This window comes from Triticum urartu, chromosome 6A (genome assembly GCF_056163025.1).
Source record: "Triticum urartu cultivar PI428250 chromosome 6A, HENAU_Tu73, whole genome shotgun sequence".
Lineage (NCBI taxonomy): Eukaryota > Viridiplantae > Streptophyta > Magnoliopsida > Poales > Poaceae > Triticum > Triticum urartu.
Window position 1 is genome coordinate 206285854 of NC_141878.1, and position 72089 is coordinate 206357942.

Here is a 72089-nt window from a genome sequence, read left to right on the forward strand (position 1 = left end):
AAAGCATCCGTAATACAAGTTATGGCGATACTCCCGAACTCCCGCCCCAGTACTGGGTGGCATCGAGGTTATCTCACCAACGAACTGCATAAAAGAGATTTTCGATGTCGGCGTACTAAACTCAGGTATTCCAGAACTGCAATGATAAAATTGTGACGACAACACTCCGGAGCTCAACTCCCCGGGACACTGCCACAACCCCTAAATGACAGGAGGCACCAAGAACAATGTTCTCGTCACAAATCCATCGGAACGATTCCAAGATACCCGCGTGATCCTAAAAAAAATTAGTGAAATTTGAGAAGAGAAGAGTCAAAACTCTACGTCAGGATGCCTCACCAGAGCGACGAAAGGACTGGGGAGTAAAAAAAATTCCTAAACTCTCCGATATATAATTCCTAAATGACTCAAAACATTTTTCTAGACTCAACAATGGCAGCTAATTCGATCAAGCAGTGAGGCTCCTAAGGTCGGGGAAGGCTCTGATACCAACTTGTAACGCCCTCAATGCGGCTATATCTCCCACGTGTCGAAGCACGACTTAGAGGCATAACTGCATTGAAAGCAATGTCGCAAGTGAGGTATTCTTCGCAAACAACCCATGTAATACAATAAGGGAAAAGATACATAGTTGGCTTACAATCGCCACTTCACACAATTACATGAATAAAGCATTACATCAACCAGATACAATCAAGGTCCGACTACGGAACCAAAATAAAAGAAGGACCCCAAATGCGACAAAGGTCCCCGATCGACCCCAACTGGGCTCCACTACTGATCAATTAGAATGGAACAACACAAAGGACAAGATCTTCATCGAGCTCCTCTTGAGCTTGGTTGCGTCATCTGCACGGACTCAATGGCACCTGCAAACTGGTTTTGGAAGTATCTGTGAGTCACGGGGACTCAGCAATCTCGCACCCTCAGGATCAAGACTATTTAAGCTTATGGGTAAGGTAAAGGTATGAGGTGGAGTTGCAGCAAGCGACTAGCATATATGGTGGCTAACATACGCAAATGAGAGCAAGAAGAGAAGGCAAAGCAGGGTCGAGAAAGTATGATCAAGAAGTGATCGTAAAACAACCTACGTCAAGCATAACTCCAACACCGTGTTCACTTCCCGGACTCCGCCGGAAAGAGACCATCATGGTTACACACGCGGTTGATGCATTTTAATTAAGGTCAACTTCAGGTTTTCTACAACCGGACATTAACAAATTCCCATCTGCCCATATCCGCGGGCACGACTTTCGAAAGTTCAAATCCCTGCAGGGGTGTCCCAACTTAGCCCATCACAAGCTCTCACGGTCAACGAAGGAATAGACCTCCTCCCGAGACATTCCTATCAGACTCGGTATCCCGGTTCTACAAGACATCCTCGACAATGGTAAAACAAGTCCAGCTAGACCGCCCGATGCGCCGACATCCTAATGGGAGCTGCACATATCTCGTTCTCAGGGCAACACCAGATAAGCAATCCATACAACTAAAAGCAACCCTCGATTTTCCCCGAGGTGGCGCTGCAAGGGGCTCTAGTTTGGACCAACACTTAGACAAGCACTGGCCTGGGGGGTTAAAATAAAGATGACCCTTGGGCTAGCCTAACCCAAGGGAAAAAGGCTAGGTGGCGAATGGTAAAACCAGGGTTGGGCCTTGCTGGAGGAGTTTTATTCAAAGCAAACTATCAAGGGGTTCCCATTATAACCCAACCGCGTAAGGAACGCAAAATCCGGGAAGATAACACCGATATGACGGAAACTAGGGCGGCAAGAGTGGAACAAAACACCAGGCATAAGGCCGAGCCGTCCACCCTTTACCAAGTATATAGATGCATTAATTAAATAAGATATAATGTGATATCCCAACAAGTAAACATGTTCCAACAAGGAACAACATATCCATGTTCCGAACATGGAACAAACTTCAATCTTCACCTGCAACTAACAACGCTATAAGAGGGGCCGAGCAAAGCGGTAACATAGCCAAACAATGGTTTGCTAGGACAAGGTGGGTTAGAGGCTTGGTTCAACAAAATAGGAGGCATGATAAGCAGGTGGTAGGTATCGCAGCATAGGCATAGCAAAAGAGAGAGCAACTAAGCAAGCAAAGATAGAAGTGATTTCGAGGGTATGGTCATCTTGCCTGAGATCCCGCATGGAAGAAGAATGAGTCCATGAAGAAGAAAAATGGACATGGGCGAACGGATCCTCACAAACGCGACGGAACCAACCCGAAGAAGCAAACACCGGAAAGAAGCACACAACATAGTAAACAACCAACACATGAACATGGTATGATATGCGGCATGCGGTATGCGATGCATATGCATGATTTGACAAGGAATTATTGAACCTGTCCCCAACGTGGAAATCCAAGAGTGCCACTGGAAAGGTGAGATGAAATCGCTTGAAAACGATATAAAGATCACCGGAATCGGAGTTACGGTTTGGAAATGGCAAGCAAATCAAATATGGCACCGATCTGCGATAAACAGCAAGTAGCCATCTAAATGCAACAAGTTAAACATGCTACAGCACCCAAACATGGCAACACAATACATGGCTGGGATCCACTCATGAAGCTTAACAAAAGATGAACACTGAGCTATGGCCTCAACTCATGAAGCTTAACATGATGCAAAGATGGGATGCTATGCGGGATGCAATATGTGATGCATATGCAAGATTTGACAAGGAATGAATGAACCTGGCCTCAACATGGAAATCCAAGTGTGCCACTGGAAAGGTGAGATGAAATTGCTTGATAACGATATAAAGATCACATGAATCGGAGTTACGGTTTGGAAATGGCAAGCAATTCAAATATGACCACGTTCTGCGATTTACAGCAAGTAGCCATCTAAATGCAACAAGATGAACATGCTACAGCACCCAAACATGGCGTCAAAATACATGGCAGGGATCCATTCATGATGCTTAACAAAAGACTAGCACTGAGCTACGGCCAATTCATCCATTAACAGGTTCAAACAAGCATGGCAAAAGTGCAATTGGTAAACAGATCTCAGACTTGGTGAAATTAACACTTGTCTGGAATTTTAGATCAGGTAGCACACTTTCGAGCATGAAAACTATATGCTACAGGGCCTGAAATGGCAAGGTAAAGCATGGCATGGAGCTACTCAAAGAGCTTAACAAAAGTCCCTTAGTGACCGTGAGCCAAAAGGGATCAGAAAATACAATTACAAGCATGTGAACATGGTAGAAACATAATCAGATCACAGACTTAGTGAAAACTGGAGCATGCAAATCAGATATCAAGTAGGCATGTATACGAGCTCGATGCACTCACTACAGAGCAAGGCATGACAATATAAGCATACACCCAACAAGAATACACATTATACAAGCTAGACATGGCAAGAACAACAACATAGCATGCATGGAACAACTACAACATCCTCGGCAAAATCGCTAACAAGTAGACAATCTACCCAGATTCACGGAATAGCAAAAGTAGAGCTCTATTGACTCAAGCTAGGGTGCTCCATAATTGCAAACAAAGACATGGATGGATAGAGCACTACAATATTAACAAAACATCCTTACTGATAATCCTCAAAAGAGGCACGGATCACTAGGAAACAACATGAACATATGGCCATATGAGATAAACAGGTCAAGGACTTGGTGGAAATGCTAAGTCCCTGAAATCAGCATTAACAAATGCCTCACTTAGCAAGCTTGTGCTAGTCACCACACACATCACAAAAATACATGGGTTGCACCTATGGATAGATGGCAAAACATATAACAAAACACATGAAGAGCTCAGGGGCATATCATGCACACAATAATCATGGCAAAAATGACAAATATCTAATTGGAGCAGCAGATCTGACAATTAACTCAAATAGCACTCTTCCAACAGCATTTCGGGCATCAATATGAGCTCAAATGAAAATGATGCAATGAGGTGAAATGATGTACTCTCTGAGACGAACATTTTGATACGCTATATGCCAAAAACGGACTTACGGATGCAGAGTTACGACATGATGAAGATCTCAGATTTAGGGTTCGTGCACGCGAACCGAGGCATGGATGGAGTTCGCCGGAACAGTGGCGGAGCTCGCTGGAGAATGGTCGGAGATAGGGGAGGCGGTGGCCGGCTCGAGGAGCTCCGGTGACCGGGCGGCGCGGCCGGGGCGCGTCACGAGGCGCACGGCACGCGGCACGCTGCGGTGGCTTGGCGGCGGCTGGGATCTTGCGCGGTGGCGGTGAGGCGCATGGCGGCGAGGCGTCCGACGGCGATGGCCGGTGGAGGAGGCGGTGGAGAGGCGCGCCGTGGGGGCGCCCGTGGTTGGCGGCGGCAGGATCTGGCCCGGTTCGGCCTCGCGCGGGCCGGATCTGCGCCGGCGGGCTTCGGCGGCGGGGAGGAGAGAGGAGGTCTGGCGGGATGACATGTCGCGCCCGGATTGGTCCGGCACGGCGACTGGACATGTCCGGCACGCGGTGGACGTGTCCAGTGGCGCGAGGAAGGGGAAGACTAGGGTTTCATCCGAAATTTCGGGGAGATGCACATATATATAGGTAGAGGGAGATAGGAGAGTCCAAATGAGGTGCGGTTTTCGGCCACGCGATCGTGATCGAACGACCGTGATGATGCAGGAGGTTTAGGTGGGTTTTGGGCCAAAATGGAAGGGTGTTTGGCTGCAACACACACGAGGCCTTCTTGGTCCCTCGGTTAACCGTTGGAGTATCAAACCAAGTCCAAATGGTATGAAACTTGACAGGCGGTCTACCGGTAGTAAACCAAGGCCGCTTGGCAAGTCTCGGTCCAATCTGGAAATGTTTAACCCCCACACATCAATAGAAGGAAGAAATGACCATCGGAGGAGATAGGAGCGCCGTAATGCAAAACGGACAACGGGGAAAATGCTCGGATGCATGAGACGAACACATATGCAAATGAAATGCACATGATGAAATGATATGCAATGCATGACACGCAAGAAAATGACAAGGAAACCACCACGAATAACTGGACGACACCTGGCACATCGGTCTCGAGGCGTTACAATAGGGATTTATCACTCTCACTTAGCCATAGGAGCTTTATAAAAGGAAGGTAGGCGCAGCCCCTGGTGTTCGGAAGACCACGTGAGGGGCTATATAAGCACCTGATCATAAGAAAAGCCGATCCATCGCATGCTGCATTGGTTATGGCATTATGGAGAAAAAATCCTTAAAGATTTTACAACCTCTCCAACAGCTGACCAGCTCTCACCGTATCATGACAGTCAGTTTTCAGTTTTCTCTACTGAGGTGCTCGTCCGAAAGAACCGGGACACAATTAGTTCTTCGTGTGCCGCCTTAGCCGATATAGCGGAACGTAAGGCAGCAAAACATGGGAGCCGGGCAAACCCAACATTTGACCCAAGACATGATTCAGAGCTGATGCATATAATGCTATAAGTTCGGGGTGCCGAACTTCCATGAGGTGTTCGGACTTGATTGCCGTATTATGGGTAAAACGAAGCCCCTGGAATATTTAAGGCATATCGTGGTGTACAGATGCCACTTGACAAAAGAATTTCAACAAGAAATAACAATAGATAAGCGTTATATAAATCCACATGTTGTATTTAAATAGTACGTTGATGTGTGTGAGTATATATAATCTATACCTACTAATAAAAGGGCTACCGTTTCTAACCACCGTAATTTCGTCCGTTTTTTGTCTGTCCGTCCGCCCCATCTATCTTTTTCTATCCGATGTGGTATTAATCATAGTCCGTCGCAGCTAGCTCTGGTGTACGTCATCCCTCCAGCGTCGCTCACCCAGCTGGGCCCAAATCCACGTGATATGGGCCTGTTTTTTAAGATAAAGTGATATGTCCAATTGGTTCTGTGGGGTAGTGGTTAGCGTCAAATAAAAATAGGTTTCATATACTCCGTACATCAATCGCTCGCTACGGAACAGGAGCAGCCCGGATAATTTTCGTATGTCGCCCTCCAGAGTATTGACGTATGGGCCAACTGATCCTGATGTATTGACGCATAACAATTTTTAAGGATGCCACCAACTGAGCTATTTTTCTCTGTGCAAAAAAATACAAGGCCAGTATTCTAAGTCATAGTCCCACATCGCTTTTTGACATCAAATCACACCTATTTATATACAAGTGAGTTGCCACAATCAACAAGCCAAGGAATCAATAAATAAAGAGAGCGTGTGCTTAAGAGAAACGAGGAAATTAACTCAGCCTGTGTCGCGGATCAAGTGAAGAGAAGCATGCATCCATAAAAAAGGAAGAAAGCAAACAAGTGGGCTGCCTGTCGGGCATCATGTATCCAATCAAAACAATTAAAATGCGACGCTGCCTCTGTCCCGAACAGATCGACTGGAGAGAAGCATGCATCCATACAAAAAGGAGGGGAAAGCAAACAACTGCAAAATGTGTAAATCTTGGAGAATAAACTTAGGCGCGTGCGTGTAACCTTATATCACACTTCAAATCCAATTAATATCTCGTTCACATGTTTAAAATGTGTTTGTGCCTTTTGAAAACTGTTATATAATTTTAAAAAATCATTCATGCATTAAAAATTGTTTCTGTAGTTTTAAAAAAAGTGTTCACGTATTAAAATAATGTTCATATAATTTGAAAATGTTCACCCTTCGTCAAAAAAATGTTCATGTAATTCTAAAAAGTGTTCACATGCTTACAAATATTCATAATAAAAAAATTATGCTCTTTAAAAAGGTCCATGCGATTTTAAAAGTCTTTATGTGTTTTAAAAAGAAGGTTGATGCATTTTGAAAAATAATATATACAATTTAAAAGTTAGTGGGTGTATGAGGGTTCGCGTATGGACTAGATGTAGGCCGTAGCTCGGGAAGGGCGGCCGTCACGTCCAACTTGACGAGATTAGTTTTAAAACTAATAGACATTGACTTGCAATGGCGTGGTTCCATGTCTGTTGTGCATGGAGTAGTCGACATCATCATCATGGGAATGACCACGTCAAACGCATTGCGTTCAGGTGGATAAGGCGCCCTGGTCGGTGAAGGCGGTAAGGAGGATAAGTGACAACAAAGATAAGACGCCATGTTCAAATAGATAATGTGCACCTGTAGAGGGGTCTTCAGTCATGCTTATTGTGCTAGGAACATATGATTTTTTCCTGTTGCAACGCACGTGCATGTTTTCTAGTGTGATAAAAAGGAAATATGACTGTGGAACCTGCTGAGACCAGGAGGGAAGAAGTTGTGTGCGGATCCGGGGTATAGTCGTATGGTCATCGCGGGGAATATCTAAGGATTCCCTTGTGCGTTCGAGCTGCTTCCATATCGCCAGTCCTAGTCTGCGAAAAGTTGAACCTGCAAACAAAATGTAAGAAATGCTTGTGTGCCGCAGAGCAGTTGAGTCGCGGTATGTGGCCTGTCCTGGCCTTCGCCGGAGTGTTTAATTGAGCTCTGGACGAGCCAGGCTAACCTGCCGCGAAATAGTTCGAAGTCGTTTGGCGGTGTCCGGGAATCGAGCCGTCGACTCGAGGTTCGGTTGGAAGGTACCCCTTGTTGCTTCTGCTATTAAAGCAGTTGTATACTCCTTCATGCCAAGGGAAAGTTCGGCCTTGACATTAACCGCGATGACGCCACACGGACCGGGCATCTTGAGCTTCTGGTAGGCATAATGTGGTACAGTGTTGAATCGAGCGAACGCGGTTCATCTGAGCAGTGCCTGATAATCATTGCGAAAGGGGACGATGTCGAAGATTAACTCTTCGGCACGGTAATTGTCTGGTGATCCGAAGATTACCTCAAGGGCGATGAAGCCTGTACAGCTGGCCTCGACACCTGGTATAATACCTCTGAAAGTGGTTTTAGTGGGCTTTATCACCGAATGATTGATGCCCATCTTGCGCACTGTGTCCTGGTAAAGCAGTTTTAGACTGGTACCTTCGTCCATAAGGACTCGTGTGAGGTGGAACCCGTCAATTATTGGGTCGAGGACTAGTGTGGCTGGATTGCCCTGATTGGTGTTAACCGGACGATCCGTGCAGTCGAAGGTGATCGGCCCTAGTTTATATTGTGGGACGATTGGTTTTGTTAAGTCGACATCCCTAAGGGTGTGCGTCCGGTCCGGGTTGGGAGTGTAGGTAGCGTTTACCACGTTGACCGTCTGGATTTGCGGGGGAAATTTCTTTTGCCCTCCTGTACTTGGTCATCTGGGCTCCTCGTCGCCATCGTCGCTTTGAGACCCCTTATCTTTGTTTTTGGCACTTGACCTGCCAGCTTGTTTGAAGACCCAGCATTCTCTGTTGGTATGATTGGCTGGTGTTCCTGGGGTGCCATGAATTTGGCATGGGCGGTCGAGTATGCGGTCCATATTGGACGGACCAGAATTGTCATTTTTGAGTGGCCCATTCCGCTTGTTGTATCTTCGATGTTTCCACCATTTTTGCGGCGCTTGTGTTTGTTGCGTCGGGGTTTGCCGTTGCTACCTCGGGCTTCTGATGTGCTAGGGTTGCTTGCTGTGTTGTTGCTATGGGCCAACCAGCTATCTTCGCCCGCGCAAAAGAGGGTCATGAGTGTCGTGAGGGCTGCCATGGATTTTGGATTTTCTTGGCCGAGATGTCAGGCGAGCCACTCGTCACTGATGTTATGTTTAAAGGCCTCTAGGGCTTCAGCATCCGGGCAGTCGACAATTTGGTTCTTTTTAGTTAGGAACCGAGTCCAGAATTTCCTGGCTGACTCGCCGGGCTGTTGTGTTATGTGACTTAAATCGTCAACATCCGGTGGTCGCACGTAAGTGCCCTGGAAGTTGTCCAGGAATGCGTCTGCCAGGTTCTCCCAACTTCCGGTGGAGTTTGCTGGCAAGCTATTCAGCCAATGCCGAGCTAGCCCCTTGAGTTTTAGTGGGAGATACTTGATGGCATGTAGATCGTCCCCGTGGGCCATATGAATGTGGAGGAAGAAATCCTCTATCCATACCGCGTGGTCTGTAGTGCCGTCATATGATTCAATGTTCACGGGTTTAAACCCTTTTGGGAATTCATGATCCATTACTTCATCAGTGAAGCATAGGGGGTGTGCGGCGCCTCTGTGCGGGGATATATCACGACGTAGTTCATACGAGTCTTGTCTGCTGTGTTTGGCCCGGCCAGACTTGCTTTTAGTATATCCTGCGTGACGGTTGTCGTGACGCGTTGGGGCGCGCCCCCGTGATCCATAGACCGATCTTTTATTTCCTAATTTGTTTTCCAATACTTCTCGCAGGTCCTGCGTGTTACCCCGGGCCTTGGTATTTTTGTTTAACTAGCAACGGGGTGCAGGCTGGACTTCGGCCTGATATGCCGCTTTGTCTCGGCCATGAGGTGGTCAGTCAGCCGCATCATACGCTGGGAGCGTAGGATTTAATGATTTCTCCTCGAGTTGGGGTAGCAACCTGCGTTTTGGGTAACTTTTGGTTGGGCGCTTGAGTTCGTATTCCTCGGCTGCCAGGATCTCAGTCCATCTATCGTCTAGCAGACCTTGGTCAGCTTGAAGCTGCTTCTGCTTTTTATTTAGTCTTTTTGCTGTGGCTATAAGCCGGCGCTTGAAGCGCTGCTGCTCGACGGGATCCTCAGACACAATAAATTCTTCGTCGCCGAGGCTGACCTCATCATCGGAGAGGGGCATGTAATTGTCATCCTCTAATTCTCTGTCTGTCGCCTGTTCCTTAGGGCTAGCTTTCCCATCCTCCCGCTCGAAGCCTGGATGGAGGGGATTATCTTCGTCTTTGGCACTATCCGCAGCGTTATTGTCTGTTGTGCCAGTATCGCTGCTTTTGCTATGGCGGGGCTTAGAGCGGCGCCGACGACACCAGTGCTTAGATTGCTTCTTGAGGGGATTATCCTCCGTTGCCTTATTGCCATTGCTTTCTTTGGGGGTGTCCACCATGTATATATCATATGATGAGGTGGCTGTCCAGTGCCCTGTGGGCGATGGTTCCTGTTCTTCTCCTGCATTGTCATCCGTACCGTCGATATCTTCGGAGCCGAAATCAAGCATGTCGGTTAAGTCGGTGATAGTGGCTATTAAGTGGGTGGTGGGTGGGGAATGAATTTCTTCGTCGTCCGCTTCCCACTCAAGCCGGACATAGTTCAGCCAAGGGTCTCCTAACAAGGAGAGATACCTCAATGAATTTAGCAAGTCGCCTAAGGGCGAGTGCTGAAAGATATCTGCGGAGGTAAACTCCATGATCGGTGCCCAATCAGATTCGATAGGCATGGACGCGGGCGGTTCGGAGCCCATGGCCGGGGACGAATCCAAGGATCCGGCAACACATGTATCATAGGAGGTGAAGTCAGTATTCGGCTCTATCGCCGCTGAGTGTGCGGCCTCCGTGCCGGGGTCCATCCACCCATCCTCGGACGGCGCGATCTGCTCCAGATCAAGGGCCAGAGTTACCACGGGTGTGATCTCCCGAACACTGTCTGGCGGCAGAGCTAAGTCAGGCTCGTCGTGACTGTGCGGCGCACCTGACACGGGCTCGAATCCGTCGAAGATCAAGTCTCCATGAATGTCGTAAGTATAGTTTAAGTTTCTGAACCTGTCCTGACGACCAGGGGCGTAGCTCTCGATCTGCTCGAGATGGCCAAGCGAGTTGGCCCGCAGTGCGAAGCCGCCGAATACGAAGATCTGTGCGGGGGGGAAACCTCACCCTGGATCGCATCGTTGCCGATGATCGAAGGATCCATCAAGCCTTATGGTGACGACACGGTGGAACTCTCGATGAAAGCACCAATGTCGGTGTCAAAACCGGCGGATCTCGGGTAGGGGGTCCCGAACTGTGCATCTAAGGCGGATGGTAACAGGAGGCGGGGGACACAATGCTTACCCAAGTTCGGGCCCTCTCGACGGAGGTAATACCCTACTTCCTGCTTGATTGATCTTGATGATATGAGTGTTACAAGAGTTGATCTACCACGCGATCGTAGAGATTAAACCCTAGGAGCTAGCCTATGATTGTGATTGTTCTTGTCCTAGGGACTAAACCCTCCGGTTTATATAGACACCTGAGGGGGTTAGGGTTACACAGAGTCGGTTACAAGGGAGGAGATCTACATATCCAAATTGCCAAGCTTGCCTTCCACGCAAAGGAGAGTACCACCCGGACACGGGACGAAGTCTTCAATCTTGTATCTTCATAGTCCAACAGTCCGGCCAAAGTATATAGTCCGGCAGTCCGAGGACCCCCTACTCTAGGACTCCCTCAAGTACAAATGTACCCGGCAAGACTTACATCAGAACTAGCTATGTATGCATCAGTATCAACAAAGGGGGAGGTGGATTTTAGCTGTAGCAAGCCAGCTTTGACTCGGTGGCTATCCTGAACTACGACCGCAAGTAACTCTTTTGGGGTGGTGCACACAAGTCCACATATTCACCAATCAATACACCATTATGGATCCGCTCCTGTCTCCCTACGAGAATGCCATCCATAGCACTCACGCTTATCTTCGCATTTTAGAGTATCCACTTTCACTTGTCTATGAACTATATAAGCAACCCAGAAGTCCATTACCGCAGACACGGCTATTCAAATAGAACATATTAACCCTGTAGGGGTGTACTTCTTCACACACGCTCTCGCCACTTACCACCGTGTACACGTCGTGTATCTCGGGAACCTTCAAGCGGAAGCCTGGCGAGGGAGTCGGCCACGACCTGACTAACCACGCAAGTCTCCAGTCTAGGTTTATCGCCTACTCGGGTTCCATCCGCAAGGAGATCTGGCCGGGGTGTCTCTCACGGCCCCAAATGATGAGATCAGGGTTTCCGAGGCACCAAACGGGCGTCTCGATAAACTGTGCCTCGTGTTTCTACCGCATCATAGCCCACCCCTAGGGTCAACACTATGCACGGCCCCCAACACATATCCTACAAACACCAGAAACTAGTTGCAACTTCTGGACAGAGATCAAGGCGATTAATAAGTCGAGAGGGGCACTTAAGCATTCCAATGCGTGGTAGTAGCTATTCATGGATCACAAACACAGAACTTAGTTCTGAGGATGGTTTCAATGAGACAACCCACCATGTACACCTACATGGCCTCTCACTGCTACCTTTACCAAATCATGTTCACACACTTAGCTCTCAACAGTAGGACATGTTCACCAAATTCCAATTCATCCCCGATGAATCAGACCTGACTCAACTCTAAGCAGTAGTAGGCATGACAACAAGCATGAATGAGTAGGCACATCAGGGCTCAAACAACTCTCATGCTAGTGGGTTTCATCTATTTACTATGGCAATGACAGGTCATGCAGAGGAAAGGGGTTCAACTACCGCATCAGGTAACAGTTGAAGCGTTGTTGTCCTAATGCAGTAAAAGAGAGCAGAAGTGAGAGAGTGGGATTGTATCAGAATGAACAAGGGGGGTTTTGCTTGCCTGGCACTTCTGAATATAGTATAGTTCTTCATTGGTATCATCAATCTCATTGTCGGAACCACGTCTACTAAGAGGGGACAAATACCGACAACAAAGAAGGAACACAATCAATGCGATGCAACAATATGATGCATGATCATGACATGGCAATATGCGGTGGTTTGAGATAATGCAACTAGCAACAATTTAAATGAAGTTGGTTTGAATCCATGATTCAAATTCATACTCCATATGTGGATATGCAAATGCCATTTATTTGATTTGTCCTAAACAGAAGCCATAAGATGTTCTAACATGCATGGAAAAGGTACAGATGGATAGCTTGGATTTTTTTTTGTTATTTTTTCAGATATAAATTTTTTCAATTCGAGATATGGTTGAATTTCTGTGATTTTTTGAAGTTTTGGCTATTTTCTGGAATTTTCCTGAATTATTCTAAACCCAGAAAAAACAGTTTCTGCGTCAGGCCTCCATGAGCAGCGCTGACCAGAGTCAAATCTGACATGTGGGATCCACACGTCAGTGTCACAGGGTTAAACGAAGGGGTTAAATTTAGCCTAACTAAAAGATTAGGGTGCTGGGGCCCATCTATCATTGACCCAGAGGGTCATTAGGTTAGTGATAAAGGGGGGTTTGACCGACGTTAAGCCGTCGGCGAGGCCGCACGTGACGGAGGGCGACGAGATCATCGCTCCGGCGACCATTTGGGCGACGGGGCCACGGGCGAGGAGCCAGGGCTCGTACGCATCGTTTCCAGCAAGCGAGAGGAGTGGGGGTGGCCTGAGCTCGCCAGAGCGGAGCTTGCGGCGGCGGCTGGAGTTTGGCTCTGATGGCCGCGGTGGTTAGGGGACATAGACGAGCGCGGGGAGAAAGGGGAGAGAGGTAGGGGCTCACATCGAGTCCAAAAGAGGCAAGGGAGAGGCCGGGGACGGTTCAATGGTGACGTGGCGTTGCCGGCGATCTCCGAGGCCCAGGGTTGAAGACCAAGTCGAGGCAGCCGATTCGAGGCGTTCGAGCACTCTGGGCTTGGTCGAGGCGGCGTAGCGGATGGCGTTGGGGCTTGCACGTAACATGGGAAGGCGAGAGGGGGTCGGGGAGCGCGGTGGTTCACGGCGGTGCTTCGATGGCCGCGTCGGCCATCGCGGGAGAGAGCGAGGGGGAGGAGGGGATGGACGCGAGAGAGAGTGAGAGGGGGGAGGTGTGTCGTCCATAGACGTCAGGGTGTCGAGGGGGAGGGCAGGCAGGCAGATGGCGTGGTGCCCTGGCACGTGTCGTGCCCTCCTTCGCCTCTGCCTTCTGGCAGAGGTTGAGGATGACTGGCACTTGGGCCAGATGGGCTGGGCCATCTAGTGGGCTGCCAGGTGGGCCGCAGGTAGTAGCCAGGTAAGTTCTCTCTCTTATCTCTATTTTCTATTTCCTATTTTCTGTCTTTGTTTTCTGATTTAGCAAAAATGCCAAACCACTTTGCAAAATTCTCAGAATATTTGTGGGCACTTGTGAAATTATTTCCAACAGCCCTCAAATGCTCTCAAGATTATTTGGACATTTAAAAATATTTATAGTATTTAAATGTCCAAATTCAAATACTTATTAATTAATTCAATAATCCAAAGTGAGCTAGAAAAATGTGCACCATTTTTGGCAAAGGTTCTGAACCAATTCAAAAATGATGAACTTTTCCAAAGGCATTTTGGGTTCATTGAAAATATTTTGAGGTTGAACCTATTTGAGTTACATTTGTGCTAGGGTTTTGAACATCCCAATTTCAAATTCATTTGAATATAAACATGATGACATGATGATCAAGCAAAGACAAACAAGGACTAATCTAGGGTTGTGACAAGGCCGAAAGAGACAGCGGGTTCGTACTGGACCATGAAGAGCATGGGCTGCTAAGAGGCCGAAAGTCAGGTCGAACTGTATATGGCCGAATTGTGTTGTGAGCCTTTAGCAGCCCGAAAGAGAAACCAGGCTGGTATTGGTCATGAAGAGCATGGGTCGTTAAAAGGCCAAAACTCAGGTCTGACTGCAAATGGTCCAACTCATTTATGGGCCGTTAACTGGATGAAAGACACACCGGGCTGGAAATTGGCCCAACACTTAAATGGGTCGCTAAAAGGCCGAAAGACGTACATCCTGAAAATTGGCACATCCCTTGAATGGGTCTTTAATAGGCTGAAACCACATGGGGCCGATATTGAGCCCAAATATATAGCGGGTTGTTAACGGGCCCAAACTGACAATGGGCTGCAATGGTTTCAAATAGTTAATAGGCCATTGATGGGCCGAATTGGCACATCTCGCATGGGCCATGGGCTTAAATGGACCAGACACAAGTAGGCCCTATATGGGCCGACCTTCTCATTTTGACTGGGCCGGCATATTTCACCAATACAGGCCACTGTTGGGCCTTGCCACGTGCCAACGTATCATAGGCACCTCCCGTACAATGAGTGGATGACATCTGTCCCAACGCTGAGCCGACATGTGGATCCTTCCGCAAATGAGAATTTTACACGTGGAAAATCCCCATTGGTTGGGGCTGTTAACGGGTTATCGGATCCAAGCCGGAACTCGATAGCTTAGCGGTGACCCAATACGGTGGATGCCATGTGTCGGTTACCCTTTACGAAAACACTTCCATGACGCGCCATTTATCATCATGGAAGTGGACACTTCCGTGATGATAATTTTGGTATTGTCATGGAACTTCTACGACATCACAGGTATGATTATCTTGATTCTATCATAAAATTGTCATAGATGTACATGCATGACAGAAAACGTGACCTACTGTGACAAACACGTATCATCACGGAAGTGTATTTTTTTGTAGTGTTGCCTTATTGCGGATGATTGCGCCATTCTTATCTTGCTTGTTCTTGAAAATCCATTTTATTCCATTGACATTGTGTTCCTTAGTTGGTATCTTCACTAGTGACCACACTTTGTTGCATTCAAAACTATTCAACTCTTCTTGCATAGCAATGAGCCAATCATTGTCCATCAATGCATCTTGTACCTTGAGTGGCTCAGCACTGGAGACAAACAAAAAGTGAGCACAAAATTTTGTCAATTGTTTGCGAGTGACTCTACATTCTGATAGGCCGTTAAGAATTTGATCAACATCAACATGACCGGCCACATGTGACATGATGGAGGTTAGGGTTTCACGAGGTTCAACTTCATTTCCATCATCCACATCCTAAACATATGGATCAGTAATGGGTGGTGGAAGATATTTGTCTTCATATTGTATTTGTTGCGGTTCATCATCAATGATTGCACTTTCTTGTTCTTGTCCTTGGTGATGACCTTGTTCTTGAATGTGATCATGGTGAGGGACTTGTTCTCCTTGATCTTGAACAGTGGGCATAGTTTGAGCAATAGGATCTTATGGAGGTATGGGTGTTGAAGTGGCTTGAGGATGAGAGAAACTTCCATCTTCTTCATTGTCATCATGAGGTTCTTGTTCCATTGGAAGAAGAGCACCAACACCCATGGTCAAAATATCATGGGAGGGATCTTCTTCACCTACATCACTTAGATCAACTTGCAGAAGAAAATATGCCCTAGAGGCAATAATAAAGTTGTTATATTATATTTCCTTGTTCATGCTAGAATTGTACTGATGGAAACTTAAATACTTTTTTTAATACATAAAAAACACCATGTCCCTAGTAATCCTCTACTTGACTAGCTTGTTGATAAAAGATGGTTAAGGTCTCCTAACCATGGACATGAGTTGTCATTTGATAACGGGATCACAACATTAGGAGAATTATGTGATGGAAAAGACCCATTCGTTAGCTTATCATAATGATCGTTGGGTTTATTGCTATTGCTTTCTTCATGTCAAATACATATTCCTTTGACTATGAGATTATGCAACTCCCGGATACCGGAGGAATGCCTTGTGTGCTATCAAACGTCACAACATAACTGGGTGAATATAAATATGCTCTACAGGTATCTCCGAAGGTGTTTGTTGAGTTGGCATAGATCGAGATTATGATTTGTCAGTCCGAGTATCGAAGAGGTATGTCTGGGCCCTCTTGGTAATACACATCATAAGATTGCAAGCAAACGACTAAGGAGTTAGTCACGTGGTGATGTATTACGGAACAAGTAAAGAGACTTGCCAGTAACGACATTGAACTAGGTATGAAGATACTGATGATCGAATCTCAGGCAAGTAACATACCGATGGGCAAAGGGAATTAAGTATGTTGTCATAACAATTCGACCGATAAAGATCTTTGTAGAATATGAAGGAGCCAATATGGGCATCCAGGTTCCTCTATTGGTTATTGACCAGAGAGGTGTCTCGATCATGTCTACATAGTTCTCGAACCCATAGGGTCCGCACGCTTAACGTTCGATGACGATATAGTATTATATGAGTTATGTGATTTGGTGACCGAATATTGTTCAGAGTCCTAGATGAGATCACAGACATGACGAGGAGTCTTGAAATGGTGGATAGGTAAAGATTGATATATATAGGACTATGGTATTCGGACACTGGAAGTGTTTCGGGGGTACCGGGTACTTACCGGGTCACCGAAAGGGGTTCCGGGCACCCCTGACAAAAGATATGGGCCAAGAGGGGAAACACACCAGCCACAAGGGGCTGGTGCGCCCCCCATATGGGCCGGCCTATGAGGGGAAGGAAAGGGGGGAAGGGAAAGGAAAATGTGGATTGGGATTCCCACTTCCTCCCCCCCTCTTTCCTTCCCCCTTGGTTATATATGGCAGCCGACGCGCCTTGGGAGGGACTCCAAGTAGGATTCCTCCTACTTGGATGCCTCTTATGGATGCTACTCCCTCCCTTCCTCCCACCTATATATATGTGGGAGAGGATGCCTAGTACACACCAGATCAATTGTTAGCCATGTGCGGCGCCGCCCTCCACCATTTACACCCCCGGTCATATTTTCGTAGTGCTTAGGCGAAGCCCTGCGGAGATCACTTCACCATCATCATCACCACGCCGTTGTGTCGACGGAACTAATCTACTAACTCGACGTCTTGCTGGATCGAGAAGGCGAGGGACATCACCGAGCTGAACCTGTGCAGAACACGGAGGTGTCGTGCGTTCGGTACATGATCGGTTAACGTGAGAAGAAGTTTGACCACATCAACCGCATTGTGAAACGCTTCCTGTTACGGTCTACGAGGGTATGTTGACACACTCTCTGCCTCATTTCTATGCATCTCCATGGATAGATCATTGCATGTGCGTATAATTTTTTTGTTTTCCATGCAATGATTCCCAAAAGTGGCATCATTAGCTAGGTCTATGCGTAGATGATATGCACGAGTAGAACACAAAGAGTTGTGGGCGGTAATAGTTATACTACTTACCACCAACTTCTTATTTTCATTCGGCAGTATTGTGGGATGACGCGGCCCAGACCAGCCTTACATGTCCACGCACATGAGACTAGTTCCACCGACTGACATGCAACTCGTTTTGCATAAAGGTGGTTGGCGGGTGTGTTTCTCCTACTTTAGTTGAATCGAATTTGACTGCGGCCGGTCCTTGAAGAAGGTTAAAACAGCAAACTTGATGAAACACCGTTGTGGTTTTATGCGTAGGTAAGAACGGTTCTTACTAGAAGCCCGTAGCAGCCACGTAAAACTTGCAACAACAAAGTAGAGGACGTCTAACTTGTTTTTGCAAGGCATGTTGTGATGTGATATTCTCAAGATATGATGTGATATATGTTGATGTATGAGATGATCATGTTTTGCCATATCGACAATAGGAAGGAGCCTTAGGGTTGTCTCTTTATTGTATGAAGTGCAAGTGCCATGTAATTGCTTTACTTTATCACTATGCGTTAGCGATAGTTGTAGAAGGAATAGTTGGTGTGACGACCATGACGCAACGACGCTACGATGGAGATCAAGGTGTCAAGCTGGTGACGATGGAGATCACGACGATGCTTTGGAGATGGAGATCAAAAGCACAAGATGATGGTCGTATCATGTCACATATTTTGATTGCATGTGATGTTTATCTTTTATGCATCTTATTTTGCTTAGAACGGCGGTAGCATTATAAGATGATCCCTTCACTTACTTTCAATATAAAAGTGTTCTCCCTGAGTATGCACCGTTGCTGTAGTTCGTCGTTTCGAGACACCACGTGATGATCGGGTGTGATAGACTCTACGTTCACATACAACGGGTGTAAGACTGTTTTGCACATGTAGAATACTTGGGTTAAACTTGACAAGCCTAGCATGTACGGACATGGTCTCTGAACACTGGAGACCGAAAGGTCGAACATGAGTCATATAGTAGATATGATCAACATAGAGAAGTTCACCATTGATGACTTCCCCATCTCACGTGATGATCAGACATGGGTTAGTTGGTTTGGATCATGTATCACTTAGATAACTTAAGGGATCTTTATTTAAGTGGGAGTTCTTAAGTAATTTGATTAATTGAACTTAATTTATCATGAACTTTGTCTTATAGTTTTGCATATCTATGTTGTGGATCAATAGCTCGCAATTTAGCTCTTTTTGATATGTTCCTAGAGAAAACTAAGTTGAAAGATGATGGTAGCAATAATGCGGACTGGGTCAGTGATCTGAGGATTATACTCATTGCTGCATAGAAGAATTATGTCCTTGATGCACCGCTAGGTGAAAGACCTATTGCAGGAGAAGATGCAGACGTTATGAATATTTGGCAAGCTCGACATTATGACTACTTAATAGTTTAGTGCGCCATGATTTATGGCTTAGAAAAAGGACTTCAAAAACATTTTGAAAGCCGCACAACATATGAGATGTTCCAAGAGCTGAAATTGGTAGACTCATGCCCATATCGAGAGATATGAGACCTATTACAAATACTTTTCCTACAAGATGGAAGAGAATAGGTCAACTACTGAGCATGTGCTCAGAATGACTGGGTACTACAACCACTTGAATCAAGTGGGAGTTAATCTTCCAGATAAGATAGTGATTGATAGAGTTCTCTAGTCATTATCACCAAGCTACTAGAACTTCGTGATGAACTATAATATGCAAGGGATGATGAAAACGATTCCTGAGCTCTTCACGATGCTGAAATTGGTGAAAGTGGAGATCAAGAAAGAACATCAAGTGTTGATGGTTAACAAGACCACTAGTTTCAAGAAAAAGGCCAAGGGAAATAAAGGGAACTTCAAGAACAATGGAAAGCAAGTTGTCACCCCTGTGAAGAAGCCCAAAGTTGGACCGAAGCCTGAAACTGAGTGCTTCTACTACAAAGGGATTGGTCACTGGAAGCAGAACTGTCCCAAATACTTGGTGGATAAGAAGGATGGCAAAGTGAACAAAATTATATTTGATGTACATGTTATTGATGTGTGCCTTACTAATATTCCTAGTATCCCCTAGGTATTTGATACTGGTTCAGTTGCTATGATTGGTAACTCGAAATAGGAGTTATAGAATAAACATATGACGATGTGTGTTGGAAATGATTCCAAGGTTGATACGATCACCATCGCACACTCCCTCTACCTTCGGGATTAGTGTTGAACCTAAATAAATGTTATTTGGTGTTTGCGTTAAGCATGAATATGATTTGATCATTTTAATTGCAATACATTTATTCATTTAATTTAATAATTGTTGTTCTGTTTACATGAATAAAACCTTCTATGGTCATACACCTAATGCAAATGGTTTATTGAATCTCGATCATAGTGATACACATATTCATAATATTGATGCCAAAAGATGCAAACTTCATAATGATAGTGCAACATATTTGTGGCATTGCCGTTTAGGTCATATTGGTGTAAAGCGCATCAAGAAACTCCATGCGGATGGACTTTTGGAATCACTTGATTATGAATCATTTGATACTAGAGAACCATGCCTCATGGGTAAGATGACTAAAACTCTGTTCTCCGGAACAATGGAGCGAGCTAATAACTTATTGGAAATAAACATACCGATGTATGTGGTCCGATGAGTGTTGAAGCTCGCGACGGGTATCGTTATTTTCTCACCTTCACGGATGATTTAAGTAGGTATGGGGTATATCTACTTGATGAAACACAAGTCTAAAACATTTGAAAAGTTTGAAGAATTTCAGAGTAAAGTGGAGAATCATCGTAACAAGAAAATAAAGTTGCTATGATCTGATCGCGAAGGCAAATATTTGAGTTACGAGTTTGGCCTTCATCTAAAACAATGTGGAATAGTTTCACAACTCACGCCACCTGGAACACCACAGCGTAACGGTGTGTCTGAACATCATAACCGTATTTTGTTAGATATGGTGTGTTCTATGATGTCTCTTACCTATTTACCACTATCGTTTTGTGTTATGCATTAGAGACAGCCGCATTCATGTTAAATAGGGCACCATATAAATCCGTTGAGATGACACCGTATGAACTATGGTTTGGAAAGAAACCTAAGCTGTCATTTCTTAGAAGTTTGGGGTTGCGACACTCATGTCGAAAGGCTTCAGCCTGATAAGCTCGAACCCAAATCTGAGAAGTGCGACTTCATAGGATACCCTAAGGAAACAATTGGGTACTCCTTCTACCACAGATCTTAAGGCAAGATTTTTTTTCAAGAATGGAACATTTCTAGAGAAGGAGTTTCTCTCGAAAGAAGTGAGTGGTAGGAAAGTAGAACTCGATGAGGTAATTGTACCTTCTCTCAATTTGGAAAGTAGCACATTAGAGAAATCCGTTCTCGTGATGCCTATACCAACTAGAGTGGAAGTTAATGATGATGATCATGAAACTTCAGATCAAGTTACTACCTCACCTCGTAGGTTGAACAGAGCACGTTCCGCACCAGAGTGGTATGGTAATCCTGTCCTGGAAGTCATGTTACTAGATCATGATGAGCCTACGAACTATGAAGAAGCTATGATGAGCCCAAATTCCGGTAAATGGCTTGAGGCCATAAAATCTGTGATAGTATCCATGTATAAGAACAAAGTGTGGAATTTGGTGGACTTTCCAGATGATCGGCAAGCCATTAAGAATAAATGGATCTTCAAGAAGAAGACCGACGCCGATGGTAATGTCACCATCGATAAAGCTCGACTTGTCGCGGAAGGTTTTCGACAAGTTCAAGGTGTTAACTATGATGAGACCTTCTCGCCTATATCAATGCTTAAGTTAGTCTAAATCATGTTAGCAATTGTCGCATTTTATAATTATGAAATCTGGTAAATGGATGTCAAAACTGCATTCCTTAATGGATTTCTTAAAGAAGAGTTGTATATGATACAACTAGAAGGTTTTGACGATCCTAAAGGTGCTAACAAAGTGTGCAAACTCCAGTGATCCATCTATGGACTGGTGCAAGCATCTCGGAGTTGGAATATACACTTTGATGCGGTGATCAAAGCATATGGTTTTATACAAACTTATGGTGAAGCCTGTACTTACAAGAAAGTGAGTGGGAGCTCTGTAGCATTTCTAATATTATATGTGGATGACATATTGTTGATTGAAAATGATACCGAATTTATGGATAGCATAAAAGGATACTGGAATAAGAATTTTTGAATGAAAGGCCTCGGTGAAGCTGCTTATATATTGGGCATCAAGATCTATAGAGATAGATCAAGACGCTTGATAGGACTGAACGAAATATGCCCTGGAGGAAATAATAAAGTTGTTATATTATATTTCCTTATTCATGATAAAGGTTTATTATTCATGCTAGAATTGTATTGATCGGAAACTTAAATACATGTGTGAATACATAAACAAATACCATGTCTCTTGTAAGCCTCTACTTGACTAGCTTGTCCATCAAAGATGGTTAAGGTTTCCTAACCATGGACATGAGTTCTCATTTGATAACAGGATCACATCATTAGGAGAATGTGAAGGAAACATGCCCTAGAGGTAATAATAAAGTTGTTATTTTATATTTTCCTTATAGCATGATAAATGTTTATTATTCATGGTAGAATTGTATTAATTGGAAACTTGATACATGTGTGGATACATAGACAAAACACCGTGTCCCTAGTAAGCCTCTACTAGACTAGCTGGTTAATCAAAGATGGTTAAGTTTCCTAACCGTAGACATGTGTTGTCATTTGATGAACGGGATCACATCATTCGGAGAATGATGTGATGGATAAGACCCATCCGTTAGCTTAGCATATTGATCGTTCAGTTTTATTGCTATTGCTTTCTTCATGTCAAATACATATTCCTTCGACTATGAGATTATACAACTCCCAGATGCCAAAGGAATACCTTGTGTCCTATCAAATGTCACAACGCAATTGGGTGATTATAAAGATGCTCTACAGGCATCTCTGAAGGTGTTTGTTGGGTTGGCATAGATCTAGTTTGGATTTTTCAATCCAAGTATCGGAGAGGTATCTCTGGGCCCTCTCGGCAATGCACATCATAAGAAGCCTTGCAAGCAAAGTGACTAATGAATTAGTTACAAGATGATGTATTACAGAACGAGTAAAGAGACTTGTCGATAACGAGATTGAACTAGGTATGTGGATACCGACGATCAAATCTCGGGCAAGTAACATACCGATGGGCAAAGGGAATAAGGTATGTTATCATAATGGTTTGACCGATAAAGATATTATAAGAATATGTAGAAGCCAATATGAGCATCCAGGTCCCACTATTGGTTATTGACCAGAGAGGTGCTCGGTCATATCTACATAGTTCTCGAACCCGTAGGGTCCGCACGCTTAACGTTCGATGACGATTTTGTATTATATGAGTTATGTGATTCGGTGACCAAATGTTGTTCGGAGTCCTGGATAAGATCATAGACATGACTAGGAGTCTCAAAATGGTCGAGAGGTAAAGATTCATATATAAGACGATAGTATTTGGACACCGGAAGTGTTCCGGGGGTACCGGGTATATATCGGGTCACCGGAAGGGGTTCCGGGCAACCCCCGACAAACTATATGGGCCTAATGGGCCAAGAGAGGGACAGACCAGCCCCTATGGGGCTAGTGCGCCCCCTATAGGCCGAATAGGAGGAGAAGGAAAAGAAGGGAAGGGAGAAGGAAAGGAGAGGATTCGGCCTCCCCCTTTCCTTCCCCTCACCCCTCTCTTTCCTTCCCCCTCCGACACTTATGGAAGCGGGGGGAGGCCGACTTGTGGGACGTGCCCAAGTAGGATTACTCCTACTAGGGGCGCCCCTTGCTGCCCCTCTCCCTCTCCCACCTATATATATGTGGGGGCACCGCTAGAACACATAACATTGATTCCTAGCCCTGTGCGGCACCCCCCTCCACAGTTTACGCCTACGGTCATATTGTCGTAGTGCTTAGGCGAAGCCCTGCATGGATCACTTCACCATCACCGTCACCACGCCGTCGTGCTGACGAAACTCTCCCTCGACACTTTGCTGGATCAAGAGTTCGAGGAACGTCATCGAGCTGAACGTGTGCAGAACTCGGAGGTGCCTTACGTTCGGTGCTTGATTGGTCGGAGTGAGAAGAAGTTCGACTACATCAACTGCATTGTCAAACGCTTCCACTTTCGGTCTACGAGGGTACGTGGACACACTCTCCACCTCTCGTTGCTATGCATCTCCTAGATAGATCTTGCATGAGCGTAGGATTTTTTTTGAAATTGCATGCTATGTTCCCCAATAGTGGCATCAGAGCCAAGTCTATGTCTAGATGATATGCACGAGTAGAACACAAAGAGTTGTGGGCAGTGATCGTCATACTGCTTACCACCAGTGTCTTATTTTGATTCGGCGATATTGCTGGATGAAGCAGCCCGGACCAACCTTACATGACCACGTTCATGAGACCGGTTCCACCAATAGACATGCAACTAGTTTTGCATAAAGGTGGCTGGCGGATTTCTGTTTCTCCAACTTCAGTTGAAATGAATTTGACTGCGGCCGGTCCTTGTTGAAGTTTAAAATAGCAAACTTGATAAATGACCATTGTGGTTTTGATGCGTAGGTAACAACGGTTCTTACTAGAAGCCCGTAGCAGCCACGTAAAACTTGCAACAACAAAGTAGAGAGTGTTTAACTTGTTTTTGCAGGGCATGTTGTGATGTGATATGGCCAAGACATTATGTGATATACGTTATTGTATGAGATGATCATGTTTTGTAAAAGTTATCGGCAAGTGGCAGGAGCCTTATGGTTGTCGCTTTAATGTATGAAATGCAAACGACATGTAATTGGGTTACTTTATCACTATGCGTTAGCGAACTTGTAGAAGAAATAGTTGGCGATACGTCCATAACGCTACGATGGAGATCAGGGTGTCAAGCTGGTGACGATGGAGATCATGATGGTGCTTTGGAGATAGAGATCAAAGGCACAAGATGATGATGGCCATATCATGTCACATATTTTGATTGCATGTGATGTTTATCTTTTATGCATCTTATTTTGCTTATTACGTCAGAAGCATTATAAGATGATCCCTCACCAAAATTTCAAGGTATAAGTGTTCTCCCCGAGTATGCGCCGTTGTGACAGTTCGTTGTGCTGACACACCACGTGATGATCGGGTGTGATAAGCTCTACGTTCACAAACAACGGGTGCAAGACAGTTTTGCACATGCGTAATACTCGGGTTAAACTTGACAATCCTAGCATGTACAGACATGGCCTTGGAACACTCGAGACCTAAAGGTCGAACGTGAATCATATAGTAGATACGATTAACATAGAGATGTTCACCATTGATGACTACTCCATCTCACGTGATGATCAGACATGGTTTAGTTGATTTGGTTCACGTATCGTTTAGATGACTTGAGGGATGTCTATCTAAATGGGAGTTCTTAAGTAATATGATTAATTGAACTTAATTTATCATGAACTTAGTCCTAATAGTATTTCAAAATCTATGTTGTAGATCAATAGCTCGCGATATAGCTCCCTTATTTTGATATGTTCCAAGAGAAAACTAAGTTGAAATATGATAGTAGCAATGATGCGGACTGGGTCCGTGATCTGAGGATTATCCTGATTGCTGCACAGAAGAATTATGTCCTTGATGCACCGCTAGGCTGCCATGCTCCTTCCCAGACTCCAGGTTGGTGCATTGAAAACACTATCTATAGGCTTCGTGATTGGCACGAATGTTCTTCCCGGAACATGAGCTTGAATCTTCCAGCGCTCCTGTTCAGGCAGAGTGGCGTTGAAGGTTCCCGTGAAGCTTGGTAATCCAATGTTCAGGTACTTGGTGACTTCCTTCAAGTGCAATCCAAATGGTGTGCCTTCATCCGGTTGAGCGAACTTAATCTTCGCGTGCGTCATCCTAAAAGAGTAGAAAAGATGAGGAGTTAGAAAATGAGAAGAGAATGGTATTCTATGGCTTTAACTTAGTGGTCGTGTCCTACAGTCAGCGTGTGCTCTGATACCATTCTCTGTGGCGACCCGACCCGAATGGATCAAGTGCTCTGTGCTCAGGTGTCATCCCTGGATCAGTAATGCTGACACCACACAGTACATCGAAGGATTTATAGTAGAGTGGCAATCACACACTTATTACATCGTTGTCTCAAAGAGAACTTATTACAATAAATATAGCTTAAGGCCATCTAATGTCGATAACAGCGGAAGACTCGGAAGATAAATGGGTCCATCAACTCCAACGGCATCACTGAGTATAGAACCACGACCTAAAAGCACCTTACTCGTCGTCTGAAAAGTCTGCAACATGAGAAGTTGCAGCCCGAAAACGGGTCAGCACATGGAATATGCTGGCAAAGTAACACATAGAGAGTAATGGAATGAAACAGCTATACTATATGCATATATGGCTGGTGGAAAGCTCTATGGTTACAGTTTTTGCATAAAGCCAGTTTTTCCCTACTGCAAAGGAATAAATTTATTTAACTATCATGGTGGTTGTGAAACATCGAGAATGGTTGACAGCATTCCGATCCCAATTAAGTGAACAATTAAAACCCAACAACATTAATTAGAAGTAACATGATGAGATTCACATGATATTCAAGTACTAGATACTCAAGATGTCCATGACCGGGGACACGGCTAATCATGATTAGTTTGTACACTCTGCAGAGGTTTGCGCACTTTTCCCCACAAGACTCGATCGCCTCCATTTGGTTTCTCGCACTACATGGTGTTTGAGAAGACGGATGACCGAGACATAGCCTTTCAGAAGCGCTAGCACCTTACGATCGGGTAGACCGGTACACCTACATCCCCTACATCTGCTAGTCTACCACTGTAAGAGTTCGCACAACTTAGTCAACTATGCCAGAGCCCATAATGGCTTGTGGCTGCACACGGAAGTTTCTAGCATGAAAGATCTTATGATCCCTTTAAGCCTGGGTGGCGGTCCAAAATAAAAACAGGCAAGTCCTGATAGACATCAGGTGCCTCAATCCACCCAGATGTGTGTTTAAGTTGCCACCTTAGATAAACCATTAAAATTATCAACTCACATCTGTCATGGATATCACTCACCCAATCCACGTCTACTAGCATAGCATGGCACAATAAGCAAATGTAGAAGTAACTCCCAAAGATTTCATAATAATACAGGTGATAGGTACTACCTCATCTACTTCCCATCCCACAATTTAATTAGATCCTAATCATGCAATGTGAGAGGATTGATCTAATGCAATAAAACATGGGTTGTAGAAAAGGTATGATCAAAGTGTTACTTGCCTTGCTGATGATCCGCGAGACCTAGGGTTTCGAAGTAACAAGCGGCGCAATCCAGGTGATCTATCACAGACAAACAACAAGCACACAATAAGTACTCATCTAATGCACAGGTAAAACTCGAACAAGAGAACGAACCAGAAAGTTCAACTTAAGAACTCCGGTTGCAAAGAAAGAACGAACCGAACAAAGAACCGGATAACAAACGGCGGAAGAAAACAACTCGGTTCTAGCAAGTTGAAACTAGGTCAAATTTTACCGGGGCAAAAACTTGTTTAAGTTGATTAGACGGAACGGCGGTTTCGAGACGAAACTCCAGGCGTTTGAATCACCTGATTCCGATAAACGAGCGAGAAGAAAGACTAGAACGAGGATCGGATTTGAGATCACGATCGCAGAATAAATCCGACGAAAAGAAAACGAAGAACGGTTAAACGAACAGACGTTCGTTAACCGAGAAAGAATCGGTGATCACATTCGTTGAGACGAACGGTCCGATAGAAGAACGAAAACTGATCTAGGGTTTTCGGAAAAGAAACCGAAAAGGAACTGAAAAACCGATCTAGGGTTTCGGAAGAAAACCGAAACAAAAACCGGAAGAAAAAGAAAAGAATCTGAAAGAAAATGGAACGGTTCTTTTAGGAAAGCCGGACCGGGGAAGAAAAAGAGAGGCGCGGCTACCTCGGGAGGCGGGCTCCGGGCGGCGGCGGCTAAGGGCGGCGGCGGCTTGGGGCTGCGCGCTGCTGCTTGCTGCGGCTTAGGAGGAGAGAGGCTTTGGTTTTGATGTGAGGAGAGGGGGGGTGTGGGGGTATTTATATTGGTGAGGGGAGGGGTTTCTTGGGGTAGGGGACAAGAAATAGAGTAGGAATAGGAAAGAAAAAAGAGGAAACGGAGTAGGACTAAAGTCCTACTAGGACTCCAAAAGGGGCGGCGGCGGCAGCCTCCTGGCGCCTGGCGCGCGCGGCGCGGGCGATGGCCTGGCTGGCCGGCTGCTGGCTGGGCCTTGGCCCAGGGCGCTGCAAGATTTTTTTTAAATAGTTTCGCGCGTAGAAAAACAAAGAAAAAGAAAACTAAACGAACTACAAAAATTCTAAAGTAAATTTTCCCCGAGTCCTAAAAATGAGTCGAGCAAAATGAACTTTTCTCCGGGCCTAAAATGCAATTTTCGAAAACGCGCATTTTTCCCTATCCAAATGAAATGCAAATAAACTCCGGCAAAACCAAAATTTGACTTATTCATTAAATCTTCATTTCTCCTAAATTTGGGAAGTCATATTATTCCCTTTCTTATATTTTTTTAATATCGGAAAAATAATTGAAGATGAAATAAATAAATCAAATGATCCTCTTTTCAAATTTGAGAAAACTCTCAAATATGAAAATAACGAAATCTCCAACTCTCTCCGAAGGTCCTTGAGTTGCGTGAAATTTCTAGCATCGACCAAAATGCAAGAAAATATGATATGCATGATGATCTAATGCATAACATTCCAAATTAAAAATTTGGGATGTTACAAACCTACCCCCCTTAAGACGAATCTCGCCCTCGAGATTCGGGTTGGCTAGAAAATAGGTGAGGGTGGTCCTTAAGCAAATCTTCTTCTCTTTCCCAGGTGGCTTCATCCTCTGAGTGGTGATTCCACTGAACTTTGCAAAACTTGATAACCTTGCTGCGAGTAACTCTACTGGCATAATCGAGAATCTTGACTGGCTTCTCCTCATATGTTAAGTCGTCTTTCAACTGAATGGCTTCGAGTGGCACGGTATCTCTTAGCGGTACCTCCGCCATCTCGGCATGACATTTCTTCAGCTGAGAAACATGGAATACGTCATGAACTCCTGACAGTCCCTCTGGTAATTCCAACTTATAAGCGACTTCTCCCATACGTTGCAAGATCTTATACGGTCCAACGAAACGCGGTGCTAATTTTCCCTTAACTCCAAAGCGCTTAACTCCTCGAAGTGGGGATACTCGAAGATAAACTCTGTCTCCGGTTTCGTAAACTGTCTCCTTGCGTTTAGAATCTGCGTAGCTCTTCTGCCTGGACTGGGCTACCTTGAGCCTATCGCGAATCAACTTAACTTTCCGTTCAGACTCCTTAATCAAATCTGGTCCAAAGAATTGACGGTCTCCAACTTCGTCCCATGACAACGGTGTCTTGCACCTCCTTCCGTATAAAGCTTCGAAAGGTGCCATCTTCAAACTGGTTTGATAGCTATTGTTGTAGGAAAACTCCGCATACGGCAAGTTATCGTCCCAACTAGATCCATAATCTAGTGCACAAGCTCTCAGCATATCTTCCAAAATCTGATTGACTCTCTCGGTCTGTCCATCCGTCTGCGGATGAAAAGCTGTGCTGAACTCTAGTCTAGTTCCTAAAGTTTCATGCAACTGATTCCAAAACTTTGAGGTAAATTGGGTTCCTCTATCTGATACGATACTCCCCAGAACTCCATGCAAACAAATTATCCTAGTCATGTATATCTTTGCCAACTTAGCACTAGTGTAAGTGGTCTTAACTGGAATAAAATGTGCTACCTTTGTCAAACGATCAACTACTACCATATCGAGTCATAGCCTGCTTTCATCCTGGGTAGTCCTGTGATAAAATCCATGCCTATCTTATCCCACTTCCACTCGGGTATCGGCAATGGTTGTAACAATCCTGCTGGCTTCTGATGCTCTGCCTTTACTCTCTGACATACGTCACAAACTGCTACATATGCTGCAATATCCTTCTTCATTCCGGTCCACCAGAATGTTTCCTTCAAATCCAAATACATCTTGGTATTCCCTGGGTGAATCGAATACGGTGAATCATGTGCCTCTTGCAAAATCAACTTCCTGATCTCCGGGTCATTGGGCACATAAACACGGTCCTCAAACCATAGGGTATCGTGTTCATCCTCACGAAATCCCTTTGCTTTTCCTTCGCTCAATTTCTCTTTTATAGTAGCAATCTCCTTGTCAGATTTCTGGGCTTCTCTGATTTTATCCATCAATGTTGACTGAATCTCCAAGGCTGCTACATAGCCTCTCAGAACTATTTCCAAACATAACTCACGAAGGTTTTCTGCTAACTCCTTGGGTATTTTCCCCGTCATTAGAGTATTGACATGGCTCTTACGGCTCAATGCGTCAGCTACTACATTAGCTTTTCCGGGATGGTAATGCAATCTCATGTCATAATCCTTGATGAGCTCCAACCATCTCCTTTGTCTGAGGTTCAACTCTTTCTGCGTGAAAATGTACTTCAAACTCTTGTGATCCGTGTACACCTCACAATGATTTCCAATGAGGAAATCTCTCCAAGTTTTCAATGCATGCACTACAGCTGCTAACTCCAAATCATGTGTGGCATAATTTAACTCATGAGGCTTCAGTTGCCGTGAAGCATACGAAACAACTCTTCCTTCCTGCATAAGCACTGCTCCAAGTCCTCGACGTGAAGCGCCGCAATACACCTCATAATCCTTGGTCTGATCTGGCAAAATCAATACTGGTGAGGTAACCAAACGTTTCTTCAACTCCTGGAAACTAGCCTCACACTCCTCAGTCCATTTGAACTTAGTATCCTTCTTCAACAACTCCATCATAGGCTTTGCAATCTTTGAGAAATTCTCAATAAATCTCCGGTAGTATCCTGCGAGTCCAAGAAAACTCCGGATCTCTCCAACTGTTGTTGGTGCTTCCCGTTCGGTTACTGTCTCAACCTTAGTGGGGTCAACTGCTATACCTTCTCCGGATATAACGTGTCCGAGGAATCCAACTTCCTTCAACCAAAACTCACATTTGCTGAATTTGGCGTATAACAGATGTTCCCTTAGTTTCTCCAAAACCAAACACAAATGTTCCTTATGCTCCTCTTCATCCTTTGAATAAACCAGGATGTCATCAATGAACACTACGACGAACTTATCCAAAAACTCCATAAACACTTTGTTCATCAGGTTCATAAAATAGGCAGGTGCGTTAGTCAATCCAAATGACATAACGGTATACTCATACAGTCCATATCTTGTGGTGAATGCTTTCTTAGGTATGTCCTGCTCCTGAATCTTCGATTGATGGTAGCCTGATCGCAAATCGATCTTGGAAAACACTTTAGCTCCTTGCAACCGATCAAACAGATCGTTGATCATTGGCAGTGGGTACTTGTTCTTGATGGTTACTTCATTCAATCCCCGATAATCTACAACCATCCTTAATGATCCATCCTTCTTTTCCACTAGAAGTACGGGTGATCCCCAAGGCGAAGAACTTGGGCGAATGTAACTTTTATCCAATAACTCCTTAATTTGGTTCTTAATTTCCACCAAATCCTTTGCTGGCATCCGGTACGGTCGCTTCGATATTGGGCCTATACCTGGCAATAACTCAATCAAAAACTCAATGTCTCTATCCGGTGGCATGCCTGGCAATTCCTCAGGAAATACATCAGGAAAATCCTTTACCACTGGTACTTCCTCCTGCACAACTCCTATTAAGGAATTTACTTGTGTCATGTTTGGCACATGCCAGGATACATACTTGATCCTTCTTCCTTCTGGTGTGGTAAGCAAAATTGTCTTACTAGCGCAATCGATGTTTCCTCCATACATCGACAGCCAATCCATACCAAGAATCACATCCAGACCATGGGATTCCAGAATAATTAAATCCATTGGGAAAACATGCCTTCCTATACTTAATGGCACTTGGAAACATCCTTGTCTGGCCATGTACTCTGCTCCTGGCGAGCTTACTAGCATTGGTGTCCTAAGAGCTTGGGTTGGAGGCATCTGAGGGTTTAGAAGAGACGAGATTTAAAAATAGAGTGAGGTCTAAAGGGAAAACACTACCCCAATGCACATGTGCAAATGCACACAAAATCACTTCATTCAATCAAACAAGGGCTTACAAATGGTCTAACTATCACAAAAGTGCTCGAACTAATGTTTACATGGGGGGGAATACTACTACTATTTGGTGGTCATCTAGAAATTTGAACCGGTGGAAGACTCCATGATATCTGCTCCAGCTTTGTCTTCAAAGTCGGGTTCACTTGGATCCGAATCGGTGTCGTCGATGATGATGTAGTTGTCCGGACATGCGATGTACTCGTCTTCCTCCGTGGTTGCTAACTTCCTCTTGAGTTCTTCAATCTCCTGCTTAAGATCGCCATTGTGTCTCGCTAGAGCTACGATATCTTCCATGTAGTCCTTGCGTGTAGACTTCAGTTCTCCTTCTAGCTCGATGATCCTTGCCTTTGCATTCTTCAACTCTATCATATCATTGCACATCTGGTTCTCGTGGCGTCGAATGTGCTGGTTTAACTCCTGGATGAAAGATGCAATGGATCTATCCTTCTTGGTGCTGACTAACTCCCATTGTTCATCTCGGCGTCCGCAAATCTGGTAGATAGTGTCCTTAAGGTCTTCTTGATAAACTTCTCCAATGCGTCCTATGGTGATATGAGCTGCCATGCTCCTTCCCAGACTCCAGGTTGGTGCATTGAAAACACTATCTATAGGCTTCGTGATTGGCGCGAATGTTCTTCCCGGAACGTGAGCTTGAATCTTCCAGCGCTCCTCTTCAGGCAGAGTGGCGTTGAAGGTTCCCGTGAAGCTTGGTAATACAATGTTCAGGTACTTGGTGACTTCCTTCAAGTGCAATCCAAATGGTGTGCCTTCATCCGGTTGAGCGTACTTAATCTTCGCGTGCGTCATCCTAAAAGAGTAGAAAAGATGAGGAGTTAGAAAATGAGAAGAGAATGGTATTCTATGGCTTTAACTTAGTGGTCGTGTCCTACAGTCAGCGTGTGCTCTGATACCATTCTCTATGGCGACCCGACCCGAATGGATCAAGTGCTCTATGCTCAGGTGTCATCCCTGGATCAGTAATGCTGACACCACATAGTACATCGAAGGATTTATAGCAGAGTGGCAATCACACACTTATTACATCGTTGTCTCAAAGAGAACTTATTACAATAAATATGGCTTAAGGCCATCAAATGTCGATAACAGCGGAAGACTCGGAAGATAAATGGGTCCATCAACTCCAACGGCATCACTGAGTATAGAAACACGACCTAAAAGCACCTTACTCGTCGTCTGAAAAGTCTGCAACATGAGAAGTTGCAGCCCGAAAACGGGTCAGCACATGGAATATGCTGGCAAAGTAACACATAGAGAGTAATGGAATGAAACAGCTATACTATATGCATATATGGCTGATGGAAAGCTCTATGTTTACAGTTTTTGCGTAAAGCCAGTTTTTCCGTACTGCAAAGGAATAAATTTATTTAACTATCATGGTGGTTGTGAAACATCGAGAATGGTTAACAGCATTCCGATCCCAATTAAGTGAACAATTAAAACCCAACAACATTAATTAGAAGTAACATGATGAGATTCACATGATATTCAAGTACTAGATACTCAAGATGTCCATGACCGGGGACACGGCTAATCATGATTAGTTTGTACACTCTGCAGAGGTTTGCGCACTTTTCCCCACAAGACTCGATCGCCCCCGTTTGGTTTCTCGCACTACATGGTGTTTGAGAAGACGGATGACCGAGACATAGCCTTTCAGAAGCGCTAGCACCTTACGATCGGGTAGACTGGTACACCTACATCCCCTACATCTGCTAGTCTACCACTGTAAGAGTTCGCACAACTTAGTCAACTATGCCAGAGCCCATAATGGCTTGTGGCTGCACATGGAAGTTTCTAGCATGAAAGATCTTATGATCCCTTTGAGCCTGGGTGGCGGTCCAAAATAAAAACAGGCAAGTCCTGATAGACATCAGGTGCCTCAATCCACCCAGATGTGTGTTTAAGTTGCCACCTTAGATAAACCATTAAAATTATCAACTCACATCTGTCATGGATATCACTCACCCAATCCACGTCTACTAGCATAGCATGGCACAATAAGCAAACGTAGAAGTAACTCCCAAATGTTTCATAATAATACAGGTGATAGGTACTACCTCATCTACTTCCCATCCCACAATTTAATTAGATCCTAATCATGCAATGTGAGAGGATTGATCTAATGCAATAAAACATGGGTTGTAGAAAAGGTATGATCAAAGTGTTACTTGCCTTGCTGATGATCCGCGAGACCTAGGGTTTCGAAGTAACAAGCGGCGCAATCCAGGTGATCTATCGCAGACAAACAACAAGCAAACAATAAGTACTCATCTAATGCACAGGTACAACTCGAACAAGAGAACGAACCAGAAAGTTCAACTTAAGAACTCCGGTTGCAAAGAAAGAACGAACCGAACAAAGAACCGGATAACAAACGGCGGAAGAAAACAACTCGGTTCTAGCAAGTTGAAACTAGGTCAAATTTTACCGGGGCAAAAACTTGTTTAAGTTGATTAGATGGAACAGCGGTTTTGAGACGAAACTCCAGGCATTTGAATCACCTGATTCCGATAAACGAGCGAGAAGAAAGACTAGAACGAGGATCGGATTTGAGATCACGATCGCAGAATAAATCCGACGAAAAGAAAACGAAGAACGGTTAAACGAACGGACGTTCGTTAACCGAGAAAGAATCGGTGATCACATTCGTTGAGACGAACGGTCCGATAGAAGAATGAAAACCGATCTAGGGTTTTCGGAAAAGAAACCGAAAAGAAACTGAAAGCCGATCTAGGGTTTCGGAAGAAAACCGAAACAAAAACCAGAAGAAAAAGAAAAGAATCTGAGGGAAAACGGAATGGTTCTTTTAGGAAAAACCGGACCGGGGAAGAAAAAGAGAGGCGCGGCTACCTCGGGAGGCGGGCTCCGGGCGGCGGCGGCTAAGGGCGGCGGCGGCGGCTAAGGGCGGCGGCGGCTTGGGGCTGCGCGCTACTGCTTGCTGCAGCTTAGGAGGAGAGAGGCTTTGGTTTTGATGTGAGGAGAGGGGGGGTGTGGGGGTATTTATATTGGTGAGGGGAGGGGTTTTCTTGGGGTAGGGGACAAGAAATAGAGTAGGAATAGGAAAGGTAAAAGAGGAAATGGAGTAGGACTAAAGTCCTACTAGGACTCCAAAAGGGGCGGCGGCGGCAGCCTCCTGGCGCCTGGCGCGCGCGGCGCGGGCGATGGCCTGGCTGGCCGGCTGCTGGCTGGGCCTTGGCCTAGGGCGCTGCAAGATTTTTTTTAAATAGTTTCGCGCGCAGAAAAACAAAGAAAAAGAAAACTAAACGAACTCCAAAAATTCTAAAGTAAATTTTCCCCGACTCCTAAAAATGAGTCGAGCAAAATGAACTTTTCTCCGGGCCTAAAATGCAATTTTCGAAAACGCGCATTTTTCCCTATCCAAATGAAATGCAAATAAACTCCGGCAAAACCAAAATTTGACCTATTCATTAAATCTTCATTTCTCTTAAATTTGGGAAAGTCATATTATTCCCTCTCTTATATTTTTTTAATATCAGAAAAATAATTGAAGATGAAATAAATAAATCTAATGATCCTCTTTTCAAATTTGAGAAAACTCTCAAATATGAAAATAACGAAATCTCCAACTCTCTCCGAAGGTCCTTGAGTTGCGTGAAATTTCTAGGATCGACCAAAATGCAAGAAAATATGATATGCATGATGATCTAATGCATAACATTCCAAATTAAAAATTTGGGATGTTACAAGTACTTTGCCTACAAGATGGAGGAGAATAGCTCAGCTAGTGAGCATGTGCTCAGAATGTCTGGGTACTACAATCGCTTGAATCAAGTGGGAGTTAATCTTCCAAATAAGATAGTGATTGACAGAGTTCTCTAGTCACTATCACCAAGTTAGTAGAACTTCGTGATGAACTATAATATGCAAGGGATGACAAAAACGATGCCAAGCTCTTCGCGATGCTGAAATCAAGAAATAGCATCAAGTGTTGATGGTTAACAAGACCACTAGTTTCAAGAAAAAGGGCAAGGGAAAGAAAGGGAACTTTAAGAAGAATGGCAAGCAAGTTGCCACTCCCGTGAAGAAGCCCAAAGCTAGACCTAAGCCTGAAACTGAGTGCTTATACTGCAAAGGGAATGGTCACTGGAAGAGGAACTACTCCAAATACTTGGCGAATAAGAAGAATGGCAAAGTGAAAAAAGGTATATTTGATATACATATTATTGATGTGTACTTTACTAGTGTTCATATTAACCCCAGGGTATTTGATACCGGTTCAATTGATATGATTAGTAACTCGAAATAGGAGTTGCCAAATGAACAGAGACTAGTTAAGGGCGAGGTGATGATGTGTGTTGGAAGCAATTCCAAGGTTGATAAGATCACCATCGCACACTCCCTCTACCTTCGGGATTAGTGTTGGAACAAAATAAATGTTATTTGGTGATTGCGTTGAGCATGAATATTGTCGTTGTTCTGTGACCGGGGGTGCCCAGACTTGCCTTCCTGCGGGCTTGTGCGTGGCGCCACCAACGGCCTGGTATGATCCATCTTCAGCAGCAACCACTCAAGACCCTCGCGAGGCGGACGACACCAAGACCTCCGCAGGAGAAGCCTCACTAGGCTAGCTCCTGAGGAGTGGAGATCTCTATGCAAGGGGCACCTCACGAGATTCACGTGACATGAGCCATGACGACCAAGGCCAGGCAGGCGCGAGCGGGCGTAGTGTACCAGTTTCCTCTTTCGTGCTAAAGAGGCAGGCATAGGCGAGGAGTCCCGAGGCATCATGCAAAGGTTTCCATATCGGTGCAACAAGACCAAGACCAGCAGGACGGCAGGAAGGAGGTCACCATGGAGCCCACAGCAGCGTCACCACCAGAGCCTTTGGGAGGCAAAGACCACCCTCTGTAAGGACAGCTTGCACTAGTTGTCTCCCTTCAAACTTGGCCGTTGTGGGATCCCTTCCCACCAAACATTTGGGAAGAGGACCAGGGCCTCTATAAATAGGACTAGCCACCACTGTAGGGAAGGATCAACTGATGGGGGATCGGATCCATTCCATCCTCACATCCACCAGCTCACCGATCTCAAGAACACCTCCCCTCCTGAGGCTATTCACCCATTGTACTAGTTCATCCTTAGCCCGTGAGGCAATCCACCAACACCACACTGGAGTAGGGTATTACATCGCAAGGTGGCCCAAACTAGTATAAACCCTTGTGTCTCTTGTTCCTCGGGTTCGTCGAGCTAGGCCATGAGATCGTTGAGCGAGCAAGCTAGGGAGAGAGTGTTCTTCGTGCGCACCCCAGAGTTAGAACCTCAAGGGTTAGCCGAAACCCGCAATCCAACATTTGGCGCACCAGGTAGGGGTGCGTTGAAGCCTTTCTCCCAACGATCGACGTACCACTGCTTCACCGCATCCATGGCTGATGCTCGCCGAGCCCATGTTGAGCACCGGGCCACCCTAGCTGCTCGCGTCTCTCAGACGGCGCCCATTGTCGGACCTCCCTTCCGTTCTCCATCACCCACTGCCAACGCAGCCACCGGCCCGGTGGGAAACGAGCAGCAAGCTTCGTCACCCCATCATTGACTTAGGCCAGCTCGTTGTCCCATGCTCGTCGCACACCCACGGACGCGCAGGCCGCGTTGCTCATGGCACGCAAGCTCCTGCGTTACCGCCCGGTCGACGACCTCTACGAAGACTGGCTGGACCGCATCGCCGAGCTCGTCAGCACCGCTGGGGGCTCTCCTACACCATCTCTCTCGCTGCCTTGCTCACCTCCAGCTGCGGGAGATGTAGCCCATGGAGAACCTCCACCACCTCCACATCAAGACGCCGCCATTGCCCTGAGATGCGCAGCCCCGTGGCGCGACCCGCCGTGCAGGGCGCCCGCGCACGAAGAGAGAAGCTGCCAAGAGACCCCTCGAGTGCAAGAAGACGCTCCTGCACTCCCTGCACCACCACGTCAGGATTGCACGCTGCCTGCGGCGGTGGTGCCTGGGTACCAAGACCGGGCTCCGCCTCCACGGCTGGCTCCAGTGACCATGATGGGTTGCCACGCCTTCACCCATGAGCTGCGCAGCATCGCCTGGCCCGACAAGTTCAAGCCCGACCTGCCTCCGCGCTACGACGGCACCCGCGAGCCTGCTGAGTTCTTGCAGCTCTACAAGCTGAGCATCGAGGTGGCCAATGGCCATGAGAAGGTCATGGAAAACTAGTTCCCCGTGGATTTCAAGGACGGCGCATGAGGGAGTCCTAGATTAGGGGGTCCTCGGACAGCCGGACTATATACATTGGCCGGACTATTGGACTATGAAGATACAAGATTGAAGACTTCGTCACGTGTCCGGGTGGGACTCTCCATTGCGTGGAAGGCAAGCTTGGCAATTCGAATATGTAGATCTCCTCCCTTGTAACCGACTCTGTGTAACCCTAGCCCCCTCCGGTGTCTATATAAACCGGAGGGTTTAGTCCATAGGAAAACAACAATCAGAATCATAGGCTAGCTTCTAGGGTTTAGCCTCTATGATCTCTTGGTAGATCAACTCTTGTAATACTCATATCATCAAGATCAATCAAGCAGGAAGTAGGGTATTACCTCCATCGAGAGGACCCAAACTTGGGTAAACATTGTGTCCCCTGCCTCCTATTACCATCAGCCTTAGACACATAGTTCGAGACCCCCTACCCGAGATCCGCCGGTTTTGACACCGACATTCGTGCTTTCATTGAGAGTTCCACTGTGCCGTCACGATAAGGCTTGATGGCTCGTCTTGCTGTCAAGGACATTATCTTTGGGGGAGCCCTGGCTGTAGGCCAAACTCTCCGACTAGGCGGCTTCGTCATGACCGCCAGTTCGGCCGTCGCGCCGACGAGAACTTCTCGGGTCATCAAAAACAGCCTCCACGTTAGTTCGGGATTCGCCGAGCAGATGGATCCAATGGAGATCTCTTCCTTGAACGAGCTCTTGGATCGCATCGCCGCCTTGGGAGTCGCTACGGACTATGATCGGATCAGGCTTAAACCCGACCAAAGGGAGATTAACTCTCCGCCGGTCACCCATCAAATAGCGGTGGTGGAGGAGCAATGCAGCGATTCTTCCTCTATTTTGAGGACAAACTATGTCCGGATTCCCGATCTCTCTGAGCCGGATACCCGTCTATGGGAGGGCATGGACCAAGCTTTGAACCTAGAATCGGACAGCGGGCCAGAACTATTGGGCAACGTCCCGGAGCCCGAACTGCCAAGCTCGTAAACTCCTCTGCCCCTGGGTCTCAGAACGGGCCATTGTTTGGACCTAAATCTACCCACCCAACCTCACATAAGTGATCTTTCCCACATTAGACAAGAGCCCCAAGAGACAGTACATCATTATTGGGCCAGATTCCTCCTTGTAATGAGGAAGGTCAAGGACTGTCGCGAGTAAGACGCAATTTCATTCTTTTGCAAAAATTGCACGGACAAGGTAATCCTCAACGCCATAAGTCGCCGTGACATAGCACACTTCGCTGACTTGGCGGCCATAGTACAAAAGTATTGTGTGACAGAAAGCACCTAGAAAACCCAAAAAAAATTCTAGGATCCTCCGGCTCTCTCTAAACCCTTCGTACGAACTAAAAGGGTGTACTCTCGTAAGTCACCCGATCCAATTACAAAGAAACCAAAGCCCACTACAGGGCATGGAACTGTATTGGAGGGATGGCTCAACGGGCCATGCAAAATTCACTGTACACCAGATACCGTGCCAACACATAGCCTTAGAGCATGTTGGATACTCCGACATGTGGCCAAGAGCGGCGAGGATCTCCTCATCAACAATACCATAGAGCACCATCATGTGGAAAATAAGAATACAGTACTGACAGTCTTCGAGACTTTCACCTAAAATAATAGGCGCAAGCGAGCACTCCGCAGCCTCACCGAAGTCTACCACATTGCAACAATAAATCCATGGAACGATACAGCTATAACCTTCAATGCCAGTGACGAACCTCAATTCCGAACAGCCCGAGCACCAGCCGCTTTGGTCCTTAGTCCAATTATGGACGGCTTCCAGCTTACTAAAGTGCTCATGGACGGTGGCAGCGGATTAAACCTCATCTACGGGGAGACTCTTAGCAAAATGGAAATAGACAAGAGCTGCATTGAGCAAAGCAGCACGACCTTCAGAGGAATCATCCCTAGTCGGGAGGCACGATGTGCGGGAAAAATCACACTAGATGTGGTATTCGGCACGCCGGAGAATTATAGGTCCGAAGACACAGCACTCCGCGCCAAAAATAAAACTGCCGCATTGGCCCTCGAGGCATTTCTGGAAGCCCTCGCGGCCGAAGAACTAACTGCGCTACGATCCACAGTGGACAGGGACGACGTTATACTCAACAAAAGACGCAAGTCCACCTCTTTTAAACCTGCGGACGAAATAGTCAAATTCCAGGTCCACCCAACGGACCCTACAAAAACAGCATCCATCGGGGCACAGCTGAACCCCACAACAGATGCCGCATTGCAGGAGTTCTTGCGTGAGAATTGGGACATCTTCGCCTGGCATCCTTTAGACATGCCAGGAATCCCACGCAGGCTAGCCGAGCATAGCCGAAACATTCTAAAGGGATTCAAGCCGGTCAAGCAGACTCTTCGGCGTTTCTCAGAGCCTAAGCGACAAGCCATGGGAGAAGAGCTAGCCAAGTTACTCAAGGCCAGATTCATTAGAGAAATAAAACATCCGGACAGGCTAGCTAACCCGGTGATGGTACCAAAGAAGGACAAATCCTGGCGCCTATGTGTCGATTTCAAGGACCTTAACAAGGCTTGCCCCAAGGATCCCTTCCCCCTCCCTGCATCGATCAAATTATCGACGCTACCGCAGGACACGACTCATTGTGTTTCCTCAACGCATACTCCGGATACCATCAAATCTAGATGGTGGAGTTTGATCAAGCTGCAACAGCATTCATCACTCCATACGGCCCCTTCTGTTAACACCATGCCTTTCGGGATAAAAAACGCCGGTGCAACCCATCAACGCATGATTCAGACATGCCTGGAAGCACAAATCGGCAAAATATTGGAGGCATATGTAGACGATGTGGTCATTAAAACCAGACACGTGAATCTTTAATAGACGACTTGAGGCTTACGTTCGACAATCTCCGAACATATGACATCAAGCTCAATCCGGAAAAATGCGTTTTTGGCGTGCCCGCCGGAAAGTCTTGGGCTTCATCGTTTCCAATAGAGGAATTGAAGAAAATTTGGCTAAAATCCGAGCTCTGTCACAGTTGGCTATCCCAATAGACCTCAAGCAAATCCAGAAATTAACCGGATGCGTGGCTGCCTTAAGCCACTTTATGTAACATCCCAAATTTCCAATTTGGAATGATATACATTAGATCATCATTGCATATCATATTTTATTTTTCATTTTGGTTGATCCTAGAAATTCTACGCAACTCAATGACCCACGGAGAGAGTTGGGGATTTCGTTATTCTCATATTTGACTTCTCTCAAATTTTGAGAATAGGATCATTTGATTTTATTTATTTTATCATCAATTATTTCTATTACAACAATATGAGAGAGGGAATAAAATGACTTTCCCAAAATAAAGAAATATTGAGGATTTAATAATAGAATCAAATAAGATTTTATTTCGGAGTTTTTCGGAGTTTTATTTGAATTTAGGAAAAATGTGCGTTTTTCAAAATTGCATTTAGGTCCCAAATAAATGTTCACCTTGTGCGGCTTGATTTAGAAGCCCGTGAAAATTTATTTAGGAATTTTTGGAGTCCGTTTAGTATTTCTTTTTATTTTTCTTCCAAGCGAAATAAATAAAAAAAAGTGAACCGACCTACGGGCCGTGTCCGACTAGGACTCTGGCCCGGCTAGCCTTTATAAGCCGGGGGAGGCCCAGCCCCAGCCCCAGCCAAACCCTAGCCGCCGCGCCGCGCGCCGCCGCCTGCGCCACTGCCGCCTCGCCGCCCGCGCCGCGCTCCGCCGCCTGCGCCGCCGTCGCCCGCCACAGCGCCGCCGCCCGGTCGCCGCCGCCGCCGCCGCCGAGGTTCGCCGCCGCCTCGACTTCCATGCCATCATTTTTCAAAAAAAAATTTAGATCGGTTTTTCCGTAGGTTTTTTTAGTTTTGGTTTTTTTAAATAGATCGGTTTTCCTGGTTTATTTAATTAGCGAGCATTCGTCCGTTCGTTCGTTCTAGCGAGCGTTCGTCGTTTTTCTTTTTCTCGGATTAAATCCGCGATTTTTCTGATCGCGATTCCTGATCCGATTTTCGTTTTAGTATAACTTTTCGCTCGTTTATCGGAATCAGGCGATTCAAGCGCCTAGAGTTTCGTCTCGAAACCCTCTATCCATTTAACCAACTTAAACAAGATTTTGCTACTGTAAAATTTTCCCTAGATCCAGATTACTAGAACGAAGCTATTTTCTTTCGCCGTTTGACTTTCGTTGCTTCTTTCGATTTGATTCTTTTTGCCAACCGGAGTTCTTAAGTTGAACCTTCTGGTTAGATCTCTTATTTGAGTTTTACCTGTGCATTAGATGAGTACTTATTGTATGCTTGTTTGTTTGTCTATGATAGAATACCCAAAGTGCGCCGCCTGCTACTTCGAATCGTTAGGTTTCGCGGATCATCAGCAAGGCAAGTAACACTTTGATCATACCTTTTCTACTACCCAATTTTATTGCATTAGATCAACCCTCACACATTGCATGATTAGGATCTAATTAAATTGTGGGATGGGAAGTAGATGAGGTAGTACATATTACCTGTTATTATCAAACCTTTGGGAGTTACTTCTACGTTTGCTTATTGTGCCATGCTATGCCAGTAGACGTGGATTGGGTGAGTGATATCCATGACAGATGTGAGTTTTGTTAATTAATGGTTTATCTAAGGTCGCAACTTAAACACACATCTGGGTGGATTGAGGCACCTGGTTATTCTAGGACTTGCCTATTTTCGTTTGTACCGCCACCCAGGCTCAAAGGGATCATGTGACTATTCATACTAGAAACTTCCGTGTGCAGCCACAAGCTATTATGGGCTCTAGAATAGTTGATTAAGTTGTGCGAACTCTTATAGTGGTAGACTAGCAGATGTAGGGGATGTAGGTGGTACGGTCTACCCGATCGTAAGGTGCTAGCGCTTCTGAAAGACTATGTTTTGGTCATCTGTCTTCTCAAACACCATGTAGTGCGAGAAACCAAACGGAGGCAATCGAGTCTTGTGGGGAAAAGTGCGCAAACCTCTGCAGAGTGTAATAAACTAATCGTGATTAGCCGTGTCCCCGGTTATGGACATCTTGAGTATCTAGTACTTGGATTATCATGTGAATCTCAACATGTTACTCTAAATTAATTTTGTTGGGTTATGTTTAAAGATGATGCTTAATTGGGATTGAGAATGTTGTCAACCATTCTCAATGTTTAACAACTACCATGATAGTTAAATAAATTTATTCCTTTGAAGTAGGGAAAAATTGGATTTACACAAAACTGTAACCATAGAGCTTTCCACCAGCCAAATATGCATATAGTATAGTTGTTTCATTCCATTACTCTGTATGTGTTACATTGCCGGCATATTCCATGTGCTGACCCATTTTGGGCTGCAACGTTAATGTTGCAGACTTTTCAGACAATGATTAAGGAGTTTTTAGGTCATGGTTCTATACTCAGTAATGCCGTTGGAGTTGATGGACTCACTTATGTTCCAAGCCTTCCTCTATTATCGTTATTAGATGGCCTTAAGCCATATTTATTTGTAATAAGTTCTCTTATGAGACACTCGATGTAATAAGTGTGTGATTGCTACTTTGCTATAAATCCTCCGAGTACTGTGTGGTGTCAGCATTACTGATCCAGGGATGACACCGGAGCACAGAGATCAAACTGTTTGAGGTCTGGTCGCTACAGAGATGGTATCAAAGCACACACTGACTGTAGGACACGACCACTAAGTTAGAGACCTAGATCACTATTCACTCTCTTCTCTTCTGACCTCTTATCTTTTCTACTCTTTAGGATGGCGGATGCAAGGAACAAGTTCACGCAACCGGATAAAGATACACCCTTTGGACGTCACTTGAAGGAAGTCACTAGATACCTGAACATAGGAGTACCCAGCTTCACCGGAACCTACAACGCCACTTTACCTGAAGAAGAGCGCTGGATGATTCAAGTTCAAGTTCCAGGAAGGACGTTCATGCCAGTCACTGAGCCCATAGAGTTTTCTTTTGATGCACCAACTTGGAGTCTAGGAAAGAGCATGGCAGCTCACATCGCTATGGGACGCATTGGAGAAGTCTACCGCAAGGATCTCAAGGATACTATCTACCAGATTTGTGGGCGCCAAGATGAGCACTAGGAGATGATCAGCACCAGGAAGGATAGATCAATCGCAGCTTTTATCCAGGAATTAAACCAGCACATTCGACGACATGAGAACCAGATGTGCGCCGACATGATAGATCTGAAGAAGGCTAGGACAAGAATCAAGGAACTGGAGGAAGAACTCAAGGCTACACGTGAAGATTATGAAGAGGAAATTGAAGTATTGGTGGAGAAGAATGACGACCTGATCAAGAAGATTGGAATATTTATGGGAGGCCCTACGCCAGTAGATGAAGACGAAGAACCCAAGGAGATTAGCCCGGAAGACTACATCATCATCGACAGCACCGATTCAGAACCAGAGAGTAGCGATGATGACTATGTTGATGAAGCTGGAGCAGATATCATGGAGTCTGCAACTGAAGAATATTTCTAGTAGACCACCCCATCAGTAGTAGTAGTCCACCATGTATATATAGTAGTCCGAGCACTTTTGCGATAGTAGATCGATTGTATGCCCTTGTTTGATTAAATGAAGTGAATTGTTTGCTTTTGCCTCATGTGCATATGGGTAGTGTTTTCTCTTTAGACCCCCTCTATTCTTATATCTCATCTTTTCTAAACCCTCAGATGCCTCCGAGACGTGACCCCGGATTTGCCTTCCCACCGGAGCTCACCCAGTTGATCCAGCAGCAGAACACACTGATGCAGTTGCTAGTCCAGAATCAGAATCAGGGGAACAACAACAACAACCCACCACCACCACCACCACCTGTTGACCACTTGGCCCGTTTTCTTAGGATGAATCCACCGGTGTTATCCAGTAGCACCGAGCCGATAGTAGCAGATAATTGTCTCCGCAAGACAGCTAGGGAGTTGACCACAGCAGGATGCACAGATGCGGAGAAGGTGAAGTTTGCCGCACATCAGTTAGAAGGACCCGCAGCATCATGGTGAGAGAATTCACAGCCACTTTCCCAGTCGACACTGTCACATGGGACTAGTTTCAGCAGGCTTTTCGTACTGCACACGTTTCAGCAGGAGCTATGGCCATGAAGAAGCGTGAGTTTCGCAAATTGCGCCAAGGAGGACGGACAGTTGGCCAGTATGTGGAGGAATTTAGTAAGTTAGCACGTTATGCACCAGATGACGTCACTACGGATGCATCTAAGCAGGAGAAGTTTTTGGAAGGACTGAATGATGAGTTGAGCATGCAGTTGATGGTAGACACCTTCAACAACTACCAGGAGTTGGTAGATCGTGCTCTTATGATTGAAGGCAAGAAACAGCAAATTGAGAATCGCAAGAGGAAGTATGGACAAGGAAAGGACACTTCAAGAGCTCAGCAGAAGCCATGTTTTACCCCTAGACCGGGAGGACATTTTCAGCATACCCATGGAGGAGGTAGCTCGCACAATCACAATGGCACCAAGAATGGAAATGGCAATGGAGGAAGCAATGGCCAGAACCGCACCAACCCCTCAACCCCAGCCAAGAAGGACCTGAGCCAAGTCACTTGTTTTAAGTGTCAGAAGACCGGACATTATGCCAATGAATGTCCTGAAGGCCAAAATGGCAATGGAAGTTCTGGGAAGAAGCCGAACCCTTTCAACAGCCGTAGTGCATGCTTTGGAGCTTATCAAGGAGACCGGACATTATACAACTGTAGCCTCATGAGTTGAATTATGCTATGCATGATTTGGAGTTAGCAGCCGTAGTGCATGCTTTGAAAACATGGAGACATTTCCTCATCGGAAACCATTGTGAGGTGTACGCGGATCATAAGAGTTTGAAGTACATTTTCACACAGAAGGAGTTGAATCTCAGACAAAGGAGATGGTTGGAGCTTATCAAGGATTATGATATGAAATTGCATTATCACCCCGGAAAGACTAATGTAGTAGCTGAAACATTAAGCCGTAAGAGCCATGTCAATACATTAATGACGGGAGAAATACCCAAGGAGTTAGCAGAAAATCTTCATGAACTATGTTTGGAAATAGTTCCGAGAGGCTATGTAGCAGCATTGGAGATTCAGTCAACTTTGATGGATAGAATCAGAGAAGCTCAGAAAACTGATAAAGAGATTGCCGCTATAAAGGAGAAACTGAGCAAAGGAAAAGCTAAAGGATTTCGTGAGGATGAGCACGACACCCTATGGTTTGAAGACCGCGTTTACGTGCCCAATGACCTGGAGATCAGGAAGTTGATTTTGCAAAAGGCACACGATTCACCATATTCGATTCACCCAGGAAATACCAAGATGTATTTGGAATTGAAGGATATTTTCTGGTGGACCGGAATGAAGAAGGATATTGCGGAGTATGTAGCAGTTTGTGATGTATGTCAGAGAGTAAAGGCAGAGCATCAGAAGCCAGCGAGATTGTTACAACCATTGCCGATACCTGAATGGAAGTGGGATAAGCTAGGCATGGATTTTATCACGGGATTACCCAGGACTCGTTCAGGCTATGACTCGATTTGGGTTGCAGTTGATCGATTGACGAAGGTAGCTCATTTCATCCCGGTAAAGACCACTTACACCAGTGCTAAGTTGGCAAAGATATACATGATCAGGATCGTATGTCTGCATGGAGTTCCAAGGAGTATCGTATCAGATAGAGGAATCCAGTTTACCTCAAAGTTCTGGAAACAATTGCACGAAACTTTGGGAACCAGGCTAGAATTTAGTATAGCTTTTCATCCACATATAGATGGACAGACCGAGAGAGTCAATCAGATTTTGGAGGATATGTTGAGAGCTTGTGCGCTAGATTACGGATCTAGTTGGGACGATAATTTGCCATATGCAGAGTTCTCTTACAACAACAGTTACCAAACCAGTTTGAAGATGGCCCCTTTCGAAGCCTTGTACGGAAGGAGGTGCAGGACACCGTTGTCATGGGACGAAGTTGGAGACCGCCAGTTGTTTGGAACTGACTTGATTAAAGAGTCTGAACAGAAGGTGAAGTTGATTCGCGATAGGCTCAAGGTAGCCCAGTCCAGACAGAAGAGTTATGCAGATTCTAAACGCAAGGAGACAGTTTACAAAGTCGGAGATAGAGCTTATCTTCGAGTATCTCCACTTCGGGGAACAAAGCGTTTTGGAGTTAAAGGGAAGTTAGCGCCACGATTTGTAGGACCATATCGAGTTTTGGAGCGTATGGGAGAAGTGGCCTACAAGTTGCAATTGCCCGAAGGATTGTCAGGAGTTCATGATGTGTTCCATATTTCCCAGTTGAAGAAGTGTCATGCGGAGATGGCTGACATACCGTTGAGAGACACAGTGCCATTGGAAACTATCCAGTTGGATAACGATTTGACCTACGAGGAGAAAACAATTAAGATCCTCGAGTTTGCCAGCCGAGTCACTCGCAACAAGGTTATCAAGTTTTGCAAAGTTTAGTGGAGCCACCACACAGAGGATGAAGCCACCTGGGAACGAGAGGGAGATTTGCTCACAGACCAGCCTCACCTATTTCCTAGCCAACCCGAATCTCGAGGGCAAGATTCATCTTAAGGGGGGTAGGTTTGTAACATCCCAAATGTCCAATTTGGAATGTTATACACTAGATCATCATTGCATATCATATTTTATTTTGCATTTTGGTTGATCCTAGAAATTCTACGCAACTCAATGACCCACGGAGAGAGTTGGGGATTTCGTTATTCTCATATTTGAGTTCTCTCAAATTTTGAGAATAGGATCATTTGATTTTATTTATTTTATCATCAATTATTTCTATTACAACAATATGAGAGAGGGAATAAAATGACTTTCCCAAAATAAAGAAATATTGAGGATTTAATAATAGAATCAAATAAGATTTTATTTCGGAGTTTTTCGGAGTTTTATTTGAATTTAGGAAAAATGTGCATTTTTCAAAATTGCATTTAGGTCCCACATAAATGTTCACCTTGTGCGCCTTGATTTTAGAAGCCCGTGAAAATTTATTTTGGAGTTTTTGGAGTCCGTTTAGATTTCTTTTTATTTTTCTTCCGAGCGAAAAAAAAGTGAACCGACCTACGGGCCGTGCCCGACTAGGACTCCGGCCCGGCTAGCCTTTATAAGCCGGGGGAGGCCCAGCCCCAGCCCCAGCCAAACCCTAGCCGCCGCGCCGCCGCCAGCCGCCGCCGCCGCCGCCTCGCTGCACGCGCCGCGCGCCGCCGCCTGCGTCGCTGCCGCCTCGCCGCCCGCGCCGCGCGCCGCCTGCGTCGCCGCCGCCGTGCCGCGCCGCCGTCGCCCGCCACCGCGCCGCCGCCCGGTAGCCGCCGCCGCCGGACGCCGCCGCCGCCGCCGAGGTTCACCGCCGCCTCGACTTCCATGCCATCGGTTTTTTAAAAAAAATTAGATCGGTTTTTCTATCGTTTTATTTAGTTTCGGTTTTTTAAATAGATCGGTTTTTCCGGTTTATTTAATTGTCGAGCGTTCGTCCGTTCGTTCGTTCTAGCGAGCGTTCATCGTTTTTCTTTCTCTCGGATTAAATCCGTGATTTTTCTGATCGCGATTCCTGATCCAATTTTCGTTTTAGTATAACTTTTCGCTTGTTTATCGGAAGCAGGCGATTCAAGCGCCTAGAATTTCGTCTCGAAACCCTCTATCTGTTTAACCAACTTAAACAAGATTTTTCTACTGTAAAATTTGCCCTAGATCCAGATTACTAGAACGAAGCTGTTTTCTTTCGCCGTTTGACATTCGTTGCTTCTTCCGATTTGATTCTTTTTGCCAACCGGAGTTCTTAAGTTAGATCTCTTATTTGAGTTTTACCTGTGCATTAGATGAGTACTTATTGTATGCTTGTTTGTTTGTCTGCGACAGAATACCCGGAGTGCGCCGTGTGTTACTTCGAATCGTTAGGTTTTGCGGATCATCAGCAAGGCAAGTAACACTTTGATCATACCTTTTCTACTACCCAGTTTTATTGCATTAGATCAACCCTCACACATTGCATGATTAGAATCTAATTAAATTGTGGGATGGGAAGTAGATGAGGTAGTACCTATTACCTGTTATTATCAAGCCTTTGGGAGTTACTTCTACGTTTGCTTATTGTGCCATGCTATGCCAGTAGACGTGGATTGGGTGAGTGATATCCATGACAGATGTGAGTTTTGTTAACTAATGGTTTATCTAAGGTCGCAGCTTAAACACACATCTGGGTGGATTGAGGCACCTGGTTATTCCAGGACTTGCCTGTTTTCTTTTGGACCGCCACCCAGGCTCAAAGGGATCATGACACTATTCATACTAGAAACTTCCGTGTGCAGCCACAAGCTATTATGGGCTCTAGCATAGTTGATTAAGTTGTGCGAACTCTTACAGTGGTACACTAGCAGATGTAGGTGGTACGGTCTACCCGATCGTAAGGTGCTAGCGCTTCTGAAAGACTATGTCTCGGTCATCCGTCTTCTCAAACACCATGTAGTGCGAGAAACCAAACGGAGGCGATCGACTCTTGTGGGGAAAAGTGCGCAAACCACTGCAGAGTGTAATAAACTAATCATGATTAGACGTGTCCCCGGTTATGGACATCTTGAGTATCTAGTACTTGGATTATCATGTGAATCTCAACATGTTACTCTAAATTAATTTTGTTGGGTTATGTTTAAAGATGATGCTTAATTGGGATTGAGAATGTTCTCAACCATTCTCAATGTTTAACAACTACCATGATAGTTAAATAAATTTATTCCTTTGAAGTAGGGAAAAATTGGCTTTACACAAAACTGTAACTATAGAGCTTTCCACCAGCCAAATATGCATATAGTATAGCTGTTTCATTCCATTACTCTCTATGAGTTACATTGCTAGCATATTCCATGTGCTGATCCGTTTCGGGCTGCAACGTTAATGTTGCTGACTTTTCACACGACGATTAAGGAGTTTTTAGGTCGTGGTTCTATACTCAGTGATGCCGTTGGAGTTGATGGACTCACTTATCTTCCAAGCCTTCCGCTGTTATCGTTATTAGATGGCCTTAAGACATATTTATTTGTAATAAGTTCTCTTATGAGACACTCGATGTAATAAGTGTGTGATTGCTACTCTGCTATAAATCCTCCGAGTACTGTGTGGTGTCAGCATTACTGATCCAGGGATGACACTGGAGCACAGAGATCAAACTGTTTGAGGTCTGGTCGCTACACTTTATCTCCTGATTGGGAGAAAAGGCATTACCTCTTTAAAACCTTCTTTGATGCACCGAACACTTCGAGTGGACGGATGCAGCCACGGCTGGATTGGAAGAAATAAAAGCCCTCTTGGCAAGCAACCCAATCTTGGCCGCGCCAAATATCGGTGAACCAATGCTGTTATATATAGCGGCAACACACCAGGTTTTAAGCGCAGTGCTCGTCGTCGAACGAGAGACGGACGGACATAAGTTCCCGCTTCAAAAGCCGGTATACTATGTATCCATTGTCCTCACTCCATGCAAATCATGGTACCCACATTATCAAAAGATAGCATACGCGGTCTTCATGGCATCCCGAAAACTACGACACTACTTTCAAGAGTGTTCAATTATGGTGGCCTCTGAAGTACCACTCAACGACATAATAAATAACCGCGATGCCATGGGACGGATTGCTAAATGGGCTATTGAGCTCCTCCCGTTCGACATAACGTACAAACCACGGTGAGCCATTAAGTCGCAAGTACTGGCTGATTTCGTCGCCAAATGGAAAGAAGCCGAACTCCCTAAAGAGTACGGCACGTACTCCAATTGGATCATGCACTTCGACGGCTCTAAGATGCTGGCTGGTCAGGGGGCAGGCATCGTCCTGACATACCCCACCGGAGATACAGTCCAATACGTACTCCAAATATTATACACAGACTCCAACAATGCAGCAGAATATGAGGCCCTACTGCATGGTCTCCGGATGGCAATCTCCATGGGCATTCAACGCCTAGAGGTGCGTGGGGATTCGAACCTCGCAATATCTCAAATAAATGGAGACTTTGACGCCAAGGACCCAAAAATGGAGGCTTACCGCAATGCCGTCCTCAAATTTGTCAGCTCGGTTCGAGGGGCTCGAATTCCACCATGTGGTCCGAGAAAACAATCAAGCGGCGGATATCCTCGCCCGCATCGGCGCTAAGCGCGAACCTGTCCCACCTAATATCTTCTTGGAATGGATGTTTAAGCCATCCGTGGTGTGGGAAGGGGAGACCAGCAACAACAGTCCGGATCCGGCCACAACGCCAGATCCCGAACACTCTGACATAATTGGAGGATCTGCCACTGAAATAACACCTTCGGCCCACGTAATTATGGTTGTCATCACCCCGTGGACAGAACCCTTCTTGGCTTACGTAAATAGGCAGGAACTCCCTGCGGACCCAAACGAGGCACGTTGCATTGTGCGGCGGTCAAAAGCCTACAAGGTCCACAAGGGAGAGCTTTATAAGAAAAGCGCTACCAGAGTACTTCAAAGGTGCATCTCCGAGGAGGAAGGACGACAACTTTTGGTAGAAATTCATGCTGGACTCGGCGGCCATCACGCCGCAGCTCGGGGCCTTGTAAGCAAGGCCTTCCGTACAAGTTTTTACTGGCCGACAGCCCGAGCAGATGCACATGACCTCGTCCAACATTGCGTCGGTTGCCAACTTTTTACAAACCAAAGCCATATGCCACCTACCGCTCTCCAAACAATCCCCATTACTTGGACATTTGCGGCCTGGGGGCTTGATATGGTCGGACCCCTTAAAGGAGAAAGCCATAAGAAAAAGCACCTATTGGTCATGGTGGATAAATTCACCAAATAGATAGAAGCCAAACCAGTTATAACGGCCGAGTCCGGACCAGTGATAGACTTCATATCTAGGGTTGTACACTGTTACGGTGTCCCCCATAGCATCATCACTGATAACGGCTCGAACTTCATTGCCGACGAGGTAAAAACTTGGTGCGACAACATGGGCATTAAGCTTGATTATGCCTCCGTCTATCACCCCCAAACAAACGGTCAAGTCGAACGAGCAAATGGTCTAATTATGAGCGGCATTAAACCCGTATTAGTGCGATCTTGAAGGAATCAGACACGCACTGGGTTGAGGAGCTCGACTCCGTACTATGGGGGCTGTGGACCATGCCAAATCGCACTACCGGATACACACCGTTTTTATGGTGTACGGCGCAGAGGCGGTACTGCCCTGCAACATCATTCATGACTCACCTCGAGTGCGCATGTATGAAGAGAAAGAAGTCGAGCTTGGTCGGCAGGACAGTTTAGACGCCCTGGAGGAGGAGCGTGACGTTGCAAAGGCCCGCTTCGCATTCTATCAGCAACAGGCTCGATGGTATCAAAGCAGAGAAGTATGGGCCAAAACTTATAACGTTGGCGAACTCGTTCTACGCCTACCAGAGAGGAAAAAGGACAAGCTCAAGCCCAAATGGGAAGGTCCCTTCATCACTGACAAAGTTCTGACCGGGGGAGCGTACCGTCTGCGTGATGCATCAAACAATCGACTCGAGCCAAACCCATGGAACGCGGCCAGACTCCGAAGGTTCTACGCCTAGTGCCGGACTCTGTGTTCGCCTCCCTACCTCCGCCTTTTATATATATATCTGCTATATGTCTCTCTTTCTTTCTTTATTCCATTTTTATTCATGGCCTTAAAAGGTTAAAATGTGTCTTGACTACACAGTCCTGAGACGCCATGCGTGCTCATTTTACCTAGGGGCTTCTTATACAGAAGCTTAGTATAATTATGTTGCGGTCTCTATGTCCCCCTGCACATGTGTTAATTTTCCACATGTACCTTTTCTTCGCCATTATATGCATCGATATGACTTAAGTTTTGGCCAAGCTGGGTTGCCTGGCTCTTGTGTTTATGCCCTACGTTCCCGTTAATTCGGCTAGGGCATAATGGGAGCACCTCTGCGATTGTTACTGTCGGGTCAGCCGGATGTGTACCCCAGACTAGGTGAAGCCGAAATCTAGCATTCTTAAGGGAAAATTTGGTCGGTGAACAAAAGATGACTTTTACTTATTACAATAAATGACCCCAGATGCTTATATCCTGCGTCTCTTTTCGCAGTTCGGACATGCACATTAATGCATGCGTACCCAGGGAAAGGAACCCTTAACGGAACTATTCTCCCTGGAAGATGTTTCTTACTATCCATGTAATAGAACATAGCTAGTTTGGTACTTGTCTGTTCAAGCACTTATGACCCGTATGCCTGGTTTCCACGCGTACCCCACTTTTTACATAACGCAGCGGGTATTCGGATACACTCCGGAAGGTCGGGTCCGGAGGTCGAAGCGAAAAGGTCCGCCATGACAAATGATTTACAATCCGGCTAGGGACAAAATATGTCACTTGAAGTACACAGTCACTTAGACTGACTAAATTCTTCTTCTATACCATCCAACAGGCTGTCTAGCCTACAATCATGTTGCAAATACTTTGCGGCTAATTTCACCTGGTCATATACCAGACTAACTGGGATCTCTTTCCCATCAGACCCTACAGGTCCGACCTCGGCCATGTGGTTCGGGTCAGCCTTGGTATTGTTAGGATGTGGGATTCCAGCAAACCCTTAAGGTTCGAACACTGGTGTGCGCGCGAAGTCTTTCCCTCCAACCGATCTACGCTCTAGCTCGCTAAGATCTTGCGGACGAACTTGACGAACTCACAACACAGAAGGACACGGGGTTTATACTGGTTCAGGCCACCGTTGTGGTGTAATACCCTACTCCAGTGTGGTGGTTGTGGATTGCCTCTTGGGCTGATGATGAACCATACAAGGGAAGAACGGCCTCCTGAGGTTCAGACGTTCTTGAGCTCGGTGAGCTTGTGTGTGCGGGGGTGGTCTCTCTCTCTCTTCTAAGGTGATGGCTAGTCCTATTTATAGAGGCCCTGGTCCTCTTCCCAAATATCGAGCGGGAAGGGAGCCAACAATGGCAGGCTAATTTGAAGGAGGACAACTAGTACAAGCTATCCTGACAAAAGTAGTCTTCACCTGCACAAAGTTCTGGCGGTGACACTGTTCTGGGCTCCAAGGTGACCTCCATCTTGCAGTCCATGTTCTTGGTCTTGTTGCACCGAAATCGCAACCTTTGCCCGAGGCCTCGGTACTCCGCGGCTACGCTTTCCCCCTTTGCACCAAAGAGGAAACAAGAACGCTGTGCACGCTGGCGCCCGCCTGGTGCCGATCGTCACAGCTCATGTCACGAGAGCCTCGTGAGGTTCGCCTCTCCTTGATATCTCCGCTCCTCATGAGCCTGCCTAGCTAGGCCACTCCATAGGAGGTCTTGCATCATCCGCCTCGCGAGGCTTGGCCCCTCGCGAGGGTCTTGGGCGCTTTGTTGGTGAAGATGGGCCGTACGGCCTGCTGGCTCAGCCATGCCGCGGGCTGCAGGCAGGCAAGTCTGGGGACCCCGTTCCCAGGATGCCGATAGTAGCCCCCAGGCCCAAGGTGCGCTCGTGCTTGGCTCCACGGTGAAGCCAAGGGTCAAGTTCGGAGCACCGCATGCCCCGAAAGCATGTGGCCTCGGTTGACGCGTGGCGGTTGATTGGACATGGGCGTCTCCGCTTCCCCACGCTGTCTTGACGACTGCACGACTTGACAAGTCCCTGCGACATGCAAGGGAAACCATCATTACCTGCGATCATGGGAGACGCCGGTTGGCCTTCTGTTGCTATAAATAGGGAGGGGGCGGAGCCCCCGTTTCCCATCTCTTCCTTGCTGGCTTGCTCCTTCTTGCCCCATTGCTTGTAGTGCCTCCGATGGCGCCTCAAAGGAAGTTCCCTGCCGCTGAGAAGGGAAAGGCCCCTCGCGAGGGCCCTGGTTCCCCAGTGCCCAAACGCAGTCGCGGCCACCCGCGCAAGCAAGCTGCGACCCCCGCCATGGCCCACTGTCGAGGCGGCGCCACGTCACGCGGAGGGGGCCGTCCCAACCGTGGCAGTCCAGTTGACAGGGCGAGGCGCGCGATGGTGGCGAGGCCTCCCCGCCCGCACTTCCGTTCAGCAGAGGCATCGCCGGAGTTCGTTGTTTGGTTGGAAAACCCAGCAGGCAACTGGCTCCAGCTTCTGCGCTTCCTTGTCAATGAGCTGCCGGCCCCTGGTCCAGAGGGGCTCTAGTTGTAGGCGGATGGTTGCTGCAGCAAGGCCTCCTGGGTCGCAGTCGAGACTTCTGCCGCGGGCAACATAGCCGTGGCCCGCGGCTGGCAGACGTCCGACCGTGTGCGCGGCCTGGGCAGGCGGTGCATGCTCCACTTCATGTATGACGGTGGGTCCACCCTCTACGTGAGGGTGTTTGGGGAAGATGGCCGCTGCGCCGGGTGCTTCCTGGAGACGAATGACGGTGAGGAGGTGCTCGGCCTTGGCGACGGTCATGACGAGGGTGAGGGCGAGCCTGCCCTCAGCGGCGATCGCATCTCTTCCAGCTACGGCGGCTCTCCCTCCTGCGACAGCTCCAACATTAGTGGCTACGATCAGCCGCCGCGCTCGCTTCGAAGGAGGCAGCGGGTCATCTCGTCGCCGCGCCTCCGTGACGGGTCTGGCTAGGCTTGGGCATCGCTAAGGGTCTGCCCCCGCGGATTGCTAAAACACCACTTTGTTTGGCTTTTTCCTTTCTTTTCCTGCATCAGAAAATGAAACCAGCATGGGCCCAGAGGGGCGTGTTTCGAACTATGGTTCTTGGTTAATGCAACGTGCGTGTTATTCCCATGCCATGCTGTTATGTTGCACAAAGATAACCTAACCTGGCATGTTTGGGACACGCCTTCCTTCACGAGATACCTGCATTTTCTTAGGAACTGCAAGAATTTGTTAGGGGGCGCGCTAGAGGATTTTGCCGTTCACCCGAATCTTGACTTGGCACTTTGCATCGCGGTACCCGAGGAGCACGGATTTAGGAGAGTTGCGCCAGCTTCCAGGCTCGAACGAGGGTGACTCGCGAGAAGGCTGAGAGAAGGAAAAGCTCGCGAGGGCACCTGCCTAGCCCCCTCGTGAGGTATGCGAGAGAGAGATAACGGGTAAACCAGAGCCAAAAATGCGGTAAAAGGCGAAGGAGCCAAATCAGCAAGGAATGCCAAAGGCAAACTCGATTAAGGAAAAGCAAGCCAACTACGGAAAGCAAATGAAAAGCTACGTCCGACACCTAATTTAGTCTTCAAGTCTTCTCACCAGCGGGGAGCTAAGTGTTGTCCACTAGGCGTGGGAGGGAGCCCTAGGGCCTGAGGCCGGCGATCCTGAGACTCCGGGGCGTGTACAGACCCAACTCATTATTACGTGAGAGTGTCATGGGCGGCGATTCTTCATAGGCACCGGGCTTTGCTTCATAGGCTCTGGGCCTTTCTTCACAGGCTCTGGGCCTTGCTTCACAGGCACTGGGCCTTGCTTCACAGGCACTGCGCCTTGCCTCACAGGCACTGGGCCTTGCCTCATGGGTAGAACTTCCGGAGGTGCTAGATGTTCCAGGCGTTTTGGATAGGTGTCCCCTCTTGCGTCTCCAAGTGCATGGCGCCAGGCCTGGAGATGTGGACGACCCTGAACGGGCCCTCCCACATGGGTGAGAGCTTGTGCAAGCCATCCCTAGAGAGGACCTGTCGGTGTCCAAACTGGCGGATCTCGGGTAGGGGGTCCCGAGCTGTGCGTCTAAGGCGGATGGTAACAGGAGGCAGGGAACACGATGTTTTACCCAGGTTCAGGCCCTCTTGATGGAGGTAAAACCCTACGTCCTGCTTGATTTATTCTTAATGATATGATTATTACAAAAGTTGATCTACCATGAGATCGGAGAGGCTAAACCCTAGAAGCTATCCTATGGTATGATTGTATGTTGCCCTACAGACTAAAATCATCCGGTTTATATAGACACCGGAGGGGGCTAGGGTTACACAAGGTCGGTTACAAAGGAGGAGATATACATATCCATACTGCATAGCTTGCCTTCCACACCAAGTATAGTCCCATCCGGACACAAGACAAAGTCTTCAATCTTGTATCTTCATAGTCCAACAGTCCGGCCAAAGGATATAGTGTGGCTGTCCGGAGACCCCCTAATCCAGGACTCTCTCAGTAGCCCCAGAACCAGGCTTCAATGACGATGAGTCCGGCGCGCAGTATTGTCTTCGGCATTGCAAGGCCGGTTCCTCCTCCGAATACACCACGGAAGAATTTGAATACAAGGATAGTGTCTGAACCTGCAAAATAAGTTCCACATACCACCGTAGAGAGAATAATATTTCCACAAATCTAATCCGTGACATGTTTCGGCAACATGACATCATGCCGTGGCCCGGTGATTATTCGAACCGTTTCTTCTAACCAGCCCCGCACATAACATGAGACAGTTTCTTGACACCTCTTGTTAGAGCAGAGATCATGTCCCCCTTATTACGGGATTCTCATCAATACGGGCGTGGGTAACCCAACCGCGCCATCAATTATGGTGCTTGGGGGATAAGCGAGTTTCACCAGGCTAGTGGGGGCACATAGTTTTGGCCGCCCTTATAAGGGGATCAGGTTTAACCTTTCTCTACCCACGCCTTCTTCCTCCTTGCTCATCCATTCTTGCGCACTCGAGCTCCAACGCGCAAGTCCACATCCTTCGCCTCAACCTTCCCCAAACATGTCCAGAGCGGGAGGCAAATGCATGGCTTCCGCCGTTATGGAGGGGCACATCAAGAAGCTGCGCAGAGCCGAATACTTAGCCACGAATATCGTGCATCGGTGAGTTCTATACATCCGGTAGGATATTTATTTCCCCTAGCTTAACCATGTATGGGGTCTGAGCTCCATGCCTTTGATAGGACTGGGTGGAGACGTCGGGGCAGATTAACTGTCCGGCCCCTCTGCACAAAGACACTTCGGACGCTCTCCTGACGGAGATGCTGACTCCGGCTCCTTACAAGGTGCTGGAGAAGACCAAGAAGGCCAAGGGAACCCGAAAGAGTTCCTGACGCCAGGTGTTATCGGACTCATCGTCCGATAACTCCATGACACACTCCTCCCCCGAAGACGAGGAGGAAGATGAAGATGCTCCCCCTTCAGTCAGGGGAGGCAAGAAAAGGAAGGCCGCCCCGACCGGAGGGGCCGAAGGGTCCAAGAAGGGGAGAACCCTCCTTCCGGACTACTCAACCACCGCCGCTAAAGGCAAAGACGAGTGCCTGCTCAGGGCCATGCCCCTGGAGAAGTCGTAAGTATTCGGATACCAGAGTAACTCATAGCATACCTTCGTCGCACTGCTTCCCCTAACGCCGAATATGATTATGCAGACCGCCCCAAGCCTGTATCGACGTATCTTCGTTGGGCGGCTCCTTGGACTCGTCGGATATGGATAGAGATCCACTTCTGACCGCCACCTCCCCGTGCTCTACGGACAATGCCGAGGTATTGTCTCAAGAGGCACCGGGTTGAGGGGAGACAATCCCGGAGGCGCCTCAAGGCGACCTTTCGGACTCCAGGAGCAGAGGGAGTAAGGCTCCCGAGGGCTCCGAGTTCGGCCCTCAGCCGAACACCATGCCGGAACCCCCAGTGGTTCCAGACTCGGGCAGGCGGCCTCCTTCCAAAAGGGGCAAGATGCCTGTGCCGGTTACCTCTGCCCATCTAGGGGCACCGGACAATCTACTGGGAGCGCTTCGCAGCGCTTCCATCGACGAAGAGCACCGCACTATTATGAGTGCGGTGATCCAGAAGGTTCAGTCCGCCAAGAGCGGACTGACTGAAGCCTGTGCCAGCCTTCTAATAGGCTTTGAGGTAAGTATTTGAAATATAGGAAAAATATTACCGCATAGACAGTAGCCCCTAATGCTCTGTTTGGTGTTCACAAAGAAATGCGGAACAGAGGATCAAACAATGTCACAAGAGTCTAATATAAGTATGTCTATATGCGTATGCAGGCTTCGCTGCTGGCCTCTGCCGCACTGACTGCGGAGGTCGCCGCACTGAAGCAGGACCTCAAAGGGTCCAAGGAAGAGCTCGGCCTTCCCAAGAGGCAGCTCGAGGAGAACAATGGTAAGTAGTACCTAGTCTATGGATATATATAAAAAGAATGCGATTGCAAAATGATAGGATCATTGTAAATTTGCCAGGGGCCACGAGCGAGGTGGCGACCCTGAAGCGAGCGCTATCCAAGGCCGAAAACAAAGCGGCCCAGGAGTGCACCGAGCGGGAAAAATAAGAGGCACGGGTGGGCGAGGTGCAGCAAGAGCTCCACGCTCTCGTGACGAAGCATGAGGCGTTGGAGCTTGACTTGAAGACGTGAGAGTCCGAGCTTGCTGCGGCCCTTGATAGTGCAAAGAGTGCCAAGGCTGAAGCCCAAAAGGCTCTCTAGGAGATTGATGCGATGAAGAAGATAGTGGCGGGAAGGCATTCTATATGCAAAGCAAGCATGTGAAAGTAAATTACTTGTTACTTACCCGAATCCGGAGCTCTCCAGGAGCATTCGCAGATTTGCCCCGCAGCGTGTCGGATGCCACACGGTTTTACCAGGCCGAGGAGGGAAGCTCAATGGAGAAGCTATTCTGGTCTCAGTATATTGAGACCGAACACCCGATGCCTCTGAGCGACCAGCTGAAGCAACTGGTCGAGCTGCACAAGGCGGCCGAACAGGCCATGAAGGGTTTTATAGTCTGGATGTGGCCTGGTGATGCCCTTCCCAACAGCTACTTCAGCCTGGTGAGGCGGCTTGTGGATGCCTGCCCACGGCTGGAAGTCATCAAGCGGTCCGTCTGCATCGAAGGTGCACGCCGGGCTTTCGCCCGTGCGAAGGTGCACTGGGCCAAGATGGACGGCGTGAAGCTGGTGAATGAAGGGCCGCTGTAGGGCAAGGAGCATCTCCACCCCGAGATGTATTATGAGGGTGTCCTGAAGGGTGCCCGTCTTGTAGCAGACGAGTGTGCGAAAGATGTAATATTTGAGTAAACTTGCTTGTGTAATCCTGTATTATGAAAACTTGTTCATATGCGCTATGCAACGCTTGTTTGAATTTAAAGTATTGCCTTCTGTTTGGTTGTTTATAAAATCGGAGAGATGGCCAGTCGTCGGCTTCTGCCCCCACGCCACTAGTGCTGGTGTGTTCGGGATAAACTTGAGCACTCTTGTTCCCATTGTTGGGTCCTTCAAGGGAGGTTCTCAGCATGACGAACAAGGCAATCGGACTATAATGCGTATCACTGTCACTTAGCCATAGAATTCTATAATTTCAAATTTCGATGAAGCCCCTAGTATTCGGAAGGCCGAATTTTGGGCGCGATACACGCCTTAAGCCGGACAGGGCCGACTCCTCGCTCTAAGCGGCATAAGTCTTTAGGGACTTGAAACCTCTCGAACAGCGACCAGTCTCTCGCCTTATCATGACAGTCAGTTTTAACTTTCTCTACTGAGGTGCTTAGCCCAGCAGAACCGGGGCACAATCGCAGTAGTTCTCCCAGTGCTACCTTAGCGTATATAGCGGAACGTAAGGTACCAAAACATGGGATCCGGGCAAAACCAACTATTGACCCAAGACATGATTCGGAGCTGATGCATATAATGCTATAAGTTTGGGGTGCCACACTGTCGAAAGTGTTCGGACTTCTCACGCCGTATTATGAGGTATGCTTAAGCCCCTAGCGTATTGGCCGTACCAGAGTGTACGGGTGCTAGATGTCATGAATGAACATATATATATAGAAAGGAAGAATGCAATAATAGTCTTAATGCTATGATTTGTTTATTCAAAAAGGTGCGTTAAAGCAGAATGATACAAGTAGTGTGATAAGCAAAAAGTAGGACTGTTTGACATGTCCCTTCCAAGGGCAAGCTGAGGAATAGTATTAAAGAAAATATTTCACTCATTATCGTAATCCACCTGGGAGTTCCGTGGTGTGACGTAGCTTTCTGCCTCCTTGGTTGCTACATCATGTGTTTGGCAATCATGCTGCCGGACAGGGTTTCCAGAGATTAAAGTCCTAAAAGAGAAGAATAACAAAGCGGGAAGCCCCTAGTGCGGTTTAAGCCGCGACTTGGAGCGTGCCGCAGTCGTGCCCCCGTCCACGCATGTGCCCATGGTATTTTTAATGCGTAATTATGTATGCGTGGCACAGATTTCGCCGTTTTGCTGGGACCGGGGTGGGGGCCGCATTGCTATGCGAGCTCGGAACGTGCCAGGCGGTCCTGTTGCCGATTACTCCGGGCGAGCATGAAGGTGTCCGGGTCCTTAATCGCCGAACTAGTGGATTGCCTTAAGAGGCTGCGTTGCGCTTCTGCTCCGAGGACCGCAGTGTGCTCCTCCGTTCGGAGAGAGCGCTCTGTGTTTCCATTGACTGTGATGACCCCCCGAGGTCCTGGTATCTTGAGCTTGAGATATGCGTAATGTGGTACCGCATTGAATCTCACAAATGCGGTTCGCCCAAGCAGTGCATGGTAGCCACTGTGGAAGGGGACTATGTCGAAGATTAACTCTTCGCTTCGGAAGTTACCCGGAGATCCGAAGACCACTTCCAGTGTTACTGAGCCTGTGCAATGAGCCTCTACACCTGGTATGGTACCTTTAAAGGTCATTTTAGTGGGTTTGATCCTTGAGGGGTCTATACCCATTTTGCGCACTGTGTCCTGATAAAGCAGGTTCAGGCTGCTGCCACCATCCATAAGGACTCGAGTCAGGTGAAATCCATCAATGATTGGGTCTAAGACCAATGCGGCGAATCCGCCATGACGGATACTAGTGGGGTGGTCCTTGCGGTCGAAGGTGATCGGGCAGGAAGACCATGGGTTGAACTTTGGGGCGACTGGCTCCAACACATATACGTCCCTGAGTGCATGCTTCCGCTCCCTCTTGGGGATGTGGGTTGCGTATATCATGTTCACCGTCCGCACTTGTGGGGGGAACCTCTTCTGTCCTTCGGTGTTCGGCTGCCGGGGCTCCTCCTCGTCATCGCTATGTGACCCCTTATCTTTGTTTTCGGCATTTATCTTGCGGCCTGCTTGAACACCTAACAATCCCTATTGGTGTGGTTGGCTGGCTTGTCGGGGGTGCCGTGTATTTGGCACGAGCGATCGAGTATACGGTCAAAACTGGACGGGCCTGGAGTGCTTCTTTTGAATGGCTTTTTCCGCTGACCGGGTTTAGAGCCTTTGAATCCAGCATTAACTGCCGTATCCTTGGTAGTGTCGCTGTTAATACGGCGCTTATGTTTGTTGCGACATGACCTGCCATTGCCATCCTTCGTATCTGCAGTACCATGGTTCTTTGATATGTTATTGCTGCAAGCCAGCCAGCTGTCTTCTCCCGCACAAAAGCGGGTCATGAGTGTCGTGAGGGCTGCCATAGATTTTGGCTTTTCCTGGCCAAGGTGCCGGGCGAGCCATTCGTCACGGATGTTGTGCTTGAAAGCTGCTAGGGCCTCTGCAGCCGGACAGTCAACGATTTTATTTTTCTTTGTTAGGAACCGTGTCCAGAATTGCCTAGCCGATTCCTCTGGCTGCTGAATTATGTGGCTCAAGTCATCGGCATCTGGTGGTTGCACATAAGTGCCCTGAAAGTTGTCGACGAATGCGGCTTCCAGATCTTCCCAACAACCAATGGACTCTATTGGCAAGCTGTTGAGCCAATGTCGAGCTGGTCCTTTGAGTTTAAGTGGGAGGTATTTGATGGCGTGTAGGTCATCACCGCGGGCCATGTGTTTGTGCGGGAGGAAATCCTCGATCCATACCGTAGGATCTGTTGTGCCATCATATGATTCTATATTTACGGGTTCGAAACCCTCTGGGATTTGATGATCCATTACTTCGTCTGTGAAGCATAAGGGGTGTGCGGCGCCTCTGTACTGGGCTATGTCGCGACGCAGCTCGAATGAGTCTTGCCCGCTGTATTCGGCCTGGCCAGACTTACTTTTACTGTATCCGGCGTGATGATTATCGTCTCGCATAGTGGCGCGCCCTCGTGAGCCGTAGATCAATCTTGCATGTTTTGCTTTGTCCTCCAATACGTCTTGCAGGTCTGGCGTATTTCCCCATGCCTTTTTATTTGAATGGCGTCGGGGTGTGGGCTGAGCTTTTGGCTGGAATGTCTCTCTGTCGCGGCCACGAGGTGGCCGATCAGCCGCGTCATACACCGGGGATGTAGGTTTCAGTGCTTCTTCCTCCAGTCGGCGTAGCAACCTGCACTTTGGGTAACTCTTGGAGGGGCGTTCGAGTTTATATTGCTCGGCCGCCAGGACTTCAGTCCATCTGTCGGCTAGCAAATCTTGATCACCTTGAAGCTGCTGCTGCTTTTTCTTAAGGCTATTTGTCGTGGCTATAAGACGACTCTTGAAGCGCTCTTGTTTGACTGGATCCTCAGGCACGACGAATTCGTCATCGTCGAGGCTTGCCTCGTCTTCGGAGGGAGGCATGTAATTATCATCCTCCGCCTCTCCATCTGCCGCTCTCTCTCTGGAGGGTTGGCTTCTCCATCCTCCTGCCCTAAATCTTGCTGGAGGGGATTGTTGCCATCTTTGGCACTGTCTGGAGTGCTATTATCTCCTGTGCTGGTATCACCGCTTTTGCCTTGGCGGGACTTAGAGCGGCGCCGCTGACGCCGACGCTTGGGTTGCTTCTTGGAGGGGTCATCCTCCGTTGTCTCGTCGCCATTGCCTTCTTTGGGTGTGTCCACCATGTATATATCGTATGACGAGGTGGCTGTCCAGTGCCCTGTGGGCAGTGGTTCCTCTTCGTCTCCCGCATCGTCGTCCATACCGTCGAGCATGTCGGTTAAGTCATTGACAGTGGCTACTAAGTGGGTGGTGGGTGGGCGGCGAATTTCTTCGTCATCCGCATCCCAATCCTGCCGGACATAGTTTGGGCAGGATCCTCCTGACAAGGAGAGAGACCTTAATGAGTTCAATATGTTGCCGAAGGGTGAGTCCTGAAAAATATCCATGGAGGTAAACTCCATGATCGGCGTCCAATCGGATTCGATTGGAACGGGCGCAGGCGGTTTGGAGTCCGTGGCCGGAGAAGGATCCGACAGTTTGGCAGCATGGCTCTCGTGAAGGGTAAGGTCGATATTCGGCTCGATCGCCGCTGAGGATACGGCCTCCGTGACGGGGTTTATCCACCCGTCCATGGATGGCGCAACTGGCTCCGAATTGAGGCTCGGAGCGGCTGCCGGTGTGATCTCCTGAATACTGTCCAATGGTAGTGCTAAATCGTAGTTATCGTGACCGCGTGGCGCACAAGGCAGGCGCTTGAATCCTTCGAAGATCAAGTCTCTGCGGATATCGGCTGTGTAATTTAAGCTTCCAAACCTGACCTAGTGGCCAGGGGCGTAACTTTTGATCTACTCCAGATGGCTAAGCGAGTTGGCCCGCAGTGCGAAGCAGCCGAACACAAAGATCTGTCCGGGGAGAAAAGTCTCACCCTGGACTGCATCGCTATCGATGATAGGAGGAGCCATCAAGCCTAACGGCGATGACATAGAGGAACTCTCAATGAAAGCACCAATGTCGGTGTCAAAACTGGCGGATCTCGGGTAGGGGGTCCCGAACTGTGCGTCTAAGGCGGATGGTAACATGAGGCAGGGAACACGATGTTTTACCCAGGTTCGGGCCCTCTTAATGGAGGTAAAACCCTACGTCCTGCTTGATTTATTCTTGATGATATGAGTATTACAAGAGTTGATCTACCACGAGATTGGAGAGGCTAAACCCTAGAAGCTAGCCTATGGTATGATTGTATGTTGCCCTACGAACTAAAATCGTCCAGTTTATATAGACATCGGAGGGGGCTAGGGTTACACAAGGTCGGTTACAAAGGAGGAGATGTCCATATCCGTACTGCCTAGCTTGCCTTCCACGCCAAGTAGAGTCCCATCCGGACATGGGACGAAGTCTTCAATCTTGTATCTTCATAGTCCAACAGTCCGGCCAAAGGATATAGTCCGGCTGTCCGGAGACCCCCTAATCCAGGACTCCCTCAGGACCCGCCTCAGGACCAGGTCACCCGTCTTGAGCGTCCTGGAGCGAATATTGCGGTAGTGGTAGCACCGCAGTGCTTGCTTTTACATTGCCGCCCTTAATGCAGCTTCATGACGACGTTCCTCCCCCAGCACGAGATCCATCCCCCGCATGGCGTCCTACTGTGTTTCGTCGAACGCCAGGACCCGCGCGGAGCAATGCCTGACCTCGTGAGGGAGGACTGCTTTAGCTCTGTAGACGTGGAAGAACGGAGTCTCGCCCGTTGGCTTGGTAGCGGTGGAGCGGATGGACCACAACACAGACTGGAGCCCATCGTGCCAGCCCCTGCCTTAGGCCTCCAGCTTCTTCTTGAAGGTCCTAGTCTTGAGGCCCCTCAGGACCTCAGCGTTGGCGCGCTCAGCCTGACCATTGCTCCTGGGGTGGGCTACCGAAGCGTAGCAGATCTACTTTCCAAGGTTGCATAGTAGGTTTTAAAGAGGTTACTAGTAAACTGCGAGCCGTTATCTATGATAATGTGGTTGGGGACCCCGAAGCGGCTCACGTGGCCCTTGATGAACTTGACAGCAGAGCCGGCTGGAATGGTTCGGACGGCTTCCACCTCTGCCCACTTGGTGAACTTATCGATGGCGACGTAGAGATAGCGGTAGCCCGCTGGGATGTCTAGCCCCCAGACCGCGAACGGCAACGTGAGCGGGATGGTTTGGAGGCCCTGAGCAAGCTGGTGGATTTGCTTGGCGTGGAATTGGCAAGCTTCGCAGGACTTCACCAGTTCAACTGCATCGTTGAGTGCTGTAGGACAATAGAATCCGCTGCGGAAGATCTTGCCGACGAGGGTCAGTGATGACGAGTGACGTCCACAGTCCCCGCCGTGTATGTCAGTCAGCAGCTCCCTCCCTTGATTGTTGGAGATGCAGCGCAGCGTGACGTCGTTCGGCCATTTCCTGTACAACTCGCCGTCTTGAATGCAGTATGCCACGTCCTGTCGGGACACGCGCTCCGCGTCCTCTTCTTTCTCCGGCAGTGTCTCGTGCATCAGGTACTCCCTGAACTCCTTGGTACAGCACTCCTCCCGGGGCTCGAGCGTCAAGAGCAGCCGAGCTCCTGAGGTTGGGCCGCAATCTGGGGTTCCCGAGGCCGGGGGCTGAGGGAGCTCCTCCCGAAGCTGAGTCGTGCTTGAAAGAGGCGGCGTAGCTGACGGCTTCAAGAGCTGCTCTATGACGACGCCGGGCTCTTGCGGTTGCCGCTTGGATGCTCTCTTGGCGATGTCATCGGCTTCCTTGTTGGTGCCCCGGGGCACGTGCTGCAGCTCCAAGCCTGCGAACTGCTTTTCCATTTTGCGCACCTCAGCAAGGTAGGCCTCCATGTGCTCGTCCTTTGGCTCGTACACTTTGTTGGAGAAGTTGACGAGGAGCTGCGAGTTGCCCTTGACGGTAAGGCGCCTCACCCCCATAGCCACCGCAGCCTTCAGGTCGGCTATGAGGCCCTCGTATTCTGCGATATTGTTCGAGACCTTCTCGCCGTGCTTAAAGCAGAGTTGCAGGGCGTAGCAAAGCTTGTCCTGAGTGGGCGAGATGAGCACTGCTCCAGCCCCCGCGCCCTGGTGCGCAAAAGTGCCATCAAAATACATGACCCAGCCGTCTGGCACCTCGCTTCCTGGGGAGGTGGACCGGTCTTCTCCTTCCTCAAGAGCCGGGGCATTTGTCCATTCTACCAGAAAATGGGCGAGCGCGGCTCCCTTGATGACCCTGGTGGTGCTAAACTCCAGCTGAAATGCTTGCAGCTCGATGTTCCATTCAGGGACCCTTCCGGCTGAGTTTGGGCTCCTGAGTATCCTCTCCAATGGGTAAGACGAGATGACCTTGATGGGGTGCCCCTGGAAGTAGTGCCGCAGCTTGCGCGAGGCCACCAAAAGTGCGAGCAGGAGCTTCTGCGGCATGGGGTAGCATGCCCTCGCGTCCCAGAGTACAGTGCTGACGAAGTACACCGGGTGCTCGACGAGGGCCGATACACTATTGAGGCTCGGGTCCTGCATAGATTGCGGCATATCCTGAGGTGATGGGTCTCCTGAGACCTGACTACCCTCAGGAGCTTCCGCGATGTTGCTCTGCTGAGCTAGGTCCTCCGTCGCTGATGGCTTTGCTGCACCTCTATGGCCCCGTGTTGCATCAGCTCTACCCTTGTCTTGATGCTCCTCCCGAACCGCCACCAGGGCCGCACTGGCGGAGTACAGGGTGGCGGCAAGGTAGAGCAAAAGAGGCTCGAGAGGCCGCGGTACCACCATCACCGGGGGGCTGGTGAGGTATTTCTCGAGGTCTCGGAAGGCCTGGTCAGCCTCCGGGGTCCACTCGAAGGGCCCTTTCTTCTTCATGATCTTAAAGAAGGGCAAGGAGCGCTCGCCTAGCTTAGAGATGAAACACCCTAACGCGGTCACCCGTCCTGCCAGCTTTTTCATCTCCTTGAGGGTCTATGGTGGGCTCATGTCTTCGATGGCCTTGATCTTTTCCGGGTTCGCCTTGATATCTCTGTGGGATACGAGAAACCCTAGCAACTTGATGGATGGGATGCCAAACACACACTTCTCCAGGTTAAGACTCAAGTTCACTTGGCGTAAGCTCTCGAAGGTCTCCTCCAAGTCTTGAAATAACGTCCTCGCCTCGCGAGATTTGACCACTATGTCATCAACGTAGGCCTCTGTGTTCCTACCAAGCTGTCACCCCAAGGTGATGTGCATCAGCCGCTGAAAGGTTGCGCCCGCATTGTGAAGGCCGAGAGGCATGCAGGTGTAGTAGTACACCCCACATGGTGTCAAGAAGGCCGTCTTCTCCACATCCTCCACCGCCATATTGATCTGATGGTATCCAGAGAATGTATCCAGGAAACACAACAAATCGCACTCAGCGGTGGAGTCAACGATTTCATCGATGCGCGGAAGGGGGAACGGGTCTTGGGAGCATGCTTTGTTTAGGTTGGTGAAGTCGACGCACATCCGTTCCTTACCGCCTTTCTTCGGTGCTACAACAGGGTTCGCCAGCCATTCGGGGTATCGAACTTCCCGGATTGTACCTGCCGCCTCCAGCTTGCGTGTCTCTTGGACGATGAAGGACTGCTTCTCAGTGGACTGGCGTCTTGCTCGCTGCTTCACGGGGCGTACGTTGGGGCACACCTTTAGATGATGCTGGACTACCTCTCTCGGGACCCCTACCAGTTGATCGGGCTCCCACGTGAATATCTCCTTGTTCGCGCGCAAAAACCTCACCAAAGCTTCTTCTTGCCCCGGGTTAAGGCCGGTTCCTATGGTGAAGGTGGCTCCTGAAGACCGATCCTCGTTGACTGGCACCTGCTTGGTCTCTGCCTTGTCTTGGGTGAACAACTGCTTTTTCTTGGTGGGCGCGGCCTCCTTGGCTTCCGACGCACCGGCGCCGGCTGGCTGTGCCACTGCCGCGGTCTTGAAGGCGAGCCTGAGCGCCATCACGACCTCCTTAGTGTCCCCTTGGATGGTGAGGATGCCCTTGCTCCCTGGCATCTTCATGAAGTTGTAGGCCGGGTGAGTTGCCACCATGAACTGAGCGAGGGTCGGGTACCCGAGGATGGCATTGTACGGGAGACCGATGCGGGCGATGTCAAAGTCCACCAGATTGGTGCGATTGTTATCCCGCGTGCCAAAGGTGACAGGGAGGCGGATCTGCCCCAAGGGATGAGCAGCTCCACGGCCCACTCCCGTGAAGGGCTTGCTGAGGCCGAGCCGTTCGAGGGGCACATGAAAAAGGCTGAAAGCTTCCATGGAGAGCAAGTTGAGGCCGGCACCGCCGTCGATGAGGGTCTTGGTGACGGCCACATTGCAGATGGTGGGCGCGAAGAGCAGCTCGGATGTATGCGTCTCCCGAGTTGAAGGCATCAAACGCCTGTTCAGAGAAACCAGGGTCGCGAAGTACAGACCGGTGATGCCTGTGATTCATGGCACTCTCCACTTCGTAATTTGTAGTGGACAACCTATCCGCATCCTTTGTAGGAGTAACATCCAGTGTTGTCCCCACATTAGCATCTTCCCCTAAGTCCGGCTCTGGAGTCCGGCTGGTGGAGGGGTGGCCGGCAGGCTCTCCGAACACAGTCTGATGAGTGTTTTTTCTGCCAGGAACCATGGATATTATTATATTTTAAAGATGGCAACCATGGAGCAGGGTTTCTTTTTCAGACCTCTGTGATGGCGTCTCAGTCCTGACCGCCTTCCTTTTAAGCCTACCCGGCTTAGGTGCCCCTTGTTGGTGAGTCGCCGCGGGTTCGGATGGCGTCCTGAGGGCCTTCCCTGTAAGACACCATATGTGTGCGGTGGGTGAAGTGCAAAAAAGGGATCCTTCTCGGAATTTGGGACTCCGGTTTAACTTACATGCGATGCAGGGAGCAGGCCAGGATAATCGTCTATGATGGCCACCAAGGCACCGTCGCAGCTTAACTAATAGAACGTCATGTCGGTGAGCTCCACAAATATGTCCGGATCTTCTTAGAATCTGGGGTCGAGGGCCCGGTCAGGGTCCTCTGGCTGTGGAGACGGGTTGTGGACCTCCCTCACAGCTTTTCATAGTTCCTTCTATGAAATAGCAAGGTAAATATTTATAGTGAAGAATGCGGGAAGGTCTGGAGTAAAAGGTAGCAGCTCACCCAATTTGGGGGGTTGTACATGGAGAATCCATCCCGTGGCTTAATGCGGATTAACTCCTCTTCCTCTCCATTGTATAAATCGGACAGTATTTTCGCTAGAGCAGCGGCAGAGTCCGGACCATTACGGCCGCAGCGGGTGGAATCATCTTCTCCATTGAAGTGCCACATGGGTTTCCCCCGATACTGAAGTGGCCGCACCCCCTGCATTATACATATTGACATAACCTCGATTATTGTCAGTCCTGATTTGGCCAGTGTTTTTATCCTGCCCATCAGGTAAAGGACCTCTTTGTCATCTTCCTCCTAGGGGCTCCGAGGGCGCCAGCTACGGCGTTTCTTCAAAGGGGCATTACTAAACTCAGGATGGCCCATCCGAATAGGGTCCGGAAGGGGGACGTCCTCCATATAAAACCACTCCGAAGGCCAGTTTTCAGATGACTTCTTCAGAGTTCCGGACAAGTATCTGGTCCCGACGATGCGCCATATTTCGGCTCCGCCCACTTGATATATTGAACCCTCCTGTGTACGGGGTACAAGGAAGAATAACCTCTTCCATTGCTCGAAATGAGCTTCGCAGCCCAGAAATAGCTCGCAAAAGGCGACATAGCCGGCGATGTGTAATATGGAGGCGGGAGTAAAGTTATGCAGCTAGAGGCCATAAAACTCTAGGAGCCCGCGGAGGAACGATGGATTGGAAATCCGAGTCCCCTCAATAAGTAAGGGACAAGGCATAGTCGCTCCCCCACGGATGGGTTGGGAAAGCTCTCCGCTTGCTCCCCACCATTATAAGTGGCTAGTCAGGCTCGGACGGGGACCATATACGCAGGAGGAAGAAACCCCTGGGTCTGCAACTCTACTAATTGGCTGTGGGGGATGGAACACTTCTCCCAATTGCGTGGCTTAGTGCTACGGGAGCGAGAGGAGGGGCTGCGATGGCCGGCCATGATGGGATGGACTTTTCCGGGCGCACTCTGATGGATACGTGCTGTGGGAGGATGGTGTGATCTAGATCTGAGGATCCCCGACTCTTTAAATAGACTATTTACTTACACAGTTAGGGTTGCAGATGAAAAATATGCCCCGACTTCTCGCATTCGCTCGACACGTGGAAGATAGCCATTATTAAAGCACAGAAGCCGAGGAGTGCAACATTCATGGGAAGCCGGACACTAATCGTTACGACAGGTACTCGGGGTTTGTTGAAGAACTCGCCTTGCAATGCCAAAGACGATCTGTGTGCCGGCCTCATCGTCATCGAAGCCTGGTTCAGGGGCTACTGAGGGATTCCTGGATTAGGGGGTCCTCGGACAGCCGGACTATATACTTTGGCAGAACTGTTGGACTATGAAGATACAAGATTGAAGACTTCGTCACGTGTCCGGGTGGTACTCTCCTTTGCGTGGAAGGCAAGTTTGGAAATTCGGATATGTAGATCTCCTCCCTTGTAACCGACTCTGTGTAACCCTACGCTACAAAAAAATACACTTCCGTGATGATACGTGTTTGTCATAGTAGGTCGCGTTTTTTTGTCATGGATGTACATCCATGACGATTTTATGACAGAATCAAGATAGTCATGCCTGTGCTGTCGTAGAAGTGTTCCATGATAGTACCAAAATTATCAATACGGAAGTGTCCACTTCCATGACGATAAATCACGCGTCACAGAACTGCTTTCGTCAAGGGTGACCGACACATGGCATCCACCGTAACGGAACGCCGTTAAGCTATCGGGTCCGATTTTGGATCCGATAACCCGTTAACAGCCCTGACCAATGGGAAATTTCAACGTGTAAAATTCTGATTGGCCGAAGGGAACACCTGTCAACTCGTCAATGGGCCAGTTGTCGCCCGTCCATTTGAGAGACCTGCCTATGATACGTCGACATGTGGCTGGGCCCAACAGAGGCACATATAGGTTAAAAAGGTCGGCCCAGTCAAAGGCCCGTAGAACTTAATCATGTACTAGTGGGCCAGCCCAATAACGGCCTACTTAATAAAGGCCCATTTCCGACTAGAAGCCAGATCTGGCCCGTTAATTGTTCGCCCAATATTTGGGCCAATTTACGGACCGAAGCCAGATCTGGCCCGTTAATTGTTTGCCCAATATTTGGGCCCATTTGCGGCCCGAAGCCAGATTTGGCCCGTTAATTGTTCGTCGAATATTTGGGCCAAACTACAACCCAGTGACTTTCGACCTGTTAGAGGCCTGATGTAGACATGGGCCCATTTCAGCC